Here is a 70,684-nt window from a genome sequence, read left to right as displayed (position 1 = left end):
AAACCTCAAAATTGAGCGAGGTAACCAGTGGTGTACCACAGGGATCAGTATTAGGTCCTCTGCTATTCCTAATCTACATTAATGATTTAGATTCTGGTATAGTAAGCAAACTTGTTAAATTTGCAGACGACACAAAAATAGGAGGCGTGGCAAACACTGTTGCAGCAGCAAAGGTCATTCAAAATGATCTAGACAGCATTCAGAACTGGGCAGACACATGGCAAATGACATTTAATAGAGAAAAGTGTAAAGTACTGCATGCAGGCAATAAGAATGTGCATTATAAATATCATATGGGAGATACTGAAATTGAAGAAGGAATCTATGAAAAAGACCTAGGAGTTTATGTTGACTCGGAAATGTCTTCATCTAGACAATGTGGGGAAGCTATGAAAAAAGGCCAACAAGATGCTCGGATATATTGTGAGAATTGTTGAATTTAAATCAAGGGATGTAATGTTAAAACTTTACAATTCATTAGTAAGACCTCACCTAGAATATTGTGTTCAGTTCTGGTCACCTCGTTACAAAAAGGATATTGCTGCTCTAGAAAGAGTGCAAAGAAGAGCAACCAGAATTATCCCGGGTTTAAAAGGCATGTCGTATGCAGACAGGCTCAAAGAACTGAATCTGTTCAGTTTTGAACAAAGAAGACTACGCGGTGATCTGATTCAAGCATTCAAAATTCTAAAAGGTATAGACAGTGTCGACCCAGGCGACTTTTTCGACCTGAAAAAAGAAACAAGGACTAGGGGTCACAAACGGAGATTAGATAAAGGGGCATTCAGAACAGAAAATAGGAGGCACTTTTTTACACAGAGAATTGTGAGGGTCTGGAACCAACTCCCCAGTAAGTTGTTGTTGAAGCTGACACCCTGGGATCTTTCAAGAAGCTGCTTGATGAGATTCTGGGATCAATAAGCTACTAATAACCAAATGAGCAAGTTGAGCTGAATGGCCTCCTCTCGTTTGTAAACTTTCTTATGTTCTTATGTTCTTATACATTCTCCGAAATATTATTAAATAAAACTGGGAAGCATGCCTCGATAGGCTAAATATCAGTAATACAACGTTTGAGATGATTAAAGTAACGCAACGGGATGATTGTTAATGATTTTGACTTTTTGTAGTAACAACAATAGTAGTAGTAATAATAACAATGCAACCTTAGTGTATATGAATATGGTGTCATAATTGCTATCCTAGATAGATACAAACAGAAAGGTAAGTCAAATGTACTAGTGGTCATTAAGTTTCCCTTTCATTTGGCTCATGTCCAGTCTGCTCTCAGTAACATTAATGGCTATGTTTTAGGACCATCTCCTTCAACTATGTTTATTTTTTCCATTCTCCATTTTGTTTCTTTTAATATTGTCTACTTGATAGATTATCCATTTCTTTCTTACGTCCACAACTCTAGGCCTAACACTAGCACACAAAAATCATCCACATTTTTATTCTTGCCTACAAATTTTATAATGGTTGTAATTTCTTCTTTAGATTTTTTTTTTTTTACTTGTAGGCTACCTTTCATTAAAAGTCAGTTGCCGAATTAATGATTTTTCCCATCGTAGATTGCAAAACAACTAGACATTTTTATACCAGTTTTATGAAACGCTCGCAAAAAGAACCCCTACTACTTGCAATTGCAATTCTTTATGAAACCAGGGCCCTATACACCATGATACATGTATCACGTGGCAGCCTGTGTTTGCAAGTGTGAAAACAATAGAATAGTTTCTAATGTAAGACATTCTTTTCAGGAACGTGGAGTCAGGACTGTGGGGAGTGACAACCAGCCCAACCACCCTGTGTCCACCCATCCTGTGTCCACCTCTGACTCTGAGTAGCTCCAGTGAAAAGTTCCTGTCCTGAGTGCCTGCAGCTCCCTGCCACAAAGATTGTGGTTGCCTTGTATTGTTGTTAAATATCATTGTTTATTGTGGTATTGACTATTGTCTCAGTGTCATTCCTTGCTAAAGCTAACTAGACTGGAATATTTAGTTTATGCACCATACTGCACTTTATTTATCTTAACATTTTGGTTTCTTTTTATGTGTTATTGTTAAAAGAAAATAAATGTATAGCAGCTAACATTAATGCTAGACTACATTAATTTAAATTTTTAAAAATTATTTTCATATTCTGACAAGGTGTCCAAAACTTAATTCTACAAAGTAGTGGCAACGTTTTCACAAGGTTCTGACAAGGTGTCCACAACGTTTTTGTACAATGTAGTGGCTATGTTATTCAAACAATACAAAATAACAGTGCATAACCAAAACGCAACGTTTTCACAATGTTGCTACAATGTAGAATTGTTAGCTGGGTACTGGGGTAACAAATCAATATGTTTCAATGCCGAGAGTAGCGGGATGAAAAAAAATATATACCAGGGGCCGAGAGGATCCTCAAATAATATAATAGTATATAAGAGAAGCCATGTTTTAGCAATGTGTCATATTTAATCTCTAAATTACAACATTTTGATTTTAAACTTGAAATGTATATTTTAACTCCCAAAATGGATTCATTTTTTAAGCATTGATGATTAGGCTACACAGTGAACATATACCAGACACAAAACATTTAAATAATATCTTGAATAATAAACAAAAGTCTTAATTCCAACCAGGAAGCACTGCTCCCTTATTTCAGGACATCGCTTTACAAAGCACTAAGCAAAAACCACACAAGTACAGTAGATGCCAGTTATTAGCAACCCTGATAAAGACAACTTTAGGTTATTAATAACATTTTCTCAGGAACCAATCCCGTCCCATAGACTTTAATGTTAATGATTTATGTGCATACTTCATGCTGGTTTTATAACACACTGACTTCGCAACTGCATATTTCTGGTGAACTGAGGCAGAATCGTGGCTTTGAAACTGGCTACAAAGCTGCACACAAAATTGAGATGGTTTACAGCGGGAGGTGGTACATTGTAAAAAGTAGACAACGTTGGACAATTTCTTATTTTAAAAGTGTGTTCTTTAGAATTGATTGTAAGTACATGTGACCGAAATACAACAATTCTTGGTTGTAAATCTCCCTCCCATCCTGTGAGGGCGCTAAGCAGCGAAAACAGAGTTCTTTGGACAGGCTGGTCTGACAGTTCTTTCCCAGGGTCGGGAAGTCGTTCAGTCTGGATGAAGGCGAGACTCTGTTGCAAAAACGCATTGACCCGGAAGGGAAACGACATGGCAGCCGCAGATTGGAGAGGCGATTGCACTCGTTTACCAAGGGGTCATGTGTGACAGTATAAAAGGGGACAGAGAATCGCAATCTGTTCCTTCGTTTTGGTTTAAACATTTAAACTGTAAGGACCGTGAGAGACCCTGTGAGAGAAAAAAAACCGTTTGTGAGTGTTTTGTTTTGTTTGTCTGTAATTGTCTTGTTTTGTATATTGCTAGACGGCTAAATACAATTCCGGAGCTGTCGCCAAGGGCCAGCACTAACCCGGAACAGCACTGCATGATTGTCAGTAATAAACTGTATCACCCACCACGAGCACTACTGCACGCACCCAGGACTGGTGACTGTGTTAGTAGTATTTGGGATTATATAGCGTTCTTCCTACAGTTACTTTTTCAATACCCACACATCTTAATGAATGTATATTATGCTTAAAGTCATTAAAGTGTTTTGCAACCAGAGATTATTTTAAGTCTTTGCCTCATATCAAACTTTTATGTTCACTCAAAGGAACGTTTAGTAAATAAATCAACATTGGTAATACAGGTTATCTGAGTTTATATCTACAACAACAACTTAAAGGGTACATAAGGACCTTTTTTATTTATTGTGTTACATGTTATATTGTTTTGTTTTTTGCTTTTTTCTTTTTTTACATTTTTACCACTTTTTTAAAAACCTTTAAATTGCATTCCCTGCTTCAAGATGGCTTCACATGTACCCGTGTGGACCTCTTGGAACTACATTTCCCAGGATGATGGGAAATGTAGTTCTGAGAGGTCTAGAAATTAAATGTTCTCAAAACCGAATTTAAAGTATTTGGTAACACTTTAGGTATCCGTTATATGTGGTTATAAACAATCTATAAATTGGCTATTATTATTGGCTATGCGATTAACCATTATAAAGTATGATTAGAAACAATAAGACTGTTATAATACACTTTTAACATGTTTTTCTGTTGCTATAAAATGTTATAAAAATGTCATAATATAGATTATAACAGTATTTATAATGTAATATATAACATGTCATTTGCCCACTAATAACAATATTTTGTGAAAATGTCAAGGTCAATTTATGAAGCTATTATAAAGTATCTTATAGGACGTGTTAATTACATATATTATAAGTATCCTATTATGTAGGTTATTGTATATTTTATAAATTACTTTATTATAGGCGCCTGTGTTGCAACTGTAAGGATATGGGATATGGGATTATTTGTGATTCTAATCATATAAACATTATGACAATATTAATCACATGTATTGGTGAATCGAACAATGCTCTCAGAGTCTGTATTGTCTTCTATAAAATCATCTGCCCAAGCAGAAGTTCATCCATGGGTTAAAAATAGAAGTGAATTCCTGGTTAGCTTGTGGTTGTTGTTCCCTTAAATAACAGGATGCATCTGTTAGTTTCTTTCTGAGAAAAACCAAGGCAGGATGTATCAACTTGATTATTATTATTATTATTTATTTCTTAGCAGACACCCTTACCCAGGGTGATTTACACTTGATGCTATACCTCTGTAATCTCCTTATATGGTAAAGGCAGAATGCTTGTACCTGTGTTATAATAACTTGCTCAATATATAGAAAGAGAGAAACGCACACTCAATTATGCTTCCAAATGTAAATCTTTTATTATTCAAACATATCACTAACATGTCTACACTGAAGTGCCTTCATCAGGGTGTAAACTGTGTGTAAGGTTAAGTGCTGTTGAGGTTATAAGAGCAGGTGAATCTAATTTCACAGTAAAATACCTCCATGTGGTAATTAAGCTATACTATTAAAAAGTATTGGCACAATACTAGACATTCCACAAGCGTTAAATAAAGTACATTGGAAATAACAATTAATGCGAAAGGCTTATATAAATAAATGTACTTTAATATAAGTTAACGTTCACCATAAGGAATTCAGATCAAATTCCAAATTAATTTAATTAGGAACCCTAGTTTTTAATAATAATCCAAAAGACTTTGTAAAAATAAAGTCTAAATTGCCTCCTCTCCAAATTAGTTTAACCTTCTCTGTCCCTAAATATGAAGAGAATAAACTGTACATTGGATTTCACAAAGCAACTGGACAGACTAAATTCTTGCACCAACTCTAGTAAGGTGTGCAAGATAATAAAATGGATTCAACTTATATGTTATTTTAAGTCTGCTTTGCTTCTTTGAAAATTGAGATAATCTTAGGACATAAGAACAAAAGAAAGTTTATAAATGAGAGGAGGCCATTCGGACCATCTTGCTCGTTTGTTTGTTAAGAACATAAGAACATAAGAAAGTTTACAAACGAGAGGAGGCCATTCAGCCCATCTTGCTCGTTTGGTTGTTAGTAGCTTATTGATCCCAGAATCTCATTAAGCAGCTTCTTGAAGGATCCCAGGGTGTCAGCTTCAACAACATTACTGGGGAGGTGTTTCCATGCTCTCACAATTCTCTGTGTAAAAAGGTGCATATTATTTTCTGTATAAATTCCCACTTTATGTAATCTCCATTTGTGACCCCTGGTCCTAGTTTCTTTTTTCAGGTCAAAAAAGTCACTTGGTTCGACATTGTCAATACCTTTTAGAAATCTGAATGCTTGAATCAGATCGTTGCGTTGTCTTCTTTGTTCAAGACTGAATAGATTCAATTCAATTTTAGCCTGTCTGCATATGATATGCCTTTTAAACCCGGAATAATTCTGGTCACTCTTCTTTGCACTCCTTCTAGTGCAGCAATATCCTTTTTGTAACGAGGTGACCAGAACTGAACACAATATTTTAGGTGAGGTCTTACTACTGCATTGTAAAGTTTACATTACTTCCCTTGATTTAAATTAATTCATTTGAGAGTGACTTAACAAAACATCCTTGTCAGTGTTTACTGCTGAAATAGAGGATAACAGTAAGGTGTGGTGCCACAGAATCAAGAAGGAAGTTGAGAAAGGGAAGAAAGCTACAAAAAATTCCTTGAAATGAGTGCAAACTGTAAAAGCTGAACTTCATAAGCTAGGTCATAAATTCCCCAGAAAACTGCTGGCAGAGGCGACGAAGGTGGTGGTGCTGCCGGCACCTCCGGCAGCGATTGTGGTCGTGGTGCTGCCCTCTTTGGCAACGTCGGACGTGGTGGTGCTGCCAACTCCTCTGGCAGCGATGAGGATGCTGGCCACTCTGGCAGCTCTGGCGGTGTCGTTGCTGGCCCCTCTCTCCATGGCGGCGTTCAGACTGGCTTCCGCCGTGCTCCCCTCAGCAGCCAATGCAATGACTGCTGGGGAACACCAGCATCAAACCCTTATCCTTCTGGCGCTAGAGACGACAGCTCACGCTCCTCCACCTCAGGTGCTAGAGACGACAGCTCAGGATCCTCCCCCTCAGGCACTAGAGACGACAGCTCAGGCTCCTCCCCATCTGGCGCTGGAGTCGACAGCTCAGTCTCCTCCCACTCTGGTACTGGAGATGCCAGCCAAGGCTCCACCCCTTCTGTCTCTTCACGCCGCACCAGCAGCTCCTCCAGCTCGAGAATTGCAGCCAGCAAGACTTCCCTTTTGCTGGCTTGGGGTGGTAGCTTCCCCTTCCCTGGACCTCGGGCTGGACAGCATGGTGTTGGGTGGTTGCCCTCCCCGCAATTCAGGCACCATCGGTGCATCTTTCCCAGCTCTGCAGATGGAGGGTGCAACAGGTCTCCCTGTGGTGGCAGCAGAAACACCACTCCCTCTGAGGCTCCTCCCCCTCTCAGCCGTGCTTGGGATTGGCGTTTCTTCCTTTGTCTCCTCCAGCTGGGTGGGGCTTCCCCATGGTACACCCGGAGGCCAGCTCATCCTCCCAATAGGGCAATGGGTCCAGCGATATATGCCTGGGTTTGCAAACGGCAAAGCATCACTCCTTTCCTGCCAGGCAGACAAGGCAGACTTGCTGCTGCTGCTGTAGTTGTGGCGGCCGCTGCCATTTGTGCTGTCTTTTCTTTTTCATTTTTTTTCCTTGCATGTACACAAAATATACCTGCCGCTCTGCTGTTAGTCTCCCGGGGTTCTGATCATGCTTCTGAGACCATATGTGACAGTTTGACCGAGGCTGTTTGCACTGAGAGAGAGACTCAGAAGCAGAGGGGTGGCAGTGCAAAAGAACCCAAAGCGTGTATTTGTTTACAAAAAGAAAATAATAATTATCAAAATAAAAAGGTTAAACAAAACAATCACAGTACCCATAACACAGAAGACAAAACAAAACTGGAGTTTCTTACTCCCCACCACCTTCCAACAAATTATAAAGTTATAAAGTTTTTAATAAACAAAAATACAAAATGAACCGGCACGAGGGCCAAACAAAAAGGTTTCAAACACAAAATAAACACAAAGCAAAACTTACAAAATAAGCTTTCCAGGCTGGGCGTTGCCTTCACTGGATTACCAAAAACAGAAAACACAGCACAAACAAAACACTCCTTCTCTTCTTCCAGAACTCTCCTCCCTAGCCAGGGCCTCTCCCCTGGCTTTTATCCCCTGTGGCTTTTATCCCCTGTGGCCCAATTAATCAATAATTGCTGATTATTCAATTAGGGCTCCAGCCACATTCTCACATGTTTTCCTAGCAGGGAGGAATTTTAACCCCCTCCCTGCCAGTCCCAACCACGTTCATAAAGACGGGGCAGTCCCCCGTCACAACCCACCATCACATTCTCATGTGTATTTAGGGAAGGACATTTAACCCCTTCCTTGCCCATCACCAGTACACATGCACTATTTACAGATACACAAGCTGCGCATGCGCAGAGGGTTTGCTCCACCACAGTCACACAAACAATGGAGGAGGCTGTGTGGTCCAGTGGTTAAAGCAAAGGGCTTGTAACCAGGAGGTTCCCAGTTCAAATCCCACCTCAGCCACTGACTCATTGTGTGACCCTGAGCAAGTCTCTTAACTTACTTGTGCTCCGTCTTTCGGGTGAGACGTAATTGTAAGTGACTCTGCAGCTGATGCATAGTTCACACACCCTAGTCTCTGTAAGTCACCTTGAATAAAGGCGTCTGCTAAATAAACTAATAATAATAATAAACAGCATTCAACTTTGTCAAATAAATGAATAAATAGGCACATATTGTCTTACTTTAGAGATGAGCGACAAGTGGATGACAGCTTTGCATTTCAAAACTGGTGAAGAGTACAGTTTAATGCACTGCTCTTGCTTTTAAATGATTAAATTGAATCAGATTTCTTTACTTGTGTGGAGTTTTACGACCAGTTTGTGTATTTCAATCTGTGTTTGCATGTGTGACTCAGCTGCTCTGGGCCCCCTTGTTGTACTCCGGCCCGGGATAGCTACCCCCCCCACCCATCCCCTTCTCGATGACCCTGATGACTTATTAGTAAGTTCCTTTTTTCTGGACCCTGATGACTTATTAGTAAGCTTCTTTTTTTCTGGAACTGGGTGTCAGGCACTCAGACTGTTGTTGAAAGATAACATTTCTGGACCTGTTCATTACTGCCTATTTATGTGTGGGTGGAACGAGACATGTCTCCTAGGGCTATCAGTTGCACAATGTCCTCAGCTGTTCTTTTTAATGGAAAACTGATAATGACTTACTAGTAAGTTCCTTTTATCTGGAACTGTGTGTCAGGCACTCAGAATGTATGTTGAATTATAACTATAAAATATTAACTTCAGGGTCAAGAGAACCACAATGAGCTTTGTCACTGCAGGTCTGTTGAAGTTTTCAATGAAAGCAAAATTGACTTCAGTCAATTTCTCACTGACATACACATGTGTGGTCCAGTGGTTAAAGAAAAGGGCTTGTAACCAGGAGGCCCCAGTTCAAAACCCACCTCAGCCACTGACTCATTGCGTGACCCTGAGCAAGTCACTTGTGCTCCGTCTTTCGGGTGAGACGTAATTGTAAGCAGCTGATGCATAGTTCACACACCCTAGTCTCTGTAAGTCACCTTGGATAAAGACGTCTGCTAAATAAACAAATAATAATAACATGTAATTTTATAAAATACTATAATGGGGTGCCAGCCCGCCCCTATAATTTGTGTAATTATTATCATTTTTACTGTTGTTTTTAAGAACATAAGAACATAAGAAAGTTTACAAACGAGAGGAGGCCATTCAGCCCATATTGCTCGTTTGGTTGTTAGTAGCTTGATCCCAGAATCTCATCAAGCAGCTTCTTGAAGGATCCCAGGGTGTCAGCTTCAACAACAAGGGCAGTAGTGTGGAGTAGTGGTTAGGGCACTGGACTCTTGACCGGAGGGTTGTGGGTTCAATCCCAGGCAGAGGACACTGCTGCTGTACCCTTGATCAAGGTACTTTACCTAGATTGCTCCAGTAAAAACCAAACTGTATAAATGGGTAATTGTATGTAAAAATAATGTGATATCTTGTAACAATTGTAAGTCACCCTGGATAAGGGTGTCTGCTAAGAAATAAATAATAATAATAACATTATTGGGGAGTTGGTTCCAGACCATCACAATTCTCTGTGTAAAAAAGTGCCTCCTATTTTCTGTTCTGAATGCCCCTTTATCTAATCTCCATTTGTCACCCCTGGTGCTTGTTTCTTTTTTCAGGTCGAAAAAGTCCCCTGGGTCGACATTTTCAATACCTTTTAGAATTTTGAATGCTTGAATCAGATCACCACGTAGTCTTCTTTGTTTAACTTTCAATCACTCGGGGTTGTGTGTTCAGGGCGAAAGAACAGGAGAGAGTGAGGAGAGTAATGTAAATTATAAAATAAATAATAAGCAATTGCTATGTGGTGCTGGAGGACCAGCACAGTAGTTGTTTGTTTAGTGTTCGTCCCTGTTTGTTAGTGTCTGTTCATTTTGGTTATCTGTCTGTTTATTTTGGCGTCAAGTGCCGTGTGCTGTTTTTGTTTAAATCTTTTATTTGTTTCATTAAAACACTGAGCGCCGCAGAGCCTCAGTTTCACCTGCAAGTACTGCCTGTCTGTGTGTTTCTTTCTGGCCTGATGTCACCCCTACAACCAGCCTGTTCACACTTCCCTTCACTTGTTTTTACCAAGATATACAGTATATGTAAAAGATCACTCATTATAGAAACCTTGGATTCCAAACCCCCACACATCACCCTCTGCCTGGTACTGCAAACAAGCAAGGTTTACCAAGATTAATAACCTTCTCTTTAGCAAGCCTGCTGTATGCTTGTCACAGACTGGTACCATTATGCTTTAATTGAAATTCTCTTACTTTCAAACTTAACAGTTCTTATGTTAAAATAAAACATTTAGACTTATATTCTGTTTGAATTATTCTAATATACTTGTGTTCAGCTTAAACACTACTTTCAGATCAAGCTTACTCCTCTAAATAAGAAACTTGATGCTCATGTCTGCCTTTCTGCTAAAAGTTATAATTGAATAAACAGGAATATAGAATGCTCCCACATAATTATAGGTTAATACAGAGCATATTATAACTTCTTGTATGAAAAGTGTGCTCCAGAAACACAAACCCACCATGTGTATTCTGGACCCCCTCTCCTCCCACCTCTTCCAGGCTGCTGCCCCTGATCTGCTTCCTTTCCTCTCTTCTTAATGCCGCTCTCATCTCTGGCTGTGTCCCCTCTGCCTTTAAACAGGCTTGCATCACTCCTATCCTCAAAAAAAACACTCTCAATCCTTTATCCCTCCAGAACTATCGCACTGTCTCCTTGCTCCCTTTTCTATCTAAAACTCTAGAGCGGACGGTACACCGCCAGCTCTCTGCCTTCCTCTCGCACCACTCCCTGCTTGATCCCCTCCAATCCAGTTTTTGCTTGGCTCACTCCACTGAAACTGCTCTTCTCTGTCACAAACTCTCTACTCTTTGCATGGGCTGCCTCTCTCTCCTCAGTCCCAATCATCCTCGATCTCTCTGCTGCCTTTGACATGGTCAACTACTCTATACTCTTGTCCACCCTCACTGACCTGGGAATCTCTGGCACTACCCTTAACTGAGACCCCTCCTATTTTCTCTCTACACCTACTCCTTGGGTCCCCTTATCTCCTCCCATGGCTTCTCCTATCACTTCTATGCTGATGATGCTCAGATCTTCCTCTCCTTTTCCCCCTCGGACACCCATGTCTCCTAGCGCACCTCTACCTGTCTCTCGGCTATCTCCTCCTGGATTCACTTGCATCATCTTAAACTTAACCTCTCTAAATCAGACCTCTTCTTCCCCTGCTCTTCCTCCCCTTCCTTGGACCACTGTATTTTCATTCCTCTCAAATCAACCACCCTCTCTCCATCCTCCTCTGCCAAGAACCTTGGAGTCATCCTTGATCCCTCTCTCTCCTATTCCCAGCACATCTCTACTCTGACACACTGCTTGATAATTTACTTAAAACCTTTTGAATGTCTGTTATTGCTCAGACTTTACTTAGGGACTTTTTCGTGCTTGTTTGTCCCATTATCAACATGGTACTGTTCAGATTTTTCCATGTTTATTTCCTGTAATAAAAACATTAATGTAATTTTGGGTAAACTCCAAAAACTAATGTGATGAAGGGCTGAGAAAACACAGAAAATGTGAATTTGGGGAACATAAATTATCGTATAATCCCTTATGAGAAGAATTCTATAGTTTTACTATAGGAATGTAGTTAATTGAGACATACTATAGATAAATACTATAGAATTCTATAGTAAATATTATACACCACTACAGAACAAATTAGTACAAACAGAAATGTTGTAGCAGTGGGCTGCATTGTGGAGTAGTGGTTAGGGCTCTGGACTCTTGACCAGAGGGTCGTGGGTTCAATCCCAGGTGGGGACACTGCTGCTGTATCCTTGAGCAAGGTACTTTATCTAGATTGCTCCAGTAAAAACCCAACTGTATAAATGGGTAATTGTATGTAAAAAATAATGTGTACAAAAATAATGTAATTGTATGTAAAAATAATGTGATATCTTGTAACAATTGTAAATCTGGTGTCTGCTAAGAAATAATATTATAGGAATATTATAGGGCACTATAGAGATCTATAGTAATACTAAGATTTTTTTGTAAGGGATGAACTATATACACACAAACCTAATTCTTTTTCAGCAATCAATACATGATTCTGACTCGATATTTGTTTAAGATAAATGTAAATAATGTTCACAAACATTACAACCATTTCCAAAATTACCAAATCTACCCCGTTGTAGCCCCCCCTCCGCTCTCCTAGCTCTAAATCCCGCTCCTTCAGCCTTGCTCCTCAATGTTGGAACGACCTTCCCACGACTATCAGGACTGCAGATTCCCTGACTACCTTCCGGTGCCTCCTCAAGACACACCTGTTCTGACAATACCTGTGAACCTTGCAGATGTCGTCTCCACTGGACAATACTATCTGCAGTCAACGCAGTCATCACTGTGATCCCTCGGACCCCTGTCCTGCACATTGTATTCTCTACATCATCCACTGTTCTGGCACTGTCTCACTCTTGGTCTTTGCCGTTTTTCTTTGCACTTCCTTGTATTTGCACTGCTTGTTTGGGAATTTGCTCCTTGTTAGGGTGACTCAGGGTCTGATGGTAAAGTTGCAGGAGCTCACAGAGACAAACGACTGGATTTATCCAAAAGTGGAAATGTTTTTATTGCTATTGCACTTAGCCCAGAACAGTGGATAAATTGCAGCACTTGGACAGTTAATAACTTGTGGAAAAATAAATAAAATACAAGAAACAAAACCTTATCCTATACAGCAGTGGTGTCAAACTCAGTTCCTGGAGGGCCGCAGTGTCTTCTGGCTTTCGTTCCACCCGAGCTCTCAATTACATAATTGGTCTAATTATTTGATTAACTGGACACATTTAACACTTCTCTTCAAGCCTCAAAATGTTTCACAGGTAGTGTACATTGAATCAAGTGCATTTTTAAAACCATCAACTGTAAAAGACCTTGAAAAATATCAAATATGTCAAATTCAACAAATAATTAGATCAATTGTGTTAATTGAGAGCTTAAGTTGGAATGAAAACCAGAAGACCCTGCGGCCCTCGAGGACTGGAGTTTGACACCCCTGCTATACAGGCTTGAAATAAATAACCTGGCTTCAGCAACCAGCGGTTCACTTTCAACAGCAACCACAGCTCAGACCCAACCTTCTCGGTTAACTTCTCCCTCTTTACTGAGCCAAGCTCTGTGTTATATACCTGAGCCTAGATAAACCTCACCAAGGACTAATCCATTATATTCAAATATACTTTAAAATCTTAACGGTGACATTCTAAAATCCCACACATGAATAATAAATGACAGCAACATAAATAACAATGGCTAAAAAATCACATTACCCATCCAAAACTTATTACAATTATATAATTATTCATTTTAAAACCAACAAGACTTCCCTCCCCATTAGTAAAGTCCCAGATAATACCTACAGTGGCTCTCAAAAGTATTCACCCCCCTTGGACTTTTCCACATTTTATTGTGTTACAACATGCAATCAAAATGGATTTAATTAGGAGTTTTTGCCACTGATCAACACAAAAAAGTCAGGGAGGCCACCAAGAGGCCTATGGCAGCTCTAAAGGAGTTACAGTCTTCCACGGCTGATCTGGGAGACACTGTGCATATGGCAACAATAGCCCGGGTGCTTCACAAAACTGGCCTTTATGGGAGAGTGGCAAAAAGAAAGCCATTGTTGAAAAAAACTCACATCAAAACTTGGCTAGAGTTTGCCAGAAGGCATGTGGGAGACTCTGAGACAAGGTGGAAAAAGATTCTATGGTGGTGGCAGCATCATGCTATGGGGATGCTTCTCTGCATCTGTAGCATTTTATTTTTTTTAATTTCATAAAAGAAATTCTGTATTTTCATGCTACCTCGCTTTAATAATAGCAATTTCGCAGAAGGTTTAACGCTCAATTTACACAATGATTTCTTTCAGTTTAAGAGCAACTTTAAAATCCTGTCTATCAAACTCAGACCACAACATGGTCTCATTTAAAGTCTGACCTCTGTTTTAGTTATTCTGTCTTTATTATTTGAAAAGACTAAATCAAGGCATGCCTCCCCTCTAGTCGGTGCCTTGACAAATTGTGTTAGGAAGCAGTCATTTGTCATTTCCACCATTTCAATTTCGTCCGTCGTGCCCCCCATCGGGTTTTCCCATTTTATATGGGGGAAGTTGAAATCCCCCATTAGTATGGCTTCTCCTTTTCTACACGCATTTCGAATGTCATTGTATAACAGATTATTTTGCTCAGCGTCTGAATTTGGCGGTCTATACATGCTCCTATTATTCTGCCCTTTGAAGTTGTCTCCATTATTCTGACCCATATTGATTCTGCATTGTTTTCTTTGTCCTGATTTAACACCTAGGCTTCAAGACTATTTCTTATGTATAGCGCTACCCCTCCGCCTCTTCTGTCCTGCCTGTCTTTCCTATATAGTGTGTACCCACTAATATTATATTCATCTCCATCACTCTGACAACCAAGTTTCTGTAACACCTATTACATCGTAGTTACTTGTTAGTGCAGTACCTTCAAGTTCTAACATTTTGTTTCTGAGACTTCTAGCATTAAGATAAATACATTTAATAGTTGTCTTACCTGAGTTGTTGCCCTTGTTTAGATGTGGGCTCCCTTCTGTTTTTTTGTTTTCTCCCCCCTTCCTTTCTAGTTTAAATGCTTCTGGACCTCCTGAAGGATCCTTTCTCTGAGTAGATTGGTTCCCTTTCTGTTTAGGTGCAGTCTGTCCCACCTTTATAGATAGTCCTTGTTGTAGAATGTGCTCCAATGTTCAAGAAAGGTGAAGCCTTCCTGTGTGCACCACGATTTCAGTCATGCATTTTGATTTTGTATTTCCAGCTGTCCATATGGTCCTTTGCAAGGTGCCGGCAGTATCCCAGAAAATATCACAGTTTTGGTCTTGTCTTTTTATTTCCTTCCTAGCTCTCTGAATTTGTTTTGCAGGGATCTTGGTCTGTCTCTTCCAATGTTGTTTGTACCGATGTGGATGACTACTACCGGGTCATCTCCTGTTCATTCTAGGAGCCTGTTCACGTTCTCAGTGATGTGCTTGACAGAGGCTCCTGGAAGGCAGCACACTGTTGTAGTAAATGGGTCCAAACTGCGAACTGAACTTACTGTGTTTCTCAACAATCATGACCTCCCTTCTTTTTGCTGCCTGGCCAGCACTGTGTATAGGGTCTTGGATGTTGTTTCTTTCGTTCTCTTGATGTTTGTTTTGGTCATCTAAATGTTGAAGTGGCTCAAATGTGTTGGATGTCTGGATTTCTGGTGGTTGTGTTTGACGAAGTTTCTTTTTTTTCCCTGCTTCTGCCTATCTGAACCCAGCTGTTTTGACTCTCTTCCATCTCCCTGGTGGCTTTCAGTCTGCTGGGGGTGCAGACTTCCATGAATTGTGGGTGTGTCAGCTCCTCAAGCTCCTGTTGCTGTCTCATTTCCTCCAGCTCCTTTTCTAGCAGGCTGAAGCAAGTCCTGGATCGTGCAGCACTTTACACAAACTTGGTTGAGCTCTGTTGGGTTTTCTCGGATTTCCCACATCATGCAGTTGTCACAGATTACTGGCTTGAAGACCATTTTTTTGGAAGTTTAGTTTAGATTCTGCAGCTGTCAACCTGCTTTCAAACTGCTTCTAACTGCGTTGTACTTGTCCACGACTGTACTTCTCCTGCGATGTCGCTTCCACACGCTCTTGTACTTGCAGGTGAAACTGAGACGTTGCAGTGCTCAGTGAGTTTTTAACACACAGAAAATAAAAGCTTGAACAAAACAGAACACGGCACTTGTGGACAAAATAAATAGACAAACAAAATGAACAGACACTAACAAACAGGACACGAACACTAAACACAAAACAAGTACAGTGCTGGTGCTTCCAGCACTCGTAGCAAATTGCCTTAACAAGGCACATAATAAGTTAAATAGAGCCCATCTGTGTCCAATCACAGTAGTTCAACTGATTCGAATACTCCTGGATGAAGAATCAAGCTGATTCTGTTTTATGAAGTGAATCTGAAGCAAATGGCAAAACATGCTGAACAAGGAGCTGCCAAAAGAACCCCGGGATAAAGTTATTGAAAGGTACAGATTGGGGGAAGGCTATAAGAAACTTTCAATGTCTTTGAATATCCCTTGGGGCACTGTCAGGTCCATCATTATAAAGTGGAAACAGTTTGGCACCACCAAGACACTGCCTCGATTAGGCCATCCCTCCAAAGTCAGTAGCCGTGGCTTAAGGAAACTGCTGAGGGAGGTCACTGTGAGTCCTAAGATTACTTTAAAAGAACTACAGAGGTCTGGCTGAGATTGGGGAAAATGTTGACTGTTCAACAATTTCAAGAGTACTCCACAAACATGGCCTGTATGGGAGGGTGGCAAGAAGGAAGCCACTGCTGAAAAAAGCCATATGATGTGCTGCATAGCTTTTGCAAAGAAACACTTAGGGGACACTGCACGCATATGGGAGAAGGTTTTGTGGTCTGATGAGACCAAAGTGGAACTTTCTGGTCTCAATGCTAAGTGATATGTGTGGCGTAAACCAAACACGGCACACCACCCTGCTAACACCATCCCTACAGTAAAGCATGGTGGTGGCAGCATTATGTTTTGGGGATGCTTTGCAGCAACGGAGACAGGGAGGCTTGTGAAGATCGAGGGAAAGATGGATGGTTCAAAGTACACTCAGATCCTGGAATAAAACCTGTTCCAGTCTGCCAGAGACCTGGGACTGGGGAGAAGATTCACCTTTCAGCAGGACAATGATCCTAAACACAATGCAAAAGCAACAATGGAGTGGCTCAGCAAGAAGAAAGTGAATGTCCTCGAGTGGCCGAGTCAAACCCCAGACCTGAATCCTATAGAAAATCTGTGGCAAGACTTGAAGACTGCAGTCCACAAACGATCCCCAGCCAACGTGAAAGAGCTTGAGCTATTCTGCCAAGAAGAATGGGCAAAAACTGCACCATCCCACTGTGCTAAGTTGGTAGACACTTATCCAAAACGACCCATGGCTGTTATTGCTGCAAAAGTGGCTTACACCACGTATTGGCTCAAGGGGTGTGAAGACTTATGCAATCAAGACTTTTTTATTTTATTTTTAATTACTTTTTGAATATTTCTATAATTGTTCTTTCACATTGAAAGTGTAGATGATGTTGTGTAGATCAGTGAAACAAACTCCTACTTTAATGCATTTTGAATTGTATTTTTTAGGCAGTAGAATGTGAAAAATGTCCAAGGGTGTGAAGACTTTTTCAAGGTACTGTACATATACAGCTTTATGCATTTTCAGAGAAGAAATCTTCAGCATTCACATTATCATGTGGTAGACTGTCAAATACATTGAAATCAATTAAGGGTACCAATTCTTTGAGGCAACACTCAGTACAATATTTCTTACACTGACCTGTGATTCTCTAAACAGAGCTGGCAAAGATTCCATAAAGTAATGTACTGGAGGCTTGCTCTTTACTATTTCCTGATGGCGCAGAGCAAAGGTTTTCTGCATCATTTTATTTATAAGCATCAGGTCTTTCCCTCACTTCTGCATTTCTTCTACTACTTTTACTCTCTTTGTTTCAAGGCTTGTTTCATCCTCTCCTTGTGGAAGGTTTGGCAAGTAATTTACCTCTGCATGTTTTGGCTGTTTATTTGATGGTTAATTTTCTGGGGTATGTTTACTCATTCAGCTACATATTCAAACTCTTTGTCACTTAGGTAAGCTTTGAAACTATAATTGGTTGAAACAAGCTTCTCCAATATGTCAGGTTTCATGTCCCTAGACATTTTCAAGTACTTTCCGTCTTTGGTAAAAGCAAAATTGCCCTCTCTTAACTTGTACTCCACGTCAAAAGAAAATGTTGGAACAATGAATGTTTCTGGCCATCGGCTCAATCTCTCTGGTGAAGACACACTTAAAAGTTCTGTGTCTGATGTGTCTGTTGAGGTTGCTGGATGATCTTTATAGTAGCCTTCTCAGGCAATTCTTTCCGGTCTATTAAATTACAGAGCTCATTATCAAAATCTGGGTCCTCGTACTGAAGTTGAAAGTCCAATTTTAATTCGAGCTTCTCTTTTAGTGACAAAATAAGCTGGTCCACTGAATCCGGCCTGGATGGTAAAGTTATTTTCCTAATAGTGTCCTTGTCAATGATTACTCATAGTTTCAACTGTCCTGATTCTGCCATGGCTACATATCTGAAGGAAAAAAATAATTCTTCTCAGGTACCACATTAAAGTATATTTTTACCTTTATGCCTGTGGACAGTTTTAGGGTCCATTGTGTTTATATTTTCAGTTTAATTTGTTCAGAATCAATTCTCGAGTCTACAGAACATTTGCAAAAGCTTGTTACCACGTTTTAAAACAGTAGAAATCCTCTACTGTAATTTTGTCACAATATTCACCAGCATTTGATCTTAAACTTCTAAAAATAATTGCTGCGCAAAAATCCAGAAATAATGCACACGTTAACGACAGTGATTTTATTATTCATTTCAAGAAGTCAATATAGTGTAAGGTTTTAAAAGTTTCTTTCTCACATGATCAGATGTTTATTTGTAATTTTCCTGGTGTGCTTTTCCAAATGACTGTTCTATTGAATCGACATGAGTCACTGAATATACCAAACTAAAGTAGATCATTTCAAGACAATCATACAAAAAATATGTAAAAAGTAGTATTTCATTTAGATTACATGTAATGTAACTGTGACCAACTATACAGTATGGCATATGTCAAACAACACGATTGAAAATGTGGATTGATCAGATTATTTTATTAATGTTATTATTTGTTAGAATTAAACAAATATTTAGGTTGCTATTTGATGTGTTATTGTGTTCTGAATACAACAAACATGATGGTACTCTATTATTATTATTTATTTCTTAGCAGACTCCCTTATCCAGGGCGACTTACAGTCATAAAACTCTAGCTGTACAGTGCACAATAACGTGCTACTGTAGCTTTATTTGGAAGACCAAATGCACACTGCGACGTTGCTGCTCACTGCTCACAGAGCAAACCAAAAAGATAAACTCAACCACAAAACAATCACCAATACAGGTCAGACTGGGCAAATGCCTTCACTGATCCTGTATATTTTTAATTTTACTTTTACACTCCTCTCTCACTCCTGTTCCTCCTCTCGAACACCCACCTCGAGTGCAGAGAACTGCAGGTTTATATACAGGTGACCACCTTCTGCACAAGTTTTTTTTTTTAATATTGGATGGTGTAAACTGTGCTAAATTCAGTTGGTGATGCCGGACGTAAAAGACATTAACCAATGAATGTGTTGAGGTCGTTGCATTGAAGGCACTTCACCCTGGCACCCTTTGAGATGTCCTATCAGATGCTTGGATTTCAACATTAAACAGTGTTCTAGGGCACAGTCACACCAACATCCTTGTAGTATCTATGAGTAAGGCTTGCTTACTTCCTGGAAATGACTCTCAATCATTCAGGTATGTTTATGTGGCCAAGAAGATTGACAGATGTTGGTCGTCAAACTTGCACATTAAATTTCAGAAGAGATGGACTCTTCAGTGTTGTATTTAAAGATCGATCACGTGATCTAATGTGCAGCTGTGCCATTGGGATGTTGATGGAGCACCAGTGTTGTCCCAAGGTCTCTACACAGAAATTGATGTTATCAGCTTCTGTTTGAACAAACATGCCTGGTGGTATGTTGGAAGGAATAACAATGCCTCCTGTCTAACTGTTCTTGAACAGCTCTGGTAACAATTCTTTCCAATTCATTATAACTTACAGTGTGATCAAAGCGATTCAGCATAGTAATGACTTGTTTTGAGCCTGTGATGTGTCGCACAGACATTGCTAATCCCACATGTTTTAGGGTATGCTATTGACCTTTAGAAACTGTGTAAATTAAATATTGTGCAATAGACAGTATAAACTGGTGAACTGTTTCATTAGCTGATTCCTATCTTTCACTTGTATTAGGATCAGCGGTGTTCTGGCCTTCAATCGTCATCTGCAGGAATTTATAAAGCCTGTCTGGTGTCACTTTGGATGATTAATGTGAATTTATCAGGTCTGCCACTGGATGCTTGGTGTCTTGATGCAGAATTTGAGTCGTATGTTATAAGATGTAGCTTATAAAGCTGCTGTTTATTTTTCATTTTGCTCAATCGCTGAAGACCCATGTGAATACATGTCAAAAACCTTACATTGTACAAATAGCTGATTTGATTGTCCAAAATGTTTTGTAGGAGTGGAAAAAATGCTGTTTCGTACACTGAGTCATTACCTTCTGCATTATTTTCTTCCTTATTTCAGGTTTGATTTGCTTGCATATGTACTGTTGCATAACTTGTGGTATTTTGTGTCTGATGCAATTAGATCAGTGATTGCGATATGTATGCAAACCACCTCATCACATATTGGTGCATCTTTCACTGCTTTCTCTGCATTTAGCGTGTCTTTAACTCTGGCTGGGAGGTGCTATGAGAATATACTGACTTGGTGCTTTCTGTAGGCCTTCAACAAGTCTTTTCGGATTCGTTTTATAAACTTTAACTATTGGGGTTCCACTGAACATTTTTGTTTCCTATCACTTCAATGTCTGGCACTAAGCAAAAGAAAACTTCATCCTGTATTATATTTGGATCTTCACAAAAGCATTGGATGGCTTCTAGTGTGGCCTTGCAGAGGGATTCATTTGTAACTGTTTGGCACTTCACACATTCATCCCAGTTTGTGATCAGACAAGATTGTACAGCTGCTTCCATCCCCTTATCACTGGCAAACTACATCTGAAAAACAGTAAGCAAAATAGATCCTCACTGTACCACAACAAAGCATTGATATTCCCTCTTTAACTGAAACTTAAAGGTAATTCATTCTTCAACTGCTGTTAAACTTTCTGATGTCTTGCGCTCATTACCACTCTCTGAGTCCTTCTCAGTAGATGAGATGGTTAATACCTACAACACCACCTTGACTGGTATCTTAGATGCTGTAGCGCCAATCAAAACTCGTGAGAGTGTCTTTTTAAAAAAAAGCTCATCGTGGTTCAATGATACAACTAGTAAGTTGAAATAGGAGGGTCATAAAATAGAATGGAGATGGCAGAAATCTAAATTGCATGTTCATTACATCGCATGGAAGGGCCACCTGGTTAAATATAGGAAGGCTCTGGTGGTGGCTAGATCATCATATTATTCTAATTTAATTGAAACAAATAAAAATAGTCTTAAATTTCTTTATTGCAGATAAATTAATTAATCATTCCCCTAATAGTCCTACCCTTGACATTGGAGCCTCTCACAGCTGCAATGATGTCTTTCATTTCTTTAAAAATAAAATACTAGACATCAGAAATGAGATTCCACAGACACCTTCTATTAAGGACGACTCCAGCACAATTTTACTAACTACACCTATTAAGGCTACTATGGGAGCTTTTTCTTTGATTACCTTACAAGAACTGACAGAGCTAGTTCAACATATGAGAGCTACTACATGCTCTCTATTGATCCTGTTCCTACAAAACTATTAAAATATGTTCTTGGTGTTATTAAAACCCACATTTTAAAAATTAGAAATGGTTCACTTTCCTCCGGTATAGTTCCCTTAGCACTTAAGGTAACAAAAGCAACATGAGAGGTAGGGCTTTTTCTTGTAGAGCTCCTAAATTTATGGAATGCTCTGCATTCATTTGTCAGGGAAGCTGGGACCATTACAGTTTTCAAGTCAAGACTAAAAACGCACTTTTATAAAATGACTTTCTTATAAAATGTGTTTTAATGTAACTTTAAAAATGCTGCTTTGGTATTATTATGTGTATACTGTTATATTTAAATGGTCTGACTGTGGCATTTGTGTGTGTGACATGCTATACAAATGTATAGTGGTTTGTTATTTTTTTCTGCTATGTACTGTACAGTGCTTTGAGATATTTTTGTATGAAAAGCGCTATTTAATGCGGAACAGTTTTGTTCAACTGAATCTTATGAATATCCTGAATATCCTCTGCTACATTGTTCCAATTAATTACATATATAAAAAATAAAATAATGCACACACACGCATACACACATACATACATACACACATGGTATTCCATTGGTTTGTATATAATGTCCTTGCCGATATTTTTTTGAAAACAAGACCTGACATCCCCACATTGTACTTTTTAACTATTAGATTCAATATTTACAGAATACTTAAAAACTGCTGCTATAATCATGATTCTATTATTATTAATAGCTTTATCATTAAATTATACCATATCGTGTTTTTTATTTACAATGATGGTAACCTATACTCTGTCGCCCAAATGCTTATACAGTCAGCAAAAACATGTTTTCCCTTCGTTTTAAATAAAAATGTGATTTGGTATAGTTTAATTATAACGCTATTAATAATAAACAAATCACGCAGCATGGTCCTAATAGCAGTTAAGTATTCTGTAAACATTTCGTCTAATAGTTAAAAGTGCAATATGGGGTTTGCTTTCAAAAGATCATTGACATGGATTTTGCCTAACGTATTTGTAATATTATCAGATAACACCCCCCCCCCCCCCCCATATGTACAGTGCACACTCTCACCTTCACACGTATGTATGCACATATTGTAACAGAATTATTTTACTTAAGTGTTCGGTGGCTACTTCTGTTCATGTTGAGTTTATTTATCGTGGTGAAGAGCAAAGAGTACCAGAGAATGCATGATTAGAAGATTCACCAAACAATTAACTATAAACAAATTATGTATATTGGGTAGGGAGTTCTATCGTAATTTTAAAAGCTTAATAATGAATTACATATATGGTATACATATAGCATATAGCTAACAACTACACAAATGGCAATTCAAACACATTTATTTATAGCCTACAATTGCAAAATGCACATTAAAAGAGTTGTATAATAAGAACATAAGAAGAACATAAGAAAGTTTACAAACGAGAGGAGGCCTGTAACAGGGCGAGCAGCCCTGTACATTGTTTTGTTTATATTTAGAATTGAGTCCCCTCCGCCCATGTGCAGTGTATTTTGTATTTGTTTTGTTTTATGATTTGTTTTATTATATTTAAATGTATGACGGCGAGTGCCGCAGGATTTATTATTTATGTATAGATGACGGCGTAGCCGTTTTATTTAGTAACGTGGATGGGAAGCCCCATCCACATGGTATTTAAAAACTCGTGCAGAAGGTGACCATCTCCCGAATTAATAAGGTGATTTAATTTGTTGCTAATCGGGAGATGGTCACCTGTTATAAAAAACCTGCAGCTCTCCAACTCAAGGTGTGGGTGTTAGGAGTGAGAGGAGAGAATGAGAGGAGAGAAACAAAACGAAACGAAACGAAACAAAAGTAAAAGGATCAGTGACAGCTATTTGCCCAGCCTGACCTTTGTTTATATATTTTGTGTTCGTGATTTGTTTTTGTTTGAACCTTTAATTTCGCTCTTTGAGCAAAGTGTTTTTTTTGTTTAAATATTTTATTTATTTTTGAATAAAAACGGCGGCGCAAGCCTTTTTGAACTGCAGTACTTCCCCGGTGTCAGTTTTATTTTCCCTTCCTGCTTCTGCCGTGACGTCACCGCTCGTCATTCCTGTCACACGGCCATTCAGCCCATCTTGCTCGTTTGGTTGTTAGTAGCTTATTGATCCCAGAATCTCATCAAGCAGCTTCTTGAAGGATCCCAGGGTGTCAGCTTCAACAACATTACTGGGGAGTAGGTTCCAGACCCTCACAATTCTCTGTGTAAAAAAGTGCCCCCTATTTTCTGTTCTGAATGCCCCTTTATCTAATCTCCATTTGTGACCCCTGGTCCTTGTTTCTTTTTTCAGGTAAAAAAACTCCCCTGGGCCGACATTGTCTATACCTTTTAGGATTTTGAATGTTTGAAGCAGATCGCCGTGTAGTCTTCATTGTTCAAGACTGAATAGATTCAATTCTTTTAGCCTGTCTGCATATGACATGCCTTTTAAACCCGGGATAATTCTGGTTGCTCTTCTTTGCACTCTTTCTAGAACAGCAATATCCTTTTTGTAACGAGGTGACCAGAACTGAACACAATATTCTAGGTGAGGTCTTACTAATGCATTGTAGAGTTTTAACATTACTTCCCTTGATTTAAATTCAACACTTCTCACAATATATCCGAGCATCTTGTTGGCCTTCTTTATAGCTTCCCCACATTGTCTAGATGAAGACATTTCTGAGTCAACATAAACTCCTAGGTCTTTTTCATAGTTCCCTTATTCAATTTCAGTATCTCCCATGTGATATTTATAATGCACATTTTTATTGCCTGCATGCAATACTTTTCTCTATTAAATTTCATTTGCCATGTGTCTGCCCAATTCTGAATGCTGTCTAGAATATTTTGAATGACCTTTGCTGCTGCAACAATGTTTGCCAATCCTCCTATTTTTGTGTCGTCTGCAAATGTAACAAGTTTGCTTACTATACCAGAATCTAAATCATTAATGTAGATCAGGAATAGCAGAGGACCTAATACTGATCCCTGTGGTACTCCACTGGTTACCTCGCTCCATTTTGAGGTTTTTTCTGTTTTATACATGTTAACCACCCCCTAATCCATGTGCATGCATTTCTTTGAATCCCTACTGCGTTCAGTTTGAGAATTAATCTTTTATGCGGGACTTTGTCAAAAGCTTTCTAGAAATCTAAATAAACCATGTCGTATGCTTTGCAATTATCCATTTTCAATGTTGGATCCTCAAAAAAGTCAAGCAGGTTAGTTAGACACGATCTCCCTTTCCTAAAACCATGCTGACTGTCTCCCAGGATATTGTTACCATATAGGTAATTTTCCATTTTAGATCTTATTATAGTTTCCATAAGTTTACATATAATAGAAGTCAGGCTATTGGTCTGTAGTTACCTGGTTCAGTTTTGTCTCTCTTTTTATGGATCGGTATTACGTTTGCAATTTTCCAGTCTGTCGGTACAACCCCTGTGTCAAGAGACAGTTGCATGATCTGTGGCAAAATATCCCCCCGAAAGAGGGTAAATGACTATTGTTTTTTTTGTTGTTGTTGTTGTTTTTAAATCCGTGCTGTCCGATTTTAACCAACACGCCAGATATGTGAAGTGTTCTAAATAAATGTACATTCTGCATGACAAAATGCACAATTTTAAATGAAGTTTACAAATTATACACAACATAGATATTCCCATTATATTTTATTTCCATTTTCTTGCTGCTCACTGGTGGGAGAGCCGCCTCCCTGTACGCTAGTAGTTTCCATAACAGCAAATTGTGATTCCATTCATTTTTCTTGATCTCTTTAACATGCATTTTGATTAAAGAGTTCCCCTTATCGAGTCGTTGAGATAGGAAGTAATGTAGGTGACCCGTGACAATTAAGCTTTTTAATGAGAAATGCGTTCATAACGTCCTCATCGACTCAATTTCAAAGCATTAACGGATTGAGTTAATTAACTTGTTACTAAAGCTCTCGTTACTAAACCGCGAGTTCGATACATTAATGATGATTTATGAACACCCCCTCCCCCCCGTGGTCTCTTAATAAGTAGGCCTACAGCATTTTGCTACAACAAAGTTACTGACCTCTCACCTAAAAGTAACCCTAACCCTAACCCTAAACAGTGACTAGACTAGACAATGGCTTTAAAGCAGGGATAACGACATTTACTGGGTTTGTGAGGCAATTCTGAATACACGTATACAGTATGTATCTTTGTATTTCAACTGTACTGGTCATTAACCTATCATGTTTTTAAACAATGTTAGGATATACAGAATTCATGCCCTTTAATGTAATCATTGGAGATTAAAATAATACAAATGCATGTATTTTTTCCAGGGAAAAAATGAATGAGAATGAAAAATAACCAAGTCAAACAAAACCTGGAAGCAAAATAGGAACAAGGAGCAATATATTTAGGAGGAAGCCATACTTATATTTATTTTTTGATACGTTAATGTGCCAATGTAAGATGTTGTGACAGAGATTGAATGATTCTTGGTGTTAGATCTCCTTCCCAACCTGTGAGAGTGCTGAGTAAAGAGAACAGAGTACTGTGGACTAGATGGCCCGACAGTTCATTCCCAGGGTTAGGCAGAAGTTGGCCATCTAGAAAGGGGACTGAACTACGGTATACAAACTCAATGACCTAGAAGGTTAACGGTGTGACATCCGCGGATTGGAGGAGAGGGTGTGCTAGTTAACCAAGGGGTCATGGTTGACGGTTTATAAAGGGGACCTAGTGAGGTGATCTGTTCCTTTGTGAATGATTAAATCAAACAACCAAAAGGAGAACCTGTGTTGTGATACGTGAGTGTTTTGTTTGTCGTCATTAATATACTGTTGTATTATTATCTGGATGGCTAACACGATCCAGAGCTGTCGCCAAAGGCCAGCACTAAACCAGGATCAACATCATGGCACTTTGTTGTCACGAAAGAATTGTTTTCACTACAAGCACTAGAGCATGCACTGTGGACTGGTGTTGCTGTCTGTGTCTGTGTTACGTGTGGGTGAACTGTATTGTTTTACTATCTTATAAATGAAAGACTGTAATTAAAAGCTAATAGGAAAATATTTCACCAAAGAGGTTTTTAATGACAACATAGAGGAGGAATGTCACCAGTTTGGGGAAGGCTAAACAAACTACACTTTAAGGGTATTCATAAACCTTTAAGATCACAACATAAGGTACATTTTGAAGGATCTGTAAATGTGTGATTAAGAATTTGAGTGATATTAGAGAGGCTGGATGGTTATTTGGAAACTAACTTAAAATACTAGCAGTGGAAATATTTGTGTTGTATAATAAAGTTAAAATGTTTCTTGTCATGCCGTATGCTCTAAGTGTTATTAAAATGTGTCATTGTCATTCTAAGATTATGTTCTGATAAACACAATTATTGTTAATGGCAATGCTTAATTTACATCAACAGACATTGAATCAGAAAAAAGTAGTATGAAAACAGGCAAAATAAGGCTGTATTATTTCCTAGATCTCATCAAATTAATAATTATTTTAAAAAAGCACCCTTTTCAGATTGGCAGCTTTGGGAACAAATTATATATAAAGGTAGGGAACCAAAGTGCATTGTGGCATGCTTTAAAATAGTGAATGAAAGGTTCTTGGAGTGATTTAATATATTTATATATAATTGTAATAAAGTAATCTTATAAAACATACAATAACCTGTATAATAAGATACTTATAATGTATGTAATTAACACGTCTTATAAGGTACTTTATAAATTGACCTTGACATTTTCACAATATAGTGTTATTAGTGGGCAAACGATATATATTACATTATAAATCCTGTTATATTCTATATTATAACCTTTTTATAATGTGTTATAGCAAAAAAGGCAAGTGTATAACAGTATTATTATTTCTAATCATACTTTATAATATAACATGTTTATAGATTGTTTCTAACCACTTATAATGGATATCTACACTAAAGTGTTACCCACTATTTGGGGTAAGAGAGGAGAAGGAGCGAGCCCGGGCAGTCAAACATCTGATGGAAGGCATGACCAGTCTGCCTGCAGAGAGGAACGGAGAGGGTGAAAGGGGATATAGGAGGTAGGAAGGGGCATAGTGGTAAAGAGAGCGGTGGGTAAGGGCAAGGGTCTTGAATTTGATACAGGCAGGGAGAGAAAGCCAGTGTAGAGTCTAGTTAAGGTTCAAGAAACCTGAGTAATTAAGAGTTCAGCATAAACAAAATGCAGAAGAAACAATGGGAACAGAGGAACAGAGGAACACTGGGAAACGCTGCTTTAGGTGACAAATTCTGACAAAACTGCAACACTACTTCATCCATAGAACCTCCCCCCCCCCCCCACACACACACACACACTGAATTTCCAGTGAAAATACTCCTCAGACTAATACCCCAGGTGCAAATATACTACAGTGTTATTATAGTGCGTTCACTACAGTTCCTTACCATGGTATTTTTGCAGAAACAAGGGTAAGTATCCCCTTTAAGCCATCAGATCTGTTTTTTTAAATTTGTTTTTTTAATGTCAAGCTCAGGTTTTCTGCAAGTAAAAATAGTTTAAATGAAAGATTCATCTCCCATTTATTTATCCAGACTTTATTTTGACAGGTTTGTATTTGATAATAAAATAATATACAAAATATGAGAAATTTGAAGTGGGACATCATCATTATTATTATTATTATTATTACTATGTAAACATTGAGCAGATGCCTTTATCCCAGGTGACTTCCAGGGTTTGTCAAACAATAAAATACAATGTGCTATAAAAACACTTCCAGCATCACTTTTAGCATATTTAGGGTTAACTAAACATTATTGCTTAAGTAGGTGGGTGTATGTTGCCGACTCCTCATTTGTGAAAGACGTGTACATCAGCTCATTACTCACAACTCTAAGTATTTCAAAATAAAAACCTGATATTTTATAACTTAACTTGTGTTGTTTAACTAAGCCACATTACATCTTACTCTTATTAGGTCTGAAGTTATTGTTTATTGTGCTCGCTTTTATTGTATTGTAATTATTTAAATACTGTATCCATATATTGTAACAACTGTAAGTCACCCTGGACAGTTGTAAGTCTCCTGAGATAAAGGCATCTGTTAAACAGACCCGGGACAAATATAGTTGTATATGACAAATATAGCTGAAATATTTAAATATATATGCTCAAATAAATACATTTTGTTTTTAAATATTCAAATATGAATTATTAGAAAATTTTCATTTTGTTTTGCAGAAAACAAATACTACAGTAGAACCCTGTTTATGTGAGCCTCGATAATCTGGCTCTCCTTATAAACCGAATCACCGCTTTCCACCTAGCAGGCTGTAAATGCAGAAATGGTGTCTTCACGTCTGAAACGTGGTATAATGCCAGTGGCACGCACAAGCTTACATCAACAGTCATTGGCAAAGCAAAAAATCCACATGCGCCTAAGAATTCAAACATGAACAGTAGCCTACTCTGTTTCGTGATTTTTTTTCATATGTTTTTACCAAACATAAGGAATCATCTGATGTAAACAACATCACACAAACGCTATTATTCACCTGCTCACCCTGATAGCACTGCTTACCTCACAAGATGACACAATCTTATTTTTTTCTCTCTCCAGACATTACGTCTCTTGTGTAGCACATGGAGCTATGAGTGCTAGAAAGTCTAAATGGCACTATTCCCCTATTTCTTTTAACCAAGTACAGATGTCAAATCCACCCAACCACTGCTTACAGTACTTGAAGCAGCAGTCCGATACTGACCTATAATTATGTAGCAAGTCTTGCAATTAGTAAATTGTGGTTGAGGAGGATTTCAAATGAGGAGCATAATAAACTTGTTAATTTCAACAACCTCAAAAATTAGACTTGGGAATAAATATTATCTTGAATATTAAAATGTCAATGTCAAATACAAATGTAAGTGTGACTTACAATCGTATATTATTTGATGTCTTTGCACCCGAAAATAAAAATGTTTGATTTGATTGTAAATATTTCTACTAAAATATTAAAACGTTTACATTGATTGACAGTTTTAAAATATATGTACAAATAATGCATATTTATTTTAATAACTTCAAAACAGGATATTAAACCAGTCAACAGAGCTAAACGGTCACTACGTTTACAAGTTGTATTGGGAATACCGCGTATTCCGAGTATCCATTCCATGCCATGTAAATAGGGGATTCTGAAAATACATCCATATTTCTAGACTTTTCCGAGCTCCACAGTTGGAGCACAGAGTTCAGGTCACCGTCCTCCAGGAAATTGCAGGTGAGTTTAAGTACCGTTCACTTTCAGCAGAACTCTGTGGTTGCTTTAGTTTACTGTCCACTTTGTTTATGCATGTTTCCCCAAGACCGTCCAGCAGAGGCGCTGTCATGTCTGGTCCCTCAGGTAAGTAAGGTCCAGTGCTGCCCCCAGCGGATCAAGATGGTGTTACAAGCCAGGTGGTTATTTACTATGGGGTGCCATGTGTAAAAAAAAGTGTTAATATTTTATTAATATTTTTGATATATATATATATATATATATATATATATTTGTATTAATGTCTTTTTTTCCAGATTTAATTTAAATCTTGTATTTTTTCCCCAGATTTATAAATGTTGTGAAAATAAATACATATTTTTTTTTAAATGTGTAAATTCAGATATCATTTATAAATCTAGTTACAAGATTTAACATTTAGCTAAATGTTTAACTAAATATTAAATCTCTTAACAAGATTTAACATTTAGCTTGTAATGCTGAAATTTGCATATTTCCCAATTAGAATTACAAGAGCCAATCAAATCGCATGAAAGCACAAAGCAGGTGGAGCTCATTTGCATACAAACTCCAGCTTTACCTGGCCAGTTAAATATTTAGCTAAGTGTTAAATCTTGTTAAGTGATTTAAGATTTACTTAAATATTTAGCTAACTGTTTAATCTTATTAAGTGATTTAAGATTTAGTTATTATTTAGCTAAATGTTAAATCTTGCTAAGAGATTTAATATTTAGTTAAATATTTAACTAAATGTTTAAATATTGTAACTAGATTTATAAATTACATCTGAATGTACACATTTAAAAAAACAAGTTTATTTTAAACAACATTTATAATAGATCTGGGGAAAAAATACAACATTTAAGTTAAATCTGGGATACTACCAGCCTCCTTGGATAAAAGCAACTGTCCATAATTAAATAAAAATACACTTTTTCCATTGCACAGGTCATGGGTATTTATTTGCACACTGGCTATTCAGGCTTGTGTGCCATGTGACTAGTTTAAACTTCCCTGGGCCATCTGTGTATTTTTAATCCACACGAATTACAGCACTGCTTTAGCCAAATTAAATCACACAGTCCCAATACATACAGCTTTCACTCAAGCTTTGTTCTCACAGAATCCAGTACTCACACTCACCGTAGTCTTTGGCCTCTAGTAGTGGAATCTAAAGCTATGTTGTCACGAATCAATCCCTTTAATTTGGTTGCTCGCGTCTCCAAACACTGCACTTGCTTTCTTGACTTTTATTCTGAATGTGGAACTCAGCAGGTAATTACTTACATTATTTAATCAGTTACTTTGTTCTGCTTCTTCAGTATAGTATACCGTTAGTTTAACACTCTTTAGTTTAACACGGAGATCATTCTGCGCAGATTCTGTGCAGAATCTGACCAGTTTAGCCAATGGGTGCATTTACGGAGATCATTCTTAGAAGATCATTAGCTAAATTGGTCAGATTCTGCACTGAATCTGCATAGAATGATCTCCGTGAACACACCGGGCCCTAGTCTGCATCAAGTGGACTAAAATGGAGTCTAGCAAATCGTACAAATCTGTACTAAATTAATCCTGATTGCAGTGTACCAAACAGCTAATCCTGACAATTGGTTTAGCTAGTCTGAACAAGTGGAACAAGTTAGACTGGTAAATAAGTCATGAGTCAATGTTTTCAAATAATAGTTACTTTCTGCAATCTGTGTTTAATTATTTTCAATTATTTACAATTTGTATTTCATTATTTCCAAATAATAGTTACTTTTCACAAACCATATTTATAACTATATTTACCCCAGGTATGCTACTAAATGTATTAAATAATAATAATAATAATAATAATAATAATAATAATAATAATAATAATAATAATTAGGGGGTGTTATTATGCATGCTTGTGATGGGGTTCACCCTGCCCCTGTATTATTATTTGTATGTTTTGTATTATCATTATTATATTATTATGATTTATTGTATTACTATTGTTGCGGTGCGGACAAAAGCTGCTACCATTATGTGTTATTGTTTATGTGTGTTTCTAGAACCTCGTGAAGATGTGTGACTGATCAGCTACTGAGTATTTAATTAGCTGACCGTCGCGCATTATTTTTAAACTCGTGCAGACTCTGGCCGAGGGGTAATAAGATAATAACTAGCTAGTTAACTCCTCAGCCAGAATATAAAAGACCTGCAGATTGGCTGCACGGGGTTGAATGTTCAGATGAGGAATGAGAGCGAGAGCGAGAGGAGCGAGAGAGAAAATTAAAAAAAACTAAACAAAACATATACAGGATCAGTGAAGGCATTTGCCCAGCCTGACCTGTATTGGCTGTTCATTTTGTGTTCATGATTTGTTTTATTTATAATATTTATTTTGCTCTGTGAGCAGTGTTTTTGTGTTTAAACTTTTTGTTTTATTTTTTGTATTTAAAATAAAGATGGTGCAAACGCCATTGCACCCTACCTGCAGTATTTGTTTCAGTTCCTGCTTCTGGCCTGACTTCACCACACACCCCATCCTATCATAATGCTGTATGTGGGTCATATTGTTTTCATTGTGAGTCTATAATGAAGTATATTTGTTAAATTCCTTACTAAAACAAGCCAATCTTCTTATTCCTCAGCCATTGCCAATCCCCTGCAGCCTGAAACTCCAGCATGCCTCTGTTTGTGAACAAGAAGAAGATCGAGGATTTCGAAACGATTGAAGAATTTTGGGCAAAATATGGAGACGATTTGAGGGTATGTCTGTGTATTATTATTATTATTCATTATGCCAAGATAAATCAGGGTTAGAATGGAAAAGGAAAAAATGCATTTATTGAATTTGAAAGAATACGAATATATTACAGAAAATATTTTAGAATACATTAAATAGATAGATAGATAGATAGATAGATAGATAGGTAGATAGATTGATTCAAGTGTTGTCAAAAGTTTACATACCCCAATGTATGGAACTTTCCCTACATTGGGGTGTGTAAACATTTGAAGACAACTGTACAGTACAGTGCCCTGGGTCCGAGTGCATTGTGCGATACCCAAGATCGGCAACTTATAGGAAACCATAAGGCTACCGTTCACCAGTTTGTCATGCATGAAATAGTGAAATACTGCATTTCCCCTGGCAACATCGGGTAATTCAGCTAGCACAGTATATATACATGTACCTATATATACATGTACATAATTTATATATATATATATATAAACTGTAAAGAGAGCAATCTGATGAGTTGAATTGTTTTAAAAATATACGTGTTAACAGTCAGTTGTGTTTTGAAATATAAACTATGAAATCTACCAAGCTGAGATGTAATCCATCGAAAATCATGCCAAATACATGTTGTAATTTGAATGAATGTGCATTTGTTTAATGTGTTATGAAGAGGAAGATCTCTTGTTATTACTGCTGCTATTCCACATGTGAAAGCGCAGCATTTGGGTGCACTGCATACTAATAGAAAGAGCAGCGATAGGTGAATTTCAGGATCAGTGCAAGAAGTCAAATGAGATGGTGCCAGATTCAGACAGTATTCTTGTATTTTGATAACCCTATTTGAAAACCTGTTGAAGGTTGTTGGCTCCCAATTACACAGAAATAGAACCAACGACAGAGAGGTGGAGCAGAGATTGGTATCTGTATCCGGTCAGATATCTGTGTGTTTTGTAATACAAACTTCAAAATCAATGCAGTTGCAATCATTTTGTGTTCTGGTACAGACAATGAAACAGGTAACCGTCCTTGCATTGGCAATATAATAGGTTAAATTAATCAAAGGGAAACAAAATATCTGCATATCATATTGTTGGTTTGCCATGCTGGATCCATCTAAATGCTGAATTCCAGGAGCCAGACAAAGAACAGGACATTAAAAGTGTGAAAACCTATTATTATTTACGCACCATATCTTACATACAAACATTTCATTTTTTTTGGTTTGTTTTTTATTTTGAATTAATGTTAATGCTTCCGGACCAAAACATATCACTTTCCCAAGCACATTCCATAGTGCTGAAAGAACAGATCTCTGTGACAGTAGGCTATTGTATCAAGAAAAGCCTAGATAGATGGAGGATGCCGATATGAAATAGGAAATAACTCAAATTAAACATAAATAAGCTTTACAGTATCTGTACCAATCATGTAAGTAAATGTTTTTATTAATTTATTATTATTTAGATATTTAGCAGACACCTTTATCCAAGGCTACTTACAGGGTTTGTCAAACAATAAAAGTACCATAAAAACATTACAGTATAACAACCTCAACATCACTAGAACACATTCAGCCACACACAACAGTAAACTCTAAAAAGTACAGCGTAAATAAACAAACAAATAGAATAGAAAATAGAAAAGTATGCAAGCAGACTAAATAGGATAAGTGTGGTGGAAACAGGTGAGTTTTGAGGAGGCAGAAAGTAGTAAGACACGATGCAGTCCTGATGTTTAAAGGCATTTTCATAACATTAATACAATAACACAATACAGCTGTATTAACAGCACACAGACAGTGGAAACAAGAGGGAATACAGTACACAACCATAACACACAGATCGCTACAATATTAAACAACGGAGATGTTTGACATATACCATCATAATACGTAATACGATTGCTAAAGTAATATTTAAATAAGCACACTGTATTTAGATCTTTGATCGACATAACGGTAACTTAATAAACTTCAGATATTTCACAAAAATATTTCCCTCAGATTATTATAGGAAAACAGATACTTTAGCGTTGTTGAAAACATTAACGTTATCTAAATAACGGTGCATTTAAAATTGGCTGTGTGTTTATGTTTTGTGTACTGTATTCCCTCTTGTTTCCACTGTCTGTGCTGTTAATACCGCTGTATTGTGTTCCTCTCCCCCCACCCGTCTGCATTACCTGTTTGCTGGTTCACTCTTTCCCTGTGGCTGTGCGAGCTATCCTGCACGTCCCTGTCATTGGCTGTGAGTTGAGTGTGCCCATTGGTCCTGGTGTACGGCTGGAGACCAATGGGATAGCTGTTCGCTCCGACACTCGATTAGCATAAAGGGACGGGGCTGTGTTATAAAAGGGGCGTTCTAGAGCAAGCAGTGAAGCGGCTAGAGCAGTGAACGTTACAGGGTGTCTAGAGGCGGCGTCTGAAAAAAGCGTTGAACCTGAAAGCCACGTGTTGTCTCCTTCTCTTCTGCCTACTGCGTGAAACGCTACAGTATATCATGGCCTAATACAGTAGACCTGACTGAGTGACAAAGCCTCATAACTAAATATTATTACACACGTTTTGGGTGTTGACAAAGTCATACTGCCGATATCATTTTATCGATTACAATTAAACCATTGGTTTAATCAGATTGGATGCTTTTTTTTTTTTTTTTTTTTTTTCAGTTTTAATGTTTTGGTCATTCCCTTAATGAGCTTACCTTCTCTGACAGTCTCGTCTCCCCCTGTCCGCGATATTTTTCTGTTCTCATTATTATTATTTGTTTATTTAGCAGATGCCTTTATCCAAGGCGACTTACAGAGACTAGGGTGTGTGAACTATGCATCAGCTGCAGAGTCACTTACAATTACGTCTCATCCGAAAGACGGAGCACAAGGAGGTTAAGTGACTTGCTCAGGGTCATACAATGAGTCAGTGGCTGAGGTGGGATTTGAACTGGGAACCTCCTGGTTACAAGCCCTTTTCTTTAACCACTGGACCACACAGCCTCCTTTTCTAGTGGCAGCTGTCATCAGCCCTTGATTCAATTTGCACAAAATGTGATGATAATTTGCCCTGAACTGATGCTGCATCTGGCTGTTTGTGTGTTTGGTGGCTAACTTACCACTGTAAAGAATATAGCATTGTGAGTGTATCTGTTATAAAATACACACGACCGTGAACGGTAACATTTATTATAAACTTTTAGAAGTTAAAAAAAACAACCAGATATTAACTTACTCAATCTGTTTATAGAAGCGTTGGATTTTGAAATTATAAATGTAGTAGTTGCTTCTAATAGGTTCCTGTATGGATGGGATTTAAAAAAAAATGTATGGATGGGATTTATGTCGTTTAAATTAAATGTACCTGATATTCTGACATTCAGAATCTTTAAACTGCGTAATGAATATTTGCTTCTCATTGATCAGTTTCCCTAGTTACGGCATGCGCAGTGCCAAAATCGGATTAAAAATCGGCTCAGTGGAGCCTGCTCATGATCCGTTCAGTACAACGCCTTCTCAAGGTCCGGCTCCAGTGAGCCCGGATCCGATCCTGTTTTTTGATATCTTTGAATCTTCTGCCTCCACAGCGGACTGAGTGCTGTTGTCCTTTCAGCATCACAAACTGAAGCCTACGGAAATCATTACATTTTTTTCTACTACAAATGTTGTTAATTCATAATGATTACAGAAATATAAATATGTTTTAATACCCCATTCGGCAACTTGCTTATTAATAAAATATGCCAATATCTATACTGACAGTTCCTGTTGATACCCATTCCCCTGAAATACAATTAATCAAGAAACATTTCAGCACCTTCAGCATCTTATTGTAATCAATGTGGACATTGCCAGAGAAAGTAACACTGCAATTACTAAACAATCCTTGGAGGATTTAATCAAATTTACAGTGAATACTTTGTTTTGCAGGATGCAGCAGAAAAATTCAAACAGATGAAACCAGAGACAGAAAAATTGAAGTTACTTTACGTCTCTCAAAGGGAGTATGCAACAATTGATTGGGGCACAGGTAGGCCAGATCAAATATAGTTTCAAACTAATATTTCTTTTTTCTCTGGAAAGAACTGAGACTCTGTGTGACTGAGAACAAAAACACTGCCCAAATGAATTTGCATATGAGTTGTAAATGAAATTAGGTTTTGTAAACTTTGGACGACAACTGTATACACACACACACACACACACACGGTATAAATCTATTCTCCAGCAGCTTACACGATTACATTTTTATTAAGAAGGTACACTGCCAAATACAGCAAACAAATGTTTCTACATATCTTCCTCTGAGTTCCTGGTAAGTGACACTTTTGTTAACTCCTCAGAGCCTTTTGAGAATCGTAGTTCATCATGGTGATGTCGCAGCGCTGTTATGGGCACATGCTGTAAAAACAAACACGCCGCAGTGATGACGCAGCGCTGTTATGGGCATGCACTGTAATGGTTGGTGCTTTAATAGGCCCTGCGGTGATGTTGGTGCGGTCTTGGCCTTGCGGTTATGTCATGTAACCATGTTATATCTATCCAGCTAATTAAATAATTAGACCAATTAAGACACTGAGGACTTGGGTGGAATGAAAACCAGCAGACACTGCAGCTCCTCCAGGAACTGAGTTGGAGACCCCTGCCTGAGCCATCAGTTAACTCGGTGACACTTTAGTTTAGGGCAGAGGAGCCCAACCCCAGTCCTGGAGGGCCGCAGGGTCTTCTGGTTTTCGCTCCACCTGTCCTTAATTACCTAATTATCTGCTTAAATGGACAAGCTGAAGCCTTTCCCCAGCTCTTAAGCAGCTGGCGATTTAAGAGAGCTAGAAAACCTGCTGGACTGGAGGGGTTGTTTTGTCTTCGGCTGTGTAGTTCACTCAGACTGCTCCAGTAAAATGCCCAGCTGTATAAATGAGTACAAATTAGGACAGCAGTGTGGAGTAATGGTTAGGGCTCTGGACTCTTGACCGGAGGCTGGTGGGTTCAACCCCAGGTGGGGGACACTGCTGTTGTACCCTTGAGCAAGTTACTTTACCTAGATTGCTCCATTAAAAACCCAACTGTATAAATGGGTAATTGTATGTAAAAAATAATGTGATATCTTGTAACAATTGTAAGTCACCCTGGGTAAGGGCGTCTGCTAAAAAATAAATAATAATAATAATAATAATAATAATAATAATAATAACAAATATAAGTCGCTTAGGATAAATATAATAAATTAACAATAATTATGCAAAACTTGTTTCTCCAAAATGCCTACTGTAACTGTAAGCTTGGGTACACAAGAACACTCACACATTTTTTAATCTTTGCAGATCATATCAATGCGATTGGAAGTGATGAGGCGACAACCTGCCATGTGATTGTTCTCCGTTTCCAAGGTAGACTATTCGATAACTAATGTAATTAATGTAATGGCTGCAAATTCTAATGTATTTCCTATTACCACAGGAATAATACATGGATATCTCATGCACTTCCTTTAAGTTCTGATGCTGATCACAGGTATAAGGGATAAAGTTAGTGTTAGGGGTCAGGGGTTTGGAATAGGGTTACAGACTGGAGTTAGGGATAGGTTTACACACTGGGGTTGGGGTCAGGGTTAGGAATAGGGTTACACACTGGGGTTGGGGTCAGGGTTAGGAATAGGGTTACACACTGGGGTTGGGGTCAGGGTTAGGAATAGGGTTACACACTGGGGTTGGGGTCAGGGTTAGGAATAGGGTTACACACTGGGGTCAGGGTTATAGAGCTTATACGTGTGCTCAACATCGGCACTCCGAGGAAGCGCATGAGATGTGTGTTATTCTGGTGGTATTCAGTCAGAAATACATTAGGAATTTTAAAGTGTTACCTATACACTAATTATACTCTTGAGTGTAACACCTTTAAAGGGAAGAAATGAACTTGTAAATTAAGCTTTACCCCTTTGCTAAATATTGTTGCTTCTACTCTGTGCAGCAATACTCTCTCCCGATCAAATCAGTAACATTGCTCAGCTGTTCAGGAATAGGGAACTGCTGATCAGTAACATTTCATTAATAAACTTATATGAAGAATACTTCATTAATCAGCATACCAGCAGTTATTTGGATGAATATTGGTGCTTAATTACCGTGCAAAGCAAACCAGTAATACTGATCAGCTGTTATGTATTCTTGCCTCCAATCAGACCGAGTGACCAGCTGATCAATGTTACTGATTTGATCGGAGAGGTATTTGAGGTCATAGGGCAATTTAATATTAACTGACAGAAGAAAAAGAGGGGATTTTAACATGTAAGTGGTGGAAAAAAGAAAGATAAAATAAACATTATTATTATTAGTAGTAGTAGTATTATTGTCATTGCTGTGCTGGGTATAAGCAACAATATTCAATTCAGCAAAGGTGTAATGCTTAATTTACCCGTTCATTTGTTTCTGTATAAACTAAGAGTAGGAATGCAAGACATTGGCAGAATAAAATGAGCACCGGTGAAACATTGACAGTAATTATTACTATTTAGACATTTAGCATATGTCTTTACAGTATGCATGAATAACTGAAGAAACCCTACAAAATTGTGAATATTTTCACCCAAAATTATATTTTCTTCAAGGTGATTTTTTTTTAAATATACTTTTATTAAGCTGTGGCAATTAAGGAGTGAAATAGGTTGCTCTCTCTTTCTATTATAATCCATTTGGTCCTGACTTAACAGTGACTTCAAACACCAGGTGCATCCCTCCATAATGAGACATGATTGTGTAAATAGCCAATAGCATAAATAGCCAATAGCTGGTGTGCTGATTAGTTAATTATGTTTCAGATCAGTTTTGTTAGAGTGACTTGATTGACATCTTGAGTTTTTGGACTGAGGTTTTGCCGCACGGAAGCCAAACCACGCTTTTTCATATGACTTCACATGCTGCTGCACTAACAGGCCCTCCATGTGCAGCCACACTGGAGCTATGGTGGAGTTAAAACTTTTAAGTGTAAGATGTTGTCAGAACATTAACAGAGAAAAGAGAAAAAATGAGGGTAGGGCAATGTAACACAATGTAACATAACGTAACACAACGTTAACATGATATTTTTTTTTTAGAAACTGCCCTTTAAAAAAAAAAGATTTGACTATTTGTGAATAAGTATTTTTCTGGCATCTCTTCAAAAAGCGTAATGAAGGTTGGATTCTTGTCTTTTCAGGCACTAGCATTGTCAGCCTCGGTCACATTGATGGCAGCAAAGTTGGCGTTGGTGTGAAAGGCATGCTCAATGAAATGAAGGCTGCTCTTTGCAAAGGCAGCGTGGACAAGAGTATCCAGTACCCCAGGTAAGTTTCTGTTAATGCACAGTCTAAATATGCTCAGTTCTTGTGCCAAATTAATAATTGGGGTCAGCATCACCAGATCTGTTCCTAATTTAGTTTGAACAAAAACGGTTGCTATATTTGACATCTTTAACCACCATCTTGCAATTTATCTCATTGCTGACACTTCTATATATAAAAATATTAGAGCGGTGGATGTTGTTGTGATAAGTTTTACATCCAACTAAAAATGTTACCTTCCTGAAATTTTGCACGTATATACTGTTAATTTTGCTTCTAAACAAATGGTAGATGGGTTTCCAAGTTGCATATCTGGTAAAGGCCTCCTCAACGGAGTGCAAGATGCATCCCTATAGGCGAGAGGGAGTTGGTCTCAAATCACGCCTATGTCAATGCCCACTTAGGCTGGTAGGCAGGGCTCCCTCGGTTCATAGAGCTCAAGCAACTTCTCTGGCTCTCTCTCGGGCACCTGCAGGTTCAGGGTGTTAGCAGTTCCAGCTGTATCAAACCCTCCTGACAATGTGCTAGCTGGGCTGTGGGCGCTCTGGGCGTGCAGTGCGAAAAATAGCAGCCGGCTTTGACAACGTATCAGAGGACGCCTGCATGTGTGTGTGCTTTCTCTCAGGTTGATGCGATGAACCAGGTTGAATTAGCCATTCCAAATTGTGGTGAAAAGGGGGGGGGGGGGGGGGGTAATTGCAGATTCTAAATAAAAGCCACTGTGAGCCACTGTTAAAAAGGATCACGGGAAACATAGTGTGTGCCTGTGTGCTTATTTGCAAAACGCTGTCTGATAGTGCGGATACAAACCGGCCAATGTTAATCAGATACCAATCAATCAATTAAAGTTTTTCTAATTTGTGCTCATACTCATTTTCTCAAAATCTTAATAACAATACGGCCAAATTGAGTGGTAATCAATGGCTGTGTTTACATGCTGGTAGGTGGTACGGCTGGATTGCAATTTTAGAGTATAGTGGTTAATACTGTACTAATTTAACAATTCCTGCTTTGGACCTTTATGTTGTGTTGATTTGTGTTTAATGTGTATTCAGACATGAACTAAAACTATTTCAAACTGTAACCAGCCATACCACCTGAAATATGTATCTACTGTCATGACTTATTTACCAGGATGTAAACACAGCCATTATCATTATTTACCCTTTCATTTTTTAACAATTGTTTTTTATTTGTTTTCCAGAAAATAAAGTAATACAAGTACAAATGAATATAAACAAATAATGGGAGCTCAAAAACAGACAAAGTTCAACAGTAACAGGAATACAAAATAATAATAATAATAATAATAATAATAAAAATAATAATAATAATAATAATAATAAATTATATGTATGCATACATGTACACAAAATAATAATAGTAATAATAGTCTATCCATACTAGGGCATTGTGAGGCGTGTGAGTTTTAATGGAATGTCCAGAGTATTAATGGAATGTCCAGTCAGCAATTTACGTGTAACCAAAATATGTTTATTGTTTTTGTTACACGATAAAAAATAAAAGAATGGTGTGAGGGAGGGAGGGGGGTGCTGGAACAAATAACGAAAAGAATGGAGGGTCAGTCGTTTCTCAGTCCTCTTGAAGATATCCCAAACATGAAACGGATAAACAAAAGATAGACGTTATTTGTATTCCAAAACACAGTGACAAGAAACTAAAAACCAAAACAAACTGTACTGTGTCTCTCCCTCAAGCCCAATAATCCCGCCTATGTTTTCAAGGACCAACCAGGAACACAGTAGTGCATTTCCTTTAGTATGCAAAGCCCCTCCCCTGTAGTGAGTGGAACACCAATCCCAAACTGACAAGTGTCCTTACAACTCACTTGACTTGAGTGACCGGGATTTACATACTCGCACTTCCGTCCCTCACCAAGGTGATGTCCCTCAAAGATGACTTTTGTCATGATCACGAGACCTTGGTAAGGGAAGTCCCGAGTTAGCTTGATACCTTCTACTGTCGGGAGGCTGAATTACAGACCGAAACCCCTTTGACTCATCACAGGCACTGGTTTGGACATTCTGATCCAAAGGGAAATGTGTGTCAGTGTGCCACCCCCCATACAAGTACTTACCAGGCAGCCCTGCAGTGTGTCTGAGTCCAGACTTCATAGTCATACATCTGCTGTTCAAAATACCTTCACTAACCAATGACCTCTACTAATGATTCATTATGTGTTCTTAACAAGAAAACTAGTTTCCATATATAACAGTTTGTAATTGCCTGTATCAAATTCAAGACCCATGTCCTTCCCCAGAGATCAGAGGATGGGGAGGAGGAGGAAGGGAATTAAAGGAGGTTGGATTTTGAGAGGTTAAGTTTGAGGTGATGCAAGTGCATCCAGGAGGAGATAGCAGACAGACTGGTAGTGATACAGGAGGGGATGTTGGGGTGAGGGGGGGTGAGGGGGGGGGGGGGGAAGGAGAGGAAGACCTGAGCATCATCTGCATAGAAATAGTATGAAAAACCATAGGATGCGAGGAGGGGGGATGTAATGAGAGAACAGGAGAGGATCCAGGACAGATCCTTGGGGGACCCCTGTCACAAGAGACTGTGAGTGGTGGAGGTTATATTAAAAGTCATCTGGATACATTGCAAGCCCAGTGCATGAACGATCGACTTACAGGAGTCCAAAACATCTTTATGTCCTTCGAAACAGCAGGGCAGCAGTGTGGAGTAGTGGTTAGGGCTCTGGACTCTTAACTGGAGGGTCGTGGGTTCAATCCCCGGTTGGGGACACTGCTGCTGTACCCTTGAGCAAGGTCCTTTACCTAGATTGCTCCAGTAAAAATCCAACTGTATAAATGGGTAATTGTATGTAAAAATAATGTGATACCTTGTAACAATTGTAAGTCGCCCTGGATAAGGGCGTCTGCTAAGAAATAAATAATAATAAATATTATTATTTATTATTATTCAAATTTGCGCTGTTACTGGGTGTCCATCATCGATTTTGGTTAGTTGGGGGATCGTTGCACACCCTAATATGCATTAGCCACAGCCTCAAATCAGCCCATTTTTCGAGGGCAGACACTATTGTGGGCAGATGTTATGCAGTAGCGTTTGCATACTGTTGACACATTTCACTTTACAGAATAGAGCCCATTGTATGTTATTGTTTGACAAACCTTGTAAGTCCTCCTTGGATAAAAGGCATCTGTTAAATGTCTGAATAATAATAATAATAATAATAATAATAATAATAATAATAATAATAATAATAATAATAATAATAATAATAATACCATTGCTTTTGTCCACAGTGTGGATTTGTACATGGCAGGGGGATTCTGTGATAACAAAAGGACTTCTCAAAGCAACACCATGAAGCTGCTTCGTAAGTCGACTCTAGCTTTATGTCCCTGTCAATCTGAAGTTCAACAGCCGCTTCATATGGGCAACTCAAATCAGAACTGTCATTCCCTAAGCACAACAAAGGGCTGGTTTCACCGACCCCGATTAGCAGCAGTCCTCGATTTTTCTTACCTAAATTAACAATGGGGTGGTCCAAGATCAGTGCTAAATCAGGGGCTGTGAAAACCACTGGTATCCAAAAGAGTGACAGGGTCATTGTAATTAAAAATGTTAGTGTTACAATTGGAATTGAGCCCAGTTTGTTCCAATTATCCACATCTTTGTATAAAGAAATGTCTCGGATTTCTTAATCTTAAAAGTATTTTTCAAGTCCGTTCTGTGGCCCATAGGGTCTGATTTTACAGCTTCTAATTTTAAATGACCATCATTGACCTGTGGGGACTTGTTTATTTGTTTTAGTTTTCTTTAAATATTTATATTTTCTTCCAATATTTAATGTATTTTCCTTGAGGTTCACATGACTTAATTCTAAAGTGATACAACCCAGAATGCTGGAATTTTTTGTTTAGTAAGAACATAAGAACATAAGAACGTTTACAAATGAGAGGAGGCCATTCAGCCCATCTTGTTCGTTTGGTTGTTAGTAGTTTATTGATCCCAGAATCTCATCAAGCAGCTTCTTGAAGGATCCCAGGGTGTCAGCTTCAACAACATTACTGGGGAGTTGGTTCCAGACCCTCACAATTCTCTGTGTAAAAAAGTCCCTCCTATTTTCTGTTCTGAATGCCCCTTTATCTAATCTCCATTTGTGACCCCTGGTCCTTGTTTCTTTTTTCAGGTCAAAAAAGTCCCCTGGGTTGACATTGTCTATACCTTTTAGGATTTTGAATGCTTGAATCAGATCGCCTCGTAGTCTTCTTTATTCAAGACTGAATAGATTCAATTATTTTAGCCTGTCTGCATACGACATGCCTTTTAAACCTGGGATAATTCTGGTTGCTCTTCTTTGCACTCTTTCTAGAGCAGCAATATCCTTTTTGTAACGAGGTGACCAGAACTGAACACAATATTCTAGGTGAGGTCTTACTAATGCATTGTAAAGTTTTAACATTACTTCCCTTGATTTAAATTCAACACTTCTCACAATATATCCGAGCATCTTGTTAGCCTTTTTTATAGCTTCCCCACATTGTCTAGATGAAGACATTTCTGAGTCAACATAAACTCCTAGGTCTTTTTCATAGATCCCTTCTTCAATTTCACTATCTCCCATATGATATTTATAGTGCACATTTTTATTGCCTGCATGCAATAAATTACACTTTTCTCTATTAAATTTCATTTGCCATGTGTCTGCTCAATTCTGAATGGTGTCTAGATCATTTTGAATGACCTTTGCTGCTTCAACAGTGTTTGCCACTCCTCCTATTTTTGTGTTGTCTGCAAATTTAACGAGTTTGCTTACTATACCAGAATCGAAATCATTACTGTAGATTAGGAATAGCAGAGGACCTATTACTGATCCCTGTGGTACACCACTGGTTACCTCACTCCATTTTGAGGTTTCTCCTCTAATCAACACTTTGTTTTCTACATGTTAACCACTCCCTAATCCATGTGCATGCATTTCTTTGAATCCCTACTGCGTTCAGTTTGAGAATTAATCTTTTGTGTGGGACTTTGTCAAAAGCTTTCTAGAAATCTAAATAAACCATGTCGTATGCTTTGCAATTATCCATTTTCAATGTTGCATCCTCAAAAAAGTCAAGTAGGTTAGTTAGACACGATCTCCCTTTCCTAAAACCATGATGGCTGTCTCCCAGGATATTGTTACCATAAAGGTCATTTTCCATTTTGGATCTTATTATAGTTTCCATAAGTTTACATATAATAGAAGTCAGGCTTATTGGTCTGTAGTTACCTGGTTTGGTTTTGTCTCCCTTTTTGTGGATCGGTATTACGTTTGCTATTTTCCAGTTTTTCGGTACAACCCCTGTGTCAAGAGACTGTTGCGTGATCTTGGTTAGCGGTTTGTAAATAACTTCTTTCATTTCTTTGAGTACTATTGGGAGGATCTCATCTGGCCCAGGGGATTTGTTTATTTTAAGAGCTCCTAGTCCCTTTAACACTTCTGCCTCTGTTATGCTAAAGTTATTTAAAATTGGATAGGAACAGGTCGACAATAAGAAAATAAAAATGACTGGGAGAGCACTTTCCAGCAGGTAGCGCATTTCATTTTGACATGAAAGAGAACTACTTCTCTTACTGCTCTTTCAGGATGCAATGTGTCAGACGTCAGATCCATCTCAGATGCAAGTGCAGTGGAAAGACAGCTTGCATAGCCATAAGGGTATCTGAAATGATAACAGAGGGAAAAAAACATATGTATGCTTCTACAAATGTGTATTTAGTCTTTCTGTGCTTTTCCATTTGTTTTTGTTTGCAGAGTTCTTTATGAAGCAGGAAATCAACATTCACATTCAGTTGGCTTGCGTGTCAGATAAAAATCACATAGCAGTTACATTTATTGGAAATGGCTCTCTTTCTTTTTCTCTTTCCTCAGTGAATATCTAATTATTTAAAGAACTTGCCCGCAGCCTGATCTCAGAGGCTAAGCAGGGCTGGGCCAGGTCAGTACTTGGATGGTAGGGAAAAACAGATTGCTGTGTGCAGTGGTGTTGGTGGACCAGTAGGTGGCACTCTTCCCTCTGGACCAGGAATTCCCAAACCAATGCCTCAGTAGTGTCACAGGGACACTGTTCTGTATGTCAGAGACGTTAAACTCTCTGTGGTCATTAAAAATCAAATTTCAAGAAGAGTAGGGATGCTAACTCTAACCCTGGTGTCCTGGCTAAAATCCCAACTCACCAATAACTGCTTCCCCATATTCTTCCACTCCCCTTCATCCAGTTGTACTGCTTACTTAATCATTGTTTTGTTTAATAATTTATTAACATGTTCTTTATTAAAAGTGACATTCATATAATCTACAAATTCAGGTTATCACAACGTTGTCACAAAGTGGGCTATAATGTTGGTTTTAAATTTAGTGACATAACCTCTATTTCGCAATGCTAATCTGTATGACATAACATTAAGAACTGTAAAAGCCTAGCTCTATATAGAGAAATAGTACAAGAGAATTATTCGTTATGTTAACTCTACAAAAAAAAAACTTTCTTCTGTCACTTTCAGTTATTGATAGCCTACACATTTTATTACTTATTTAATAAAAAGTGTGGGGCAGTCTTCCATCGCGGACTGGGTCAATTTAGGGTTAAAAAATATGTGTGTCTGTGGCATTGCAAAATAGAGGTTATGTCACTAAATTTAAAACCAAGATTACAGCTCACTTTGTGACAGTTGTGATAACATGAATTTGTAGATCAGTTATAATTCTCTCAGATCAGCCAATAAACACAAATATACAGAACACAAATAACATTGAACTGATCAGGCTTAAAGTCTCAGACGGAAGATAAGCCAATAAACATAAATTACAGAAAACAACAAAAGAAAAAAACAATAGAACCAGCAATAATTTCAAGATGGCCTATGTAGTGCTCTACCCATAGGGGGCATAAGGCCATATAACCAAAAGAAAAACAAAATCCCCTCTCTCGAGTTGCTAACTTTGTTTGCTTTCATTTTCTCAGGAGCTAAACAAAGTAACAGAGCTCAAACGGTACATACAGTCCCTCAATCGTGCACCAAACAATTGACGTTCAGTCTTATCCATGGCATTTAACACGGTCACAGAAATAAATCCAGCAACCGATGCTTTCTGTACAGAATAGGAAAATCAAAATAAATTTTCAAACCAGATCCCCGGCTCCTGGTATTGACCTTGTCCGGTTAATAAAGTGGTGCAGTTTCCTTGATCCTCACAAAAGATGAATCCGTGGGAGCTTTTTACTGTCCTTTCTCCTAAATCGTCCAAGGAAAGGGGAAGTGAAAGCACCAGTTTCCCTCAACCTCCTTGCCGCATGTTTCTTTGTTGGTTGTGACCTTTCGTGATAGTAGAAATCGAACTTTGGCTGAGCTCAGAGAAAGTGTTAATGCACTAGCTAGATAGAGTAATGTGGCGGAGTGTCCCACCCCTATATTTATATGGGCACTGTTTATTATTATTTGGATTATTGTTTGCGGCGAGGATAAAAGCGCTGCGTATTTGTTATTGTTTTTGTATTTTTAAAAACCCAGTGAGGATGCGTGACTGATCAGCTAGTGATTTATTTAGTTAGCTGACAGTCACGCATCCTTATTAAACTTGTGCAGACGGTGACCATCTCCCGAGTTAATTCATTGATTAATTGTTGCTAATCGGAAGATGGTCACTGTATATAAACCTGCAGCTCTCTACCCTCAGCGGAGAGCATATTAGGAGTGAGAGCGGAGAGAGCAAACTAAACTTAAAAATAACTGCGGAGCGTGCTGGTTTACACCAGCACGATACTTATTTGTTTATTTGTTTGGCCCTTGTGCCTTTTTGTTTGTTGTTTGTTTAAATCTTTTGTTTATTCATTTAATAAATATGCTGAGCGCCGTAGCGTTCAGCTTCACCACCGCCATTCCATCCGTTCATTGCCTTTGTTTACTTCCTGGTCCGTGACATCACTACCCACACGTCACTGCAACAACAGCTCGGCCACAAGTAACAATAATAATAAAAAAAAAAAACTAAACTCGAGGAGGGATATTTAAAGAAACCAAAAAACAAACAAGGCACATTGCAGGCTGTAAAGACACACAGTCACTCAAGCAGCAGGCAGAACGATTAGACCAAGTGCAGACATGTTATACAGCCAGGCCACAGCCAGGCATCAAGCTCCGTGCTCAATTGTCTTTTAAAGAAACAGGGCGCTGATAATCCCAGTTCGCCACAACTAATAACGTGCCTCAATGTCTGGTAGCCAAGGCTAAGAATGAAAATAGCACAAAATAACACAACAATAGTGTACTAGTCCCACAGTTGTTGTTCCCAGCTGCAGTCTTATCTCAGTCTTCCCAGAAGCTTAAAAGAACAAGTTTAAGATGGTACAATTACTCACACTCGCACGTTGTTAGTCTCTCTCACACACACACACACACACACACACACACACACACACATACATACTAGTTGGGTCAAAGGCCTCACTTCGATTTAGAGGTCCTTAAGCCTTACAATAGAAACCTGTTCACGCTGTGCCTATAAATTGAAAACAAAACAAAAAGAAAAAAGAAATGACACTAACGCACATTGCACATTTTTCCCTCCACCTAGAGCTGAACGATGTTGTCCGTGAGGGGAATCACTGGCCTGTTGTGTATGGTGTAGGTAAGATACAAATGTACAAATGTACAAATGACAGTATACAAAGGGATTTAAATAGGTGGTCCATAGCGCAATACTGTACCCATAGTGTGAAAACACTGGACCCACGGACCCAATATCGACGGCTCAGTGCGCATTTGTGGACCATTCACAAAGATAAAGATGCGAGTGGTTTAAAGTTGTTTAAAGGGTTCCTATAAACCTATCAATATAGTAATAAATGCCTTTGCTTACTTGTCAGCATCCCCAAATGATTTAATATGATCTGATCGTTTTCCAAAAATGTAATTGGTTACTACTCAATTTCCTAGTATTTATTAAAATCCTATATCCTACCTCCAGTAACCAAGGTTAATCTTAGTAAATCATTCTGTTGAAATCGATTTGCTCTAGTGTGTTTTGTGCATTTAAATCGGTGTGTTCAGTTATAAAAAAAGGCATTATTATTTGAAGGCAAAAAATTAAAAAAATGTAATTACTACAAAAACTGATTTTCACCAATGTGCCAAAAAAAATCCTCCATCCCACGGATATCAATCAGTCCTTTATTTAATACAGCGCCCTTCGCAACAAGTTATATGAAGTATGTTAAATGCCATCTTGATCTGGTTTAAGACCGACTTGATAACCCTTGAAAACAAGAAGTTGTTGTATAATATTATACCATTCATATTTTTGTTTTTGCAGGAGTGAGTTTTGCAAGGAATTCCTGCTTTGGTCCTGGACTCCTTGACATCTACCCAGCCTCTTTTCCAAAAGAGAATGAATCAGTAATTCCTCAGATCACTCTCAGAGGCGCAAGACTCGTAATGGACAAAACGGTACCAGCCTTACCTTCTCTTTGCTGCTGTGTTAAAATGTGTGCATTTTCTGGGGGCAACCCCTTCAGTAGCAGAATTAGGCTGATCGATCGCCAGGGTTTGGCGGGGGTGGGTTTACATTAAGTCGGCTGGGGCTGCCTTGGTTCCCCCCGCTCGAGCGACTCCTGTGGTACTCTGGAAAGAATGGCCAGAATCGTCACGGATAGTCCAGTATTAGTTTCTTCTGGGTCTTCAGGATAAGAGCATGTATCAATCAAGACGACTGAGCCAGGGGGGCAGTGCACAGTTAGCTGAGTGACACTGTGTGTGTGTGTGTTGTGTGTGTGTGTGTATGGGGGGGGGGGGTGCGGTTGGATGGGCTGGCTGGGGGATTCTTGGCTTGCTTGTGTGTCAGTGACCCTTGTGTGTTTATTAAGGTGGTGATGTTGTTAGTTAGGGCTGCAATCAAACCATATTCTACAAGAAAGACATACTGTAGTACGTTCCTGGGTGAACAGAAGTTGTTGGGTTAATGATTCAAGTCCTTGGAGGACATTCATTGTCTTCAGTATAAAAAACAAATTTCAAAATATGCATGAAACGCAGTATTTTGGGGTTGGGCCAAATTTAAAACATCAAACTTCCTACCACCCCTCCGAATGGAGTTTTAAACTAAAGTTCTGGAGAGATATCAAACCCCAATCTCGCCCTCACTGAGCATTAATACAAATTACAAACCCTTTTTCCCAGCATTCATCGTTTCGATTCGCATCCCTCCACCCTCCCCAAATACCCCCTGGCTCAGTCCATATAGTGGAGGTGTCTCAACCACTTGGCCAGGCCATCATTCCCTCAGCCAAGCGAATTAAAGCCAAACCACATTTAATTACCATCTACTAAAGCTACTGAATTGTAACTCACCATGTAACTGATGTTGGGTTACCTTTGGGGAGGAGCAAGAAGTCTCTGGCAAAACAAAAAGCCATTTGATAATTTGAGATTTGGCGTAGGGCTAAAAGTTTGGATTTGGCCAGAGCCCTGGTCTTTTTTTGCAGTGAAATCAATGAGACAGATGTGTCTGAGACCAGTGCTGCTATGCTTCAGGGTATGGACTGAAACGACTGAACGCTCAACCATCACTTTAGATTTTAATCATTTTGAATTGCAGGGGAATAGACCTATGATTTTCTTTTTCTCATTTTTTCCCCCACACTAATCCTGTAGATGCGTAGTCTGTACGATGGTAAGAAAAAGCAAATGACAATCGGACCATATGACTGGTTTTGGGATTTTGTGAAGAATGACGATGACACCAGGGATTTAACAGATGGAGAAATAAGAAGGGTAAATCATTCTTGAGATGTTTTATTATTATTACTTAGACATTTAGCAAATTATCCCAGGCAATTTACAGGGTTTGTCAAACAATAAAATGCAACGTGCTGTAAAAACAACACAACAGCATAACAACCTCGACATCGCTATAGATTAAAAAAATAAATAATAATCAGCACGCACGCAACAGAGAACATTAAAAAATAATGAAAAATATGCCAGCAGACTAAATAGGACAGCTGAGGAATATGGTAGTAAAAAGGCAGATTAAAGTTCTCTCTTTTTCTTGCCATCATGGAGAATTCATATGATTAACAGGTTTATGGGAATATGGAGCAGGAGTGAACCAGGTTTGGTAGAGTTTGCATGTGAAAATGAGCAGTTTGGTGTAAACTGCAGTTGGGAAGTTGAATGTCATTTTGAGTTTGAAGGAGAAACGCAGAGATACCGAGAACGAGACAGCTGACGCTGTTATCCAAAGTGACTTACATTTGTACCCATTTAGACACAGTGTTTATGCTAGGCGGCACCATTGTGCCAATGCCCCCCTGAAATAAAAAATATCCCGCTGAATTTTTGTTAACGCGCCCGTGTGTCCCCCTTCCCAGACGCAATACCAATAAGCAGTAAAATGGCGTCTGCTGTGCTTAATGCATTTTGTATTACTATGACAATTCTGTTTGTTGTTTTCAAATACTGACACCAGATTAATCTTTTTGTTTGTTTACACTTGCCTTTTACAACATTTTAACCAATGCCATTTTCATAATTAAACTCCCGTGCCACTATTCTCCAGTCCAGTAGAAGGCGCCACAGCCTACAGTAGTGCTCGCACCCTCCCTACAGTTACAGTAAGTTACAAAGTAAGCCAGTCACATCAGGCTTGTTAACATGGCCCAGCGCAAATAGCCTTGTATCCTTGTTACAGCCGACCGTGAATAAAAACTTGATGGTTTTATTTCAATATTGAACTATATTTAATTGTCAGAATGTTAGCATATATGAATCAGTATGTAATAAGTCTTCTAAATGACATTTTCTACTCACCTACTTTCATTTTTTTCTGTACATCTTTACATCCAACACTACACTATTTTTTAATCGCAATACAGAATTCACAATTCTGCACAGACATTTGCAGAATTTGTCTCACATAGGAAACCGTTTTATTATTATTATTATTATTATTATTATTATTATTATTATTAAATCAGAAATGCAGGCATGTTGATTTGCTGTAGCTTATTTTGGTGCCTGCAGCAGCACCCAACAGCTTCCGTCTAAACTACAGGATGAACCCCCTCCGGGGCCCTCTGAGTGCATGGGCCCCAGCGCAGTTGCACCTGCTGCACCTGCTATTGCTCCGCCACTGCTGTATTATTATTAGTTTATTTAGCAGACGCCTTTATCCAAGGCGACTTACAGAGACTAGGGTGTGTGAACTATGCATCAGCTGCAGAGTCACTTACAATTACGTCTCACCCGAAAGACAGAGCACAAGGAGGTTAAGTGACTTGCTCAGGGTCACACAATGTATCTGTACTACAGTGTTGATTTTGATATGCCAGCTGCACTAGCAGTCTTGCGGAGAAATATGTTCGTTAGACTTGCTTTGCGTGCTTGCTGGGGGAAAAAGATCGATCTTCCCTCACAAATATTTGACAAAACAGTTATTTACTCATGCAGTCACGAACATCATCTGTATTTTGCCACAGCAAATTTGTAATGGCAAATTCATATGAGCGGAGGTGCTCAAACAGACGCTGCCCTCGAGTGATTCTGCAAACACTATTTAGCGCCCATCTGGGACCTTTGCGACACCGCCCGGTATCAGCACAAATTTCGAGGTGTGTCCTTATTAACATACAAATCGAAGTGATTCTGCAAACCTCCACAATACACCTTAATGTTTGCTGGAAAGAGGTTAAAATAATAGTACTATATGTTAATAAGGTGACATCTTATATTTTGCGCTGATACTGGGTGGTATTGAAATGGTTGTGTGCAGAAAGTGAAAACCAGTTTTCTTTAGCGCGCACCTCAAAACAGCTGCAGAATCGCATTTTCATGGGCAGACACTATGGTGCCCAGACACAATGGAGTTAGCGTTAGCGTTCTGTTGACACGTTTGACTTTGCAGAATAGAGTCCATTGTGTTTATTTGTCATTTTACTATAGTAAAAGGCAAACTAGTGTAACACTAAATGTGGAACATCCTTTTTTGTTCATTTTTTATTGAACATAGCCTATGATTGTTGCGGTTTTATTTACTTACTTAGTCTATAGTTGCATAATTTAATGCTTTAATGATTAATTATGTAAGTAAACAAACATTTAATGCATGCGAGTGTAATGCATCCTGTGACAAACCGTCTTGGTTGTACACATTTCCAGGTCTTTTACACTCACTTAAAGTGGAAGCAGAACACAACAATGGATGTAAGGCTGAAACAGGGTTTTGCCTGTATATTTATTACAATAACAAAAAAAAATAAAACAAACAAAAACCTAACTCGCACTGGAGTCTTCTCTGATAGTTAGTTTTCCCCCTAACTACGTTGCTTACCAGATAACTTTTTTTAATCAGCCCTCGTGCTTTTCTCTCTCTCTCTCTCTCTCTCTCTCTCTCTCTCTCTCTCAGGTGGACTCATTTGTATAAAATGGTTGACTCGGTGGTTCTTTCGTACTATCAGAACTACATGCACAAAAATAATGAATGAAAACCCCCAAATAAATACATTTGTACATGTGCGGGCCTCTGCACTGTCACAATCCGTACAGTAAACTGTATCCATACACAGTAGATAGATAGAATGATAGATTATTAAGAAGTTTCTGCCGGTCGATTCCTGGTGAAATAGGCTATAAATTAATTTGTTACACCATTACAAATGAATTATTCAACTCAAAGAATGTAGCTCAATAAACAATCCCCCCTTGAGGTGAAGCCAGTGAGACACAGGAATACAAAAGGAAATAAGTGCTTTATTTATTTTTAAAAAATCTAAACAATTTGACATCTGATCAGCCATTTGTTGTATTTATCTGTCAGGTATTTCATTAAACGGACGCTTGATTGTCTATTATCTGTTCGTGCTTCACATGCATGCAGGCTAATTGATTTGCATCTGATTGACATCGGCCGATTGTGGGAGCGTGTGGCAAAGTGGGTTATAGTGTGCAGGTGCAGAGGTGATACAGTGCTCCAAACAATGACAGACACAGTACTGGTGATATGATGGTTCTTTTATTTTTAATCCAATAGTCGAACTTACCAACAGAAAACAATAATGAAATACAGGCAGTACTCAATGCTTGGTACTGCTCTGTATAAATAATGCACAGGGAAGTCCCAAATGATAACACACGAATCCACACACAAATAGACACACACAGACAAAACATACACGGTCACCAGTCCTTTAGTGAGTGCAGTAGTGATAGTGGTGAATATAACGATAATGGGCTTTAATGCAGTGATGTTCCGGTTGGGTGCTGGCCTCTGGCGACAGCTCCAGAACTTGTGTTTAGCCGTCTAACAAACAGATAAGTAACAGTTAGACAAACGAAGACAAAACACTCACGGAACATTTAACACGGGTCCTTCTGGTCTCCAGTACATTTACCCAAAATGAAGGAACAGATTACGATTCTCCATTCCCTTTTTATGCTGTCACACATGACCCCTTGGTAAACGAGTGCAACCACCTCTCCAATCTGTGGCTGCCACATCATTTACTTTCCGGGTCAATGCATTCTTGCAACGGAGTCTCGCCTCATCCAGATTGGCCGACATCCCGACCCTGGGAAAGAACTGTCAGACCAGCCCGTCCAAAGAACTCTGTTCTTGCTGCTTAGCGCCCTCACAGGTCGGGAGGGAGATTTACAACCAAGATTCACTGTATTTCTGTCACGGAGCTCCTTCATATGTTTGTTTCTGTAAGTCCTTTAAGGGGAAACCAGACAGCTGACATTTCCACATTCCACATTTCCAGACAGGGATTCCTTTAAAAGTTATGTGTGATTTTAATGAGGTGCTCGTTTTGTAAAAACTCCAATCCGTCTCACAGTGTCACAGGCCTTATCCTCCCGTTGTGAACCCCTTTCCTCACTGAGATCAGGAATTCTGACTTTGTGTGTGTATTTTAAATCTCGCCTTCAAACTTAATAGTTCAAACTGACTTTTTTTTTATATAAATTGAGAATCTGCAATTACCGCCCCCCCCCCCCTCTTTTCACCCCAATTTGGAATGGTCAATTCAACTTGGTTCATCAAATCGACTCTGTGGCTCCTCAGGAGGGATGAGACAAAGCACACACACACACACACAGTCATCCTTTGATACTCATGCTATTTTTCACACTGCAAGCCCAGAGCACCCACAGCCCAGCTAAAACATTGAGGGTTTCGATGCAGCTGAAAACTGCTAACACTCGGAATCTGCAGGGGCCCGAGAGAGAGGCCACAGGAGTCGCTGTGATGAACCAAAGGAGCCCCATCTGACTTAAACCCTCCCCACCCTGGCGACGCTCTGTCAATTTCACACCGCCCCACTGGGAATTCCCAGCCAAAGTGGGCAATGGCATAGGTGGGATTGGAGCCCAGCTGCCTTGCCTATAGAGACGCATCCTTATATTCTATCATGTCTTCCTTTCCTGGCTTTTAATGTACAGCGTTTTGCAATGACCCACCATGAAAAGTGCTTTATAAAATAAAGTTTATTATTATTATTATTATTATTATTATTATTATTAATAATGATGTCTCGCGCAGGAGTACTCTACTTAAGTATTTTCAAGTCTCACTGAATTTTTTATTTCTTTTTTTGTTTTTGGCAGAATTTTTCGACTTCACCCCTGGTTGAAAAGCCAGAATTCTCCCAAACGATCAAGGAGCAGTACAAGTACCTCGCTGACAATGTGATCCTCAAAAGCACCACAAATCAGGTCCTTTGTTACAGCTTGATTCCAGAAGGATGGGTGCCATCATAAAAATATATACATTTGAAAAGTAAATTAATATTGGACATCATTAAATTATACATAAAAACTGTAAGCACTTATTGATATAGCACACACATCAATCAGAAAAATTGTTTTCAAAGGTTTTTTTCTCTTTTAAGTGGAGGATCGATCCAATATAAAGATGTACTCTTGATTAATAAATCTGATGCTTACCACCTTCCAACTGCTGTTGTGAACCACCCCCCCCCCCCCCAAAAAAAAAAAAACAATAAAGATGGATTTTGCAACCAAAATTTTGACTTTTTATTCTTTTCATGGAGTGAGTGACGACTTAGGGCCTCATGCACTGAACAGCGTTAACGTGTTTTGCACACAGTAAGCCCGTTACTGCATGTTTTGTACACCTGCTGTATTCACTAACCAGTTGCACTTGCATGCAAAATGAATTGCGTGGAAAAAGGTACCGCTTGCAAGTCACTTAAATAATGAATAACTTTAATGCATGGAAATGTATTTAAATTGTTTCCCCTAATACTCTCTTTAATTAGAAGACAGTGGGTGCGTTCACGGCACTTTTCTGCCGCCTGGATTGCAGAGGGTCGTCTGCGTCTGACGTCACGGTCTGTGCTGATGCAGCGTGGACAGCTTTGGTAGATGAACAACAGTTCTGAGCAGAAGCGAAATGGAGGTGGTGTTGAGAGAAATTCCTATCGCAGAAGAAGTGGATGCAATCGAAGTTCCCTTTGTGCTCCACCAGCTTCATAATTTACAGCATGATCAGAAAATGTATAGTAGAAACAGTCCCTGCTATAAAGAGATAATATAAACGTATGTTTTGTGATGTGGGACAAATTAATGAGTATTATAGCAGGCAGGATTCCCCCGGCCCTCTCACATAGGGGTTGTTAGTCAGTACTGTATTTTGATCTGGGACAAAAATAGTTCAAATATTTGCACATATGGTCACATATCTCACTTCAACTTCCTGTTATTAAAGCTGATTTATTCTCCTTAATTCAAAGTAGGTTATTCCCTGTTTCTGATAGCCTTTCATCAATAACCAATTACACCTGCTGAAAATGGTTTTAGGTTCATTTCAACCGTTTAGCATTATTTTATTTTTTTTACATGTTTAAACCTTAGAACAAATATCTGAATATTTGAAAAGTATAATAACTGTGTGGAAAAGGAGTCAAATCATTTTAATTTGTATTATAAATCATTCATAAGATAATTAATACCTCTTGAGAAGCTGCACGGCTGTGCAGACTTTTAAGCCCGTGGATGCGTGACCTGGTGACGTCTTTTCCGGCTGAGTTCACGCAGACGATGAATTTGGACAGGTTTTCCGCAGAATCTGCGCAGACTTAGCAAAGTCTCTGTATTGTGAATGCAGCCAGTGGCCTGGCCAGGTCAACCCTAAATACTACATCTCCCAAAATCCTTTTCTTCCTTTCTCTCACCCCATTGGTCCATTCGAATTCTCATCCACCAGTACTCTCTCTCTGTCTGTCTGCACCTGTTTATCTGTCCAAATTGTCAATTACTAGGGGTGCCTTGATTCCTGTATAGCACCCTAGAGAGAGAACATTTTTCTACCTGTTAAACTACACCTTAATGTTGTTATTAACACAGTATGTTAACACAGTATAGACACACTGACTGGACTGTACAGTACATTAACACACACACTACACAGAGAGAGAGGGAGGTTATCACAGTATAGACACGATGACTGGACTGTACAGTACATTAACACACACACACTACACTGAGAGAGAGGTTAACACAGTATAGACACACTGACTGGACTGTACAGTACATTAACACACACACACTACACTGAGAGGGAGGTTAACACAGTATAGACACACTGACTGAACTGTACAGTACATTAACACACACACTGCACTGAGTGAGAGGTTAACACAGTATAGACACACTGACTGGACTCTACAGTACACTAACACACACACACACACTGCACTGAGAGAGAGGGAGGTTAACACAGTATAGATACACTGATTGGACTGTACAGTACACTAACACACACACTGCACTGAGAGAGAGGTTAACACAGTATAGACACACTGACTGGACTGTACAGTACACACACACACACACTGCACTGAGAGAGAGGTTAACACAGTATAGACACACTGACTGGACTGTACAGTACACTAACACACACACTGCACTGAGAGAGAGGTTAACACAGTATAGACACACTGACTGGACTGTACAGTACACAAACACACACACTGCACTGAGAGAGAGGTTAACACAGTATAGACACACTGACTGGACTGTACAGTACATTAACACACACCGACCCAGGACACCGCAGTTTCAAAGCAACAAACACAAGCTACACAGAACGCCAGCACCCTACCTACAGAGCCTTCACCACAGACACAACAGCCATTCTGACCCCAGCCTACACCCAGCACTCACAACCCAATCCCCAACACTGCCACTCTGGCCCCAGCCAACACCCAGCACTCACACCCCCACTCCCCGGAGCCATGGCAAAGGAGCTACACCAACATCACCAACAAAACCAGGAGCACAGCCTCCGGTGAAATGAATGACATCAAACACCTGCCGAGAGCAATTTGCTCCAGACTGATGATAGAGTGAGTTAGAATGAATGAACATGATGACAATAATAATGCTAGAACAATACAAAACAGTAACACACCACTGGGTAATTACAAATCTGATAAACAATTGATTCAAACACAAAACTATAACCAAAACTCTGATGGAGTAAATGAGGCTGTTCTGGCACACTTACCAACTTAAAATTTAAAAAAAGCAAAGCTAAAAAAAAAAAAAAAAAAAAAAAAAAACTGCTCCACAAACAAATGGTTTGATACAGAATGCAAAGAGATGAGAAAAGAATTATGAGCTCTATCAAAGCAGAAACACCATCACCCAGAAAACAATGAACTGCATTTAAAATACTCCCACACTCTCCCAAACAATACAAATCCACCCTCCTAAAGAAACAATATGCATTTCAGGCTAGGAAATTACAAGAGATAGAGGACTGTATTGACACTAACAAATTCTGGGCAACCTGGAAAAAGTTACACTCCAATATAAAATGATCGGAAATTAGGAATACAAAAACGGCAATATCTGGAAAAAAACCTTTCCAAAATGTTTATCAACCAATCCCACAGGCAGAACTAACCTATGAACAAAGAGGAATTATAGAAGAATTAATCACCTTAGAAAAACTTATGAAAAAGATCCAATCCCCTCAAGACTCCTCCATCACACTGCAGGAGGTCAAAGACAAACTTAAAAAAGCATGTGGGCAAGATAGCATCCTCATTGAAATGCTACATTACAGTAACCTTGCAATACAAATCACCCTGGTGAAATTATTCAACTTAGTGTTGCAGTCTGGCTGTTTCCTTGAAAACTGGAACATAGTCCATATAACTCCAGTACACAAAAAAGGAAACAAATTAGACCTAAACAATTCCAAAGGTTATCTGTGTTAGCAGTACCCTGGGGAAGCTGTCTGTAACATTTTAAACAGCTGATTACCGAAGTTCATGCAGGAACACAAGATTCTGAGCAGAAGTCAGGTTGGGTTACTCCCCCATCACCGCACTACAGATCACATACACACCCTGCACACCCTGATCACCACACATGGACACCACAAAAACAAAGAGAAAAGATTTGCATGTTTTATTGATTTTAAACAAGCCTTGATTCAATCTGGCATCCAGGACTCTTCGTAAAATTACTCCAAAATGGAATTCGAGGAAAACTATATGACGTCATTAAATCCATGTACACAAGCAACCAATGCAGCCTTAAAATCAATAACATGAGGACAGATTCCTTCACACAGAGCAGAGGCGGGAGACAGGGCTGCAGTCTCAGCCCAACACTTTTTAATTTATATATAAACCTGCTGGCCACAGATCTGGATCAGTCCCCTGACCCTGGACTGGCCATAGACGACACACAGGTCAAGTGCCTCCTATACACCGATGATCTAGTGTTACTGTCACCCACAGCAACAGGCCTCCAGCAAAAACTCACAACACTGGAGATATAATGTAAAGCCTGGGCCCTAGAAATGAATCCTGAAAAAACAGTGTGATCCTGCCCATTCTTCTGCACGGCAGTGAAGCTGAGGTCCAGCTCTATTCATCTTGAGAAACGGGGAAAAAAGCCCAGCAGAATAATTCCACCTGCAATTTTGTAAAAACATCTTAAACATCCACAGAAATGCTCCCAACGACGGTTGTAGAGCCGAACGTGGATATTTCTATCTGCTGCTTACAATTCAAAAGTGAGCAGAGACTGAAACTGAGCTCTGACACAGCGCCACTCCTCCAGCTGACACTGTGAAAGTGAGCTGAGCCGCACAGACAGCACTAAGCTGCTCAACACTACAGAAAGCATACAGCCCCTCCCCCACCTCCCCCCAGCACAAGATAATGGGCAGCAGTGTGGAGTAGTGGGTAGGGCTCTGGACTCTTGACCGGAGGGTCGTGGGTTCAATCCCCAGTGGGGGACACTGCTGCTGTACCCTTGAACAAGGTACTTTACCTAGATTGCTCCAGTAAAAACCCAACTGTATAAATGGTTAATTGTATGTAAAAAAGAACGTAATTGTATGCAAAAATAATGTGATATCTTGTAACAATTGTAAGTCGCCCTGGATAAGGGCGTCTGCTAAGAAATTAATAATAATAATAATAGTGTCTACATTAAAAACAAGTTACATAAACACCTGGAGACAGCAAAACAAAACACACAACAAGCTGGAGTGCTACACTGTGCTGAACAGGGAATATTCCCTCACACAATATACAATGCACAGGCTTAGTGAGCACAATCTAGAGGTGGAAGTGGGTCACCACAGACAAACGTGGAAACCCAGAGCAGAGCGGCAGTGTGGATCGGGAGACACTGAGACAGAACAGCACTTTGCACTGGACTGCACGAAATACACACAGGTCAGAAATGCTTTCTTCCACGGTTCAGCAGCCAGATCCCCGACTTCTCACAGCTTCTCACAGAGGGCACAGCACAGCTGGCTGCCCCATACATAACCACATGCCACAACATGAGAGATATACAATGACAGACACGAAACATTTTACTGTAAATTATATATATATATATATATATATACTGTATATATATATATATATATATATATATATATATATATATATATACTGTATATATATATATATATATATATATATGCATTGCATCAGATATGATTTTCATATTTCTATAATTGTTCTTTCATGTTGAAAGTGTAGATGATGTTGTGTAACAAACTCCTACTTTAATGCATTTTGAATTGTATTTTTTAGGCAGCAGAATGTGAAAAATGTTCAAGGGTGTGAAAACTTTTGCAAGGCACTGTATATATATTTACGTTAACGTTACAGTTCAAAATCACAAAGTCAGGAAATGGGACATTAGGCTGCACGCAACCTTAACTCACCCCTATTATGCCTATGCATTGCATCAGATATGACGTCATACATGACATCAACAATGACAAATCACATGACAAATGCTCCACCCAAAAGGACATTACCTGGGTGTGTTTGTTGGTCTGTACAATATTGTGCTATCAGCTTTCCTTAGGAACTCGTATGACTATAACGAGACAAAGCAACAGTTTGGTCCTCGTTATCAATGGCACTGTTATAGAAAATCTATCCTTTTCCTGAGTGAGATACAAATTCAAATGCATTTGGGAAACTGATGGTCTTGGGTAGATGTGGCAATACCATATTGCAGTTCAGTATTTGCATAGTGGCAAGTGCACCTACTTTTGCATTGGAACAGCAGTATTATGCAACACCCATATCACATCTATAGACAATAGTGTAAAGAGTGACACTGACAGTGATGGCAATGAAAAGTGTAGTTGTTCTGTCTATGATTGTGTCTATGTTGGCAGAGTGATTTTCATACGACATGAAGCTTGATAACTACAGTCCAGCACAGAGATTTTTTTTTCCCCAGTGTAATGACTTTCTGGGTAGTCCTGGTGGAGCATTTGTCATGTGATTAGTTGTGCCAGCATTCATGTCATTGCTGATGTCATTACTGATGTCATGTATGACATTATATCTGATGCAACTCATAGGCATACTATGGACGAGTTAAGGTTGCGTGCAGCCTAACGCCCCATTTCCCGACTTTTGTGATTTGGAACTGCAACCTTTACGTTATTTTAACAAAGTTGTTACTGAATTTCCTTTTCTTTACCGAATCTGCTACAGTATTAATTTCTAAGGTCCTACACATGTGGAAGGAAATGCATTGTACCGCAACCCATGAAGTGGAGACCACACAAAAAAGCAACCAGACCATTGTGCCAATTACTTTAGTCCGAATTACTGTACAATATTGTATTTGTTAAAAGAAAGGCTAACTTCAGAGGAAGGCTGTAATATGTGTTATTTCATGAGTCAGGGAGACAGGAACGTGTCTGTGCTGTCAGGCTCTGGCAATATGTTCATAAAAGCAAAGCAGTTTCTCTGCTTGGGGGCTGCTTTTAATCTGCCAATTGTACCTTCTGCACCGTGTCTTCATTCACATTATCACTATCATGATCTCTCTGCACACTTCTGAAAGGAAATACTGCACGTTACTCACCTGGACCTGGCATAGTAACAAGTACGCTAGGCAGACATAACATAACCTAAATATAAAACGACATCTACTCTGAACATTCGGTCCAACTAATTACACCAAAGTTACTACAAAGTACCACAAAATTACCACATACTACCACAAGCAACCGGTAACACTTTATATTAAGGTGCTGCTTATTGATGTTTTATAAATGTTTTATAAATATATCATATATAACTATGTTATAGAGTGTTAATAAAGCATTATATATGGTTTATAACTAGGCTTGCTACTTTTCAATTTTAATCGGTAAAGCTTGTTAAATGTCGAATTCCCCAAAAATATGAGTTCGACTGAAATAAATTTATATAGGATAACGGTTAGTAAAACCACTTGCTATTTTTTTTTCTTACCAAAAATAATTTAGAAATCATCTCTAGTCTGTGTAGTTTTTATACTTGCTGTCTATCCTGTCTCCGTTCTGCTCTGAATGGCTAGGGCTCCCTTAATAGGCCAGTGTAGTTTTTTTACCATCAGTCATTTTATCCTGTTTTGACAGATCTCGTTGGCTGAAGCAGCGATAGAATGCTCTCATTCATTTATAAATGACTGTCAGTCAATAAGACCGACTGTGCACTTTCATTTGCTTGCTACAGCACCTGTCATTCAAAGCGCCTACTTTGAAATTAGCAGCAAAGTTTAGGTAAGCTTTTACTATTATAGGTGTATACGGTGACAGTTACTAGTTTGATTTGAAAATGTTTTTTTTTTTTGCATGTTAAATATGATAAAGGGGTTTCTCTAAATTAGACCTTTCTCAATGGCATAAAAACTCTTTTTTTTTAAGCATAAAGGTTGATTTCACCCATGCTCTGCTTGGGTTGAAACATATAGATAACCTCTACCCCCCTTTTTTCTGGCCGAGGTGTCAAAACATTCAAAACTGTCTGGTTTATACCCTCTTGGAAGACACCCCAGGATTTATTTAATGATAGTGAAGATAAACCACTTGTCCAGTATTTTAGTTTATGGCTCTTTTTAAAAGCATTCTTTGTCCCGGGGGCTGCGCACAGTTGCCCGAGCACCGCCCGGGATGGGGAGGGAGAGTTTAGGTCAGCCAGGGTGTCCTCAGCTCAGCGCGCACCAGCAAACCCTGTAGTCTGGCCGGGCGCCTCTGGGCTTGCCAGTAAGCTGCCAGGAGCTGCATTTTTCTCCGACACTGTAGCTCCCAGGTGGCTGCAAGGTGAGTCTGCAGTGTGAAAAGAAGTGGCTGGCTGATGGCACATGCTTCAGAGGACAGCTTGTGTTTGTCTTTGCCGCTTTGGTGACTACTAAATTTAAAAAAAAGCATTCTTTGTCAGTGGGGGAGTTTGTGACAAGAAACCACGCAGACACAGAGAATGGCTTAGGAACCTCCACCCCCCCTCTGTATATTCCAATTCTGTTAATTTCATAACAGAATTATATTATGACCCAATATGACACTACATAGTTCATTGCAACCAGCTGTACAATTAACTCATTTGTTATACCCAATTAGCCTCATTAGACCATTGCATTTTGAGAGATATGGTTTTCTGTCCGTCTGAACTACTAACTGAACTTCATCTCTAAGTCTCCAGTGCACCTGCAGTGTTACAGGCAGTATATGCTACTAGTGATACGTGGACCAATATATCTCGCCTCTGCTATTCTACCCAATACTTTACCACAATATACAGTCATCTCTTATTAATATTGATTTCAAGGGACCGGCAAAAAAAATCATCTTATCAGTAATTGTTATCATCAGGAGTCCAGGCCAAATGCAGTGCAATGAAAAGTATCATTTAAAAGTACTGTGCATTTTATTGAAAATACAGTTGTAAGTGGAGTTTTAAAAATTACACCTTGCGACTTTCATCCACAGTATTATTGTATCTTGGTTTTTCAGAATTTAGTTTATTTTACATTTTAGCAGCAAATAAAATTTCAGAGTAATTTCCATTGTTACTGCTGGCTGTTAGTCGAGGTTTAAGAGGTGCAGAGTAAGGGACACCCAAAGTCCCCGTGGTGTGCAGGGGGAGTCATACAGTCAGAGGAGAGCAGGTTCTACGGGGGGTTCCACAGGGAGATTTGCTTTGACTCCCACAGGTTAGGGAGGCAAAGTCGTCAGGGATTGTTTCTCCCCGTTGTTCTACTGGGCACAAGGAGGACTGTTGTGCGGAATTGCTGCAGTGATGGAACATAACTGTACATTCTAAGTTGGAGTACAGGGTTAAAGTAATTGGGAGCACTTGTAGTGTCCAGAAATGTACTGCTGCCCCTTTAAGCAATACAACTGAGAGTAAAAAAAAGAACTGAAATTCAGAATCCCTACTCCCTAATTACAACATGCAAGTTTCTTATAAGGCAGGGAAGTCCCTTCTAAAATTTAAGCTAAACATTATTATGGATAGTAACTGATCTGCAATTTGAGCTGGATTCTCAAGGCCAATTACTCCAAATTGTCATTAACATTTTTTTTTTTCAGATAGTAGAAACACACCCAATAAAGTTACCAACCTAGAAATAAACAACTCACATACCAAAAATAGTGGCTTGTGATTTCATTTGTTCATTAACTACCTCATCAACTCAATTTCAAAGCATTAATGGATTGATTTAATTAACACATTTAGTTTGAAAATCACTTGCTACTAAAGCTCTCGTTACTATAACACGAGTTTGATATAATAACACTGTTTTTTGAAAGTCCTGCCCAATGTGCTAATGACGATAAGGAGTATATAGCTTTGAGAATGTAGCCATCCTGTCACACTGACTGTATTGTAGCTACTTCTTCTTTCAGGATCTCTGTTTGTGGAGTATGCAGTGCGGCACTTCCTGCTGTTCAAGGTCTACAAGTCTAGAAAAAAGGTATCACTGTTAAACTATCTTCTATTTCTACAAAGAAGCAGTGCTACTGAAATAAGGACACAGACGCACAAACCATAAACTCACACATACTGTTATATACATTATACATTCTATATAATGGTAGTGCGAAACTTGCTATAAAATAGCTATTAGCTCCAATCATAATCTATAACTGTCAACAACATAATTAACAGAGATGGAGGTGCAAATAACTTGTGTTGAATATTGAAACCTGTAGTTTGATGGCTCTGTATAATTAGAAGAATTTGCAAGCAGTTCTACAGCATATGCATATTACATTATTAAAACACTGCACTATGCTTGGAAACTTTGGATAATGTTCAGTAATACTAAATACACTTATACTTATTACAAGTACTCTGTTTTTCAGATGAAAGGGAAGAACAATTGTGAGAATAATAAATTAAAGCAAACACAAAAATATATTCATTGTGGATCAATGCCAATTGTGTCCATCATGTTTTTTTTTAGTAAATTCAATTAAAACATTTCAATTAAAAGCCAGAAGACACTGAGAAAGACTGTTAGTCATCCACTGAATTTACTAGTTTATTCTAGTATTTCTAAGTGTACCATTATTGAGTTATGGATGTAAAATATTAGAAAACTTACAAACAAAAAAAACATTATTGCAAAAACACATGCTCTGTGTCCATGGTTTGTAGACTGTGGCAAAGTGGCTGCTGATTAGAAACAGGTGCAGAGGTGATGCAGTGCAGAAATAATCACACTGTAATCCGGTTTGGAAAAGGGGTTTATTTTTATTTATAAACTCCCAGTCTGGTGATTAAACAATAATCCCCTGGCAATACACACCAATGTGTAGAGCACAAAAGGAAACAATAATAACTGGTTTGCAGACCAAATAATAATGCATGTTATCCGCCCAACAATAATGCTTAACATGGTCACCAGTCCGGGTGCGTGCAGTAGTGTTCGTGGTGGGTGATAACAATCAAACAGTGACTGTAGTGTTGTTGTTCCGGGTAGTGCTAGCCCAAGGCGACAGCTCTGGAGACGTGTTAGCCGTCTAATGAATTTACAAAACAAAAGACAGTTACTAACAGTGCTACAAACAAACAAAACACTCACAAACTCTTTCTTTTTAAATACAATTCAAAGGGAATTTCTCCCGGTCCTTCCAGTCCCGTGTTACTCTGAACCAAGCGAAGGAAAAGATTTACAATCCCCCGTCCCCTTTATGCTATCACGTATGACCCCTTGGTAAACGAGTGCAGCTGTCTCTACTGTCTGCAGCTGCTAAGTCATTTCCCTTCCGGCAACTGAGTCTCGCCTTCTTCCAGCCTGACCATCTTCCCGGCCCGGAGAAAGAACTGTCAGGCCAGCCCGTCCAAAGACTTCCCCTTTCGCTGCTTAGCGCTCTCACAGGTCAGGAGGAAGATTTACAACCAAAACTCACTATATTTCTGTCACAAGACACATAACATTGGTCTTTCTGTTGCCAGCTGATGACAGGTTTATACTTTATACCATGAACTAGCCATTAGAGGTGCTTATTGGGTTGGGCCAAAGATAACTTTATTGGAGTTTATTCATTTCTACTGCAAAAATCATGCAAACGACAATTTGAAGAGTAAACGGCTTTGAGAATCTAGTCCTATCTCATTTATCTGTTCACCTTGACACCACATCTCCAGAAATTGAAGTGTGAATGCATACTGTATTGCAGTACGTAGTGTGGTAGGTATTCATGCTAAAGTGAGTTCCTCTTACTGCAGTGAGACTCTGCACAGCTTGTCCTGGTTTCACACAGGAACACCACCTTAACCAGCATGAGAACATGTTTCTTTTTGCAGCGCTGCTCATACTGAGTGAGTATTATTATTTCTTTACTTTTAATAAAGATGAGGGAGCTGTCTTGCTGGGAATGATACCTTTGTGAAACATTTTACCAGGCAATGCTAGAACAGTTAATAGAATGCAGTCAATGAAGAAAGTTAAAGACTGCACTATGATAACAGTGGGCAGCAAAAGACAAGACTTCTTAGGAACAATGGTCTCTTATCCTTAACAACATTTTGTGAGTCGACTGTCGAATTTCAAGGGAACAGCAAAAACATTTGTTTTATCAAGAATTCTTTACATCTGGTGACATACCGCAGAGTGCTGTAATTAAACAGTAATAGAAGTCATCTGATTACTGGTTAAGCACCATTGCAATCCGCATCACACCTCACTTTTATCCTTTAAATACAATATACTAATATATTAATGTAACATTAATATTATGTAATGTAAGCATACCTGTAGGTCAGCATGGTGCACAACACTAATACAGCACAGTAAATTGAATAAAAGAGGACCTCGAGCAACCAGACTCATGTAGTCTGGAAAGAAATTGACTTAAGAGCGAACCTAATCCACTTAATGTGTCCTGGTTTGGTACGTTACAATCAGTGCCAAACTTGATCTGGTATAACTGATGATCCCAATAAGATAATCGAGTTTTAGTTGCTGAAACTGGGATCAATTGTAGTAACGTTAGTCCAATATTTGCATGTTTACAAAAATTGGAAATGTTAAGCCTTACTAATGATATAGATGGTTAATGGCTGCATATGCCAGAATGTACTATTCTACTTGTTATTTTACATCTTAATCCTTGTATTTATAGACATTGCCATGGATAAAGTGGAATCCAATTCTACAGGTATGCTTTATCTATTTATTTGGCTGTTATTTAATCTTTGAACACTGCAGACCTGCATACAGCTCTAGGAAGGATCACGCAATTGAGATTCTATATTTCAATTGTTTTATTTTTATGTAATGTTATGTGTGAAATAGATGATGTGTAAATATCATTATGCAATACCTTAATTCCACCTCAAACCTGTGTATTAGCTTGTATTTTCAGATAGGTAAGATTTAAAACCAGTGAACCACACACTTGTCAGCTTTTGATTGTGAATTAAAGTGTTGCAATGGGGAGCAAAACAATACCGTCCACAATCTTGTATCACAACTTCTGTAATAGATCATAGCCATCACAAACCAGAACCCAGCAACGATAAAAGCATTTTGGCAACTGCAAACATTTCTATAGTAACTTTTCTCCATCATCTGCATCTGTTAATCTGGAATCTGTATTTTAGACACAGTTTAAGTGTCGTTGGTGTGAAATGCATTACCTGGTTTACAATACAATATGCTTAGTCACAAGCAAAGCATAAACCAGGTCCACATTTATGCAAGCCATGGATCCAGCTCAGAACACTGCCTAAACTGGTTTTGTAGCCTCAGGTTATTGTGAAGGCTAAATAGATTTAATTAACAAGTAACTTTTAATATGAAAATGAATAGAGTCTTGATTTATAGTACAAGAAATATCTGTGTCAAATAAAAAAAGGAAATACAATGAAGCAAATGTAGAATAATTTTAAAGTATTGATTAGGATTAACTTTGTCAAAAATAAATCACGAGAACATAAATCAATGTGCAAACAAGAGGAGGCCATTCAGCCCATCAGCGCTCATCTGGTTCCCAGGATTTGGTTAATTGCAAAATGAAAAGTGTCTCCTTCTCTCTGTCCTGAGTATGTCTCCACTTTGTTTAGTGTCATCTGCTCCTCATCTTGGTTCTGTGCTTTAAGTATTGATTAGGATTAACTTTGTCAACTCCTTTTAAGATGTTAAAGACTTCAATCAAATCCCCATTAATTCTTCTTTGTTCTGGACTAAATAAATTCAGTTTAAAGATGTGTAACTGTCTTGCTCAAGATACAAGATAACATTTTTTTTATTATTTTTTTTCAGGTGTTTTCCATGCCCTGGATATTATTACAATGAATGAAAAAGTATTGAAAGGAGCTAATGTGTCATTTCATTGTCGGTTTCCTAATGAAGAGAAACTTAACTTAACTGAATACACCTTCTATCTATGTAAAGATGGAACGTGCATTGCAATGAGAAAGTGGGGAGGAGAATCTGGGGTGACTTTTAGCATTAAAAATGTAACCAGGTATGATAGTGGAAACTACAGCTGTGTGTACTCAGAGCAGAAGAGAGCACTAGAAGAGGTGACAGTGCCAATGCGAACAACTATAATCTTCCTTCAGATACTTGGTGAGTAATATTACCTATAAGGTGGCATCTTGTGTTTGTTGAGGTAACTGGAATAATGTTAATTTGTAGCAAATTTGCTGTAATGGCAGCAAATTCATAATGAATTCCGGCTCAATACCACAGGAATAGCACCTGAATATCGTATGCATTCCCTCCGCGTTCAGAAGTAATTCATTTTTAATTCAACCCTGTTAATTCATGTGGATTCAATTACCCATATTCATTCCATGTTCCTTTGTAACAGATTATGTTGATCACATGTATAAGGCAAAAGTGTCTTTTGTTTAGTTTTTATACACCCTGTGCGATGGATGCTCATATGGCATCTTCCTCTGTGAATACACGTTGGAGAGACGGTGTTCTGGGGCTGGTTTATTTGACACTCATATTGAAACTCTCAGTTAAGTCTCTTTGGTGGGGAAGTATGAAAACACCAAGGTATTGCAAGCCTGTTTCAGGAACTGCCTGCAGAGGCTGATACTGTTTCATGTTTAACCGTTTGCACTCAATGGACCGGTTTTAACTCTAGAGGTTTTCAATGGCAGGGTTTCCATGGAAAAATAAAAATCAGTCTCACCTTTTTTCTCACGCTATTTTGGTAGTGCCTTTTGGGTAATTTGGGTTTTCATGTAATTTTCTTTTACGTAGAGAAATTCTCCTTCCAAATGCAAATAACCTAAGTTATGGGAGAGTATATCTAAATGTTTCTGTCTGAGTTCCAATTTGACCACTGCAGCTTCTTAAACTGGATTTCCACAAAGTTTTTTAAGTTGTTTTGAAGAACTGCAAGTGTCTGTTTTGTTGTATTAAATACATTTTGGCTACTGTAAAAGGCGGATGATGCATTACATTGTTTTGTGAACTCACTAACGGTAAACACTGCAAAGACAGCCATGCAATGCTGAAAATGAAGCATTTGGTTCTGTGCTTGTATTTTACAATTCAGTTTGGAAAAGAGATATTTTAAGCACTAAGTATTTTGAACACACGTAGTATCTTAAACATGCTCATATTATTTTAAACGCTCATACGATTTTAAACTCAAATAGTATTTTAAACACATATGATTTTATACACTTGTATAGTATTTTAAACTTGTATTGTTTTTTAAACACTGTGGCAGGGTGGAATCCCTGCCAGTGTAATGTGCTTGTGTGGGGACTATTGGGTTGGCAGGGAGGGGGTTAAATTCCTCCCTGCCAGAATACATGTGGGAATGTGGCTGGAGTCTTAATTTAATGATTGATGGTTAATTAGGCTCCAGCCACATGGTATATAGGAGAGAAGAAATCCTTTGTCTAGTGAAGGGAGTTGAGCACTGAGC

The 70,684-nt window shown here is 38.7% G+C and overlaps 2 protein-coding genes across 2 annotated transcripts; both read left to right on the top strand.

The window, feature by feature from the left end:
- Positions 1–32,178: 32,178 nt before the first annotated feature.
- On the top strand, positions 32,179–46,962 carry LOC131723077 (protein N-terminal asparagine amidohydrolase-like). The gene is made up of 8 exons (XM_059016414.1): positions 32,179–32,470; positions 32,563–32,680; positions 36,576–36,675; positions 37,967–38,032; positions 39,837–39,963; positions 43,248–43,321; positions 45,746–45,794; positions 46,956–46,962. The coding sequence occupies exons 2-8, from the start codon at positions 32,597–32,599 to the stop codon at positions 46,960–46,962; spliced, it is 507 nt and encodes a 168-aa protein (XP_058872397.1). The 5' UTR covers positions 32,179–32,470; positions 32,563–32,596.
- Positions 46,963–48,573: 1,611 nt separating this feature from the next.
- On the top strand, positions 48,574–55,820 carry LOC131723214 (protein N-terminal asparagine amidohydrolase-like). Its single transcript, XM_059016743.1, has 4 exons — positions 48,574–48,619; positions 49,304–49,437; positions 50,641–50,760; positions 55,591–55,820. The coding sequence occupies exons 2-4, from the start codon at positions 49,426–49,428 to the stop codon at positions 55,741–55,743; spliced, it is 285 nt and encodes a 94-aa protein (XP_058872726.1). The 5' UTR covers positions 48,574–48,619; positions 49,304–49,425; the 3' UTR covers positions 55,744–55,820.
- The last annotated feature ends 14,864 nt before the right edge of the window (positions 55,821–70,684 follow it).

This window comes from Acipenser ruthenus, chromosome 53, assembly GCF_902713425.1.
Source record: "Acipenser ruthenus chromosome 53, fAciRut3.2 maternal haplotype, whole genome shotgun sequence".
NCBI lineage: Eukaryota > Metazoa > Chordata > Actinopteri > Acipenseriformes > Acipenseridae > Acipenser > Acipenser ruthenus.
This window is presented reverse-complemented; position numbering and strand designations above follow the sequence as displayed.

Coding starts and splice junctions, on each gene's coding strand:
- LOC131723077 (XM_059016414.1), top strand. CDS start 32,597: ATGCCTCTGTTTGTGAACAAGAAGAAGATCGAGGATTTCGAAACGATT. Junction 38,033..39,836: donor GATTGTTCTCCGTTTCCAAG/GTAGACTATTCG, acceptor TTGTCTTTTCAG/GCACTAGCATTGTCAGCCTC. Junction 43,322..45,745: donor CAACACCATGAAGCTGCTTC/GTAAGTCGACTC, acceptor TTTTGTTTGCAG/AGTTCTTTATGAAGCAGGAA.
- LOC131723214 (XM_059016743.1), top strand. Junction 50,761..55,590: donor CAGATGGAGAAATAAGAAGG/GTAAATCATTCT, acceptor TGTTTTTGGCAG/AATTTTTCGACTTCACCCCT.